We start from the raw sequence: 71,246 nt of genomic DNA, 5'->3' as shown, positions 1-71,246 counted from the left end.
ACTCTGTAGTAGAGACTTCTGATTCCCTACTAACATATATTCTGTCCTTTGCAATTTGATACAATGTCTAGAATAAATTTTATCCAATGAAATGTAAGATGGGTTGGGGTATTCAAATAGGTGGGCCTTAGGAAGCATTACTATGAACAAAGCTAGTGGAAGGGATGGAATTTCAGCTGAGCTATTTCAAATCCTAAAAGATGATGCTGTTAAAGTGCTACACTCAATATGTCAGCAAATTTGGAAAACTCAGCAGTGGCCACAGGACTGGAGAAGGTAAGTTTTCATTCCAATCCCAAAAAAGGGCAATGCCAAAGGATGTTCACTACTGTACAATTGCACTCATTTCACATGCTAGCAAGGTTATGCTTAAAATCCTTCAAGCTAGGCCTCAGCAGTATGCAAAATGAGAAATTCCAGATGTACAAGCTGGATTTAGAAAAGGTAGAGGAATCAGAGATCAAATTGCCAATATTTGTTGAATCCTAGAGAAAGCAAGGAAATGGCCAGGGGGGGGGCGGGAAACAAACATCTATTTCTGCTTCATTGACTATGCGAACGCCTTTGTGTGAATCTCAGCAAACTGTGGAACGTGCTTAAAGAGATAGGAATACCATATCACTTTACCTGTCTCCTGAGAAACCTGTATGTAGGTCAAGAGGCAACAGTTAAAACCAGACATGGAACAATTGGGAAAGTGTATGACAAAGCTGTATATTGTCACCCTACTTATTTAACTTCCATGCAGAGTACATCATGCGAAATGCTGGACTGGATGAATCACAGCCTGGCATCAAGACTGCCAGGAGAAATACCAACAACCTCAGATATGCAGATGAAACCACTATAATGGCAGAAAGTGAAGAGGAACTAAAGAGCCTCTTGATGAGGGTGAAAGAGGAGACTGAAAAAGCTGACTTAAAACTCAACATTCAAAAAACTAAGATCAAGGCATCTGGTCCCATCACTTCATGGCAAATAGAAGGGGGAAAAATGGAAGCAGTGACAGATTTTGTTTTCCTGGGCTCCAAAATCACCACAGACGGTGACTGCAGCCAAGAAATTAGATCTTTCTTCCTTGGAATGAAAGCTATGCAAACCTAGCTGTGCTGTTCTTAGTCGCTCATCCGTGTCCAGCTCTTTGCGACCCCATGGAAATCTAGACAGCATATTAAAAAGCAGAGGCGTCACTTTTTCAACAAAGGTCCATATGGTCAAAGTTATGGTTTTTCAAGTAGTCATGTATGGATGTGAGAGCATAAAGAAGGACCATAAAGAAGGCTGAGCACCAAAGAATTAATGCTTTAAAATTGTGGTGCTGGAGAAGACTCTTGAGAGTCCTTTGGACTGCAAGGAGATCCAACCAGTCTATCCTAAAGGAAATCAGTCTTGAATTCATTGGAAGAACTGATGCTGAAGCTCCAATACTTTGGCCATCTGATGCAAGGAGCTGACTCATTGGAAAAGACCCTGATGCTGGGAAAGATTAAAGGCAAAAGGAGGAGCGGGCAGCAGAGGGTGAGATGGTCAGACAGCATCACAGACTCAAAGGAAATGAATCTGAGTCAGAGGACCCTGGTGCGCTGCAGTCCATGGAGTCACAGAGTCAGACACTTAGCGATTGAATAACAACAACTATAACAAGTGAGGTGCCACTTCCAGCACTGGTCTAGTAAATACCTCCCACAATATCCACACACAGGGGAACTCTCTTTCCTCTTCTGCCAGCTGGATGCAGCTGGATCCATGAATGAAAAGGAAGATAAGAGCTGCCCCACAAAGCTGAACACCTGTTCAAGACTACTAGGTGAGCAGGAAATAAACTTCTATTACGTTAAGTCACTATCATTTAGATTTGCAGTATTAAAGGAATCACAATTCTTTAAAACTAGAAAGGAGAAAAAAAAAAAACCAAGTGGAAATTATTTCTTGACAGGCAAGGGAGAACTGCAAGGAGACAGATAATGTCTATGAACAAAGTAAAAGATGGGGTTTATATAGATTTTGGGGAAAATGAGGGGTTTAGATTAAATATAAATGATTGGCAATGACTGGCTCAAACTGAAGCGGGGTTAGTCATTGATCAGGTGGATTTCAAGAGCAGACCTACTGTAACAGGTTTGGTGTCCATGAGTGATTCAGCCCAAGGTTGATAATGAAAAGTCTTACCTTTTCCTGTTTCAATTCCTAAGGGCATGAGTAAGTTTCTTCAGGCAAGAGTGGAATTTTTTTTCTTTTTAAAAAAATCTTTTTTGGAGTATAGTTGATTTACAGTGTTGTGTTGGTTTCAGGTGTACAAAAGTGAATCAGTTATACACAAAGTCACTCTTTTTAAGTCTTTTCCCAAATAAGCCATTGCAGAGTATTGAGTACTGTTCCTTGTGCTATACATAGCTCCTTAATAGCTGTCTAGTTTATACATAATAGTGTATATATGTCAGTCCCAATCTCCCAGTTTATCCCTCCTCCCACGCTTTCCCCCTGGTAACCATGTTTGTTTTCTATATCTATAACTCTATTTCTGTTTTGTCGATAAGTTCATTTGTACCCATTTTTTAGATTCCACATGTAAGTGATATCAACATATTCGTCTTTCTCTGACTTACTTTACTCAGTATGATGATCTTGAGGTCCATCCATGTTGCTGCAAATTGCATTATTTCATTCTTTTTTATGGCTGAGTTATATTCCATTGTATATTTGTACCACACTTCTTTATCCATTCCTCTGTTGGTGGACATTTAAGTTGCTTCCATGTCCTGGCTATTGACAATAGTGCCACAATGAACACTGGGGTGCATATATCTTTTTGAATTATGATTTTCTTCAGATATAGGAGCGGGATTACTGGATCATATGGTAGCTCTGTTTTTAGTTTTTAAATAAACCCTCATACTGTTCTCCATAGTGGATGTACCAATTTACATTCCCACCAAGTGTAGGGGGATTTCCTATTCTTCACACCATCTCCTGCATTTATTGTTTGTAGATTGTTTGATGATGATGGCCATTCTGATCTGTGCGAGGTGATACCTCACTGTAGTTTTGATTTGCATTTCTCTAATAATTAGTGATGTTGAGTATCTTTTCATGTGTTTTTAGCCATGTATGTCTTCTTTGGAGAAATATCTGTTTAGATCTTGCACCCATTTTTTGATTGGGTTGTTTGGGGATTTTGATATTGAGCTGCATGAACTGTTTGTATATTTTGAAGATTAATCCCTTGTTGGTTGTTTCATTTGCAAATATTTTCTCCCATTGTGAAGGTTGTCTTTTATTTTGTGGTTTCCTTTGCTGTGCAAAAGCTTTTAAGTTTAATTAGTTTCCATTTATTTATTTTTCACCTGTGACCCCATTTATTTATTTTTGTTTTTATTTTCATCACACTAGGAGGTGGGTTGAAAAAGTTCTTGCTGTGATTTATGTCATAGAGTGTTCTGCCTATGTTTCCCTCTAAGAGTTTTATAGTGTCCAGCCTTATAATTAGGTCTTTAATGCATTTTGAGTTTATTTCTGTGTATGGTGTTAGAGAGTATTCTAATTTCATTCGTTTACATGTAGCTGTCCAGTTTTCCCAACACTGCTTATTGAAGAGACTCTTCTCCATCGAACATTCTTACCTCCTTTGTCATAGGTTACGTGGCCACAGGTGTGTGGGTTTATGTCTGGACCTCCTATCCTATTTCGTTGATCTATATTTCTGTTTTTGTGCTGGTACCATACTGGCTTTGTAGTATAAAGAGTAGAATTTTCCATTCTCATCTCCCTTTTGATAGGGAGATTTGTAGTATAAAGAGTGGAATTTTTCTGTAGTTTTGTAATATAAAGAGTGGAATTTTCCATTCTCCTCTCCCTTTTGGTCCTCACTGACAGATCATGGAAGAGGCTACTATTGTCTAGAACAAGAAGGGGCAATTCTAAAAAAAAAGAAAGATACAAACGAACTTATTTACAAAAAGAAAGAGACTCACATACATAGAAAACAAAAGTATAGTTACCAAAGGGAAAAGGGTGGAGGGAGGGATAAATTGGGAGGTTGGGATTAACATATACACACCACTATGTATAAAATAGGTAACTGGGACCTGCCTGAGGGTCCAGTGGTTAAGAAACCACTTGCCAATGTAGGGGACATGGGTTTGATCTCTGGTCTGGGAAGATCCCATGTGCCTCGGGGCAACTAAGCCCGTGTGCCACAACTACTGAGTCTATGTACTGCAACTGCTGAAGCCTGTGCGCCCTAGAGCCCATTCTCTACAACAGGAGAGGCCACTGCAGGGAGAAGCCCACATACTGCAGCTAGAGAGTAGGCCCTGATCACCACAACTACAGAGAGCCTGTTCGCAGCAACAAAGCCCCAACACAGCCAAAAATAAATAAATGAAATTGAAAATAAAATAAATAAATATGATAATATATAATATAAATAAATATAAAATAAATAAAATAAAACCAACAAGGACCTACTGTATAGCACAGGGAACTTAATATTTTGAAATAATCTATAAGAGAAAAGAATCTGAAAAAGAAAAAATATCTATATAACTGAATTGCTGTGCTGTACACCCAAAACTAACCCAATTGTATATAATTATACAATGGAGATACAATTGTATATCAATTATACTTCAATTTTTAAAAAAGATATGAAAGAGAATGCTAAAAGATATATGCACAGATATATCAGGATGCATCTTATTAAAAATTAGAAAAAAAAGAATGGGTAATTTTTTATTTTCTTGCAAAGGGCCAGAAGGTAAATATTGCAGGCTTTGTGACCCGTACTATCTCTGTTGCAGATACTCAACTATGCTGTTGTAGTGCAGAAGCATCATGAATATATAAACAAGTAAGTGTTCAATAAAACTTTTATTTAAAGAAACAGATGGTTGGCCATGTTTGCTCCACAGGCTACAGTTTGCTGAGCCCTGGTCTAGAATTCTAGATCTAATTCATCTAGATTACATGGATTCTTAGATTCATTCTTAGATATGGTTATGGTTTTCCCTGCCAGGTGAAATGGGGGTTGCAGTGATCATCATGTGTTTTTGATTCAGGCTCATCTATTGCACCATCTCATGAGGCAGCCACTACATCAGTTCAGTTCAGTTCAGTTCAGTCACTCAGTCGTGTCCGACTCTTTTGACCCCATGAATCGCAGCACGCCAGGCCTCCCTGTCCATCACCAACTCCCGGAGTCTACCCAAACCCATGCCCATCGAGTTGGTGATGCCATCCAGCCATCTCATCCTCTGTCGTCCCCTTCTCCTCCTGCCCCCAATCCCTCCCAGCATCAGGGTCTTTTTCCAACACCAACTAGAGAGTATACGACTGCAACATCAATAAACATACAACTAGCAGAATAAAGAGGGACTGGAAAGTTCACCAAAGTCATGACCCAGATTTTCACAGATTAAACCCTCAGGAAAGATCCTCTTCTTGACCTAAATTATGGGAATAACATAAGGAGTATTGACTAGGTTGTTACTTTTTGAAATTTTTTGAAGTTTCTCTTACTTTTTTGCTAATGTTGAAAACCTCTCTGAGAGATCTTTGGGAATACAATCTGCTTAGAAGCAAAGAAAGCTGAAATTTCTGGGGGAACTATATTGCCCCAAACCCCCACAAGCCTGGCCTGAATAAATAAGTAAAACCATAAAACAGCGCTTGGGTCTCCAACCATCTGGAAGCAGGTTGTCAAAGCTATACAGTCCTCAAGGAAGGCATGCTCCCACTTCACACAGAGCCAGGGAGAAAAGTGGCTGAGCAAGGACTTGCCAGAGGGCAGAAGCAGGTCAAACGGAGAACAATGACAAGAGAGTAACAATGACAAGAGCAGAACTGGGTCTAATCTGAGAACTTCCTTCACTGCCCGGATAGAGCATCTTTTTAAGAACTCCCTTTAACTTTTCGTTTTAATTGATGTATAACTGACCAACATTTTGTTATTAATAGCCCCAGGTGCACAGCATGGTGATTCGATATTTCTGTTACGAGATGATCACCCCAGGTCTAGTCACCATCTGTCACCATAAAAAGATACTAAATAATTATTGACTATAATCCCTATGTGGTTCACTTTATCCCTGTGGCTCAGTTATTTTGTCACGGAAAGACTGCACCTCTTAAAAAAACAACAACCGTACCTCTTAATCTCCCCATCCGTTTCACTTACCCACCCTCCCTCACCCCTCCCCTCCACAACCACCTGTTTGCTCTCTGGGAGTCTGTTTGTGTTTTGTTATTTGTTCATTTGTTATGTTTTTTAGGTTCCACATGTGAGATAATAACCATATTTGTTTTTCTCTGACTTATTTCATTTAGCACTATACCCTCTAAGCCCATTTATGCTATTACAAATGGCAAGATTTCATTATTTTTAGGCTGATATTACATTGCATGTGTATATGTCAGGATATATATATGTGTTATATATATGTTATGTATGTTATATATATGTTTTATATAGAGAGAGCTTCTTCATCCACTCATCTATTAATGGACACTTAGGTTGCTTTTGTAAATTGACTATTGTAAATAAGGTTGCAAAGCCATAGGAATGCATATATTTTTTTTAAGGTTCTCAAGATAACATTTTTTAAAGTTAACATGTGCATAATAGGAAACCAAAAAACACAAGAAGCAGAAAACAAAGTCACTCATAGTCACAGTTTACCATTTGATGTGTCCTTCTGGTCCACTAAAGGGTAGACCTTTTCCAACAAGACGTTTCACTTATTTACTACTGAGCCAGATGGACCACTAGTGAGGAAACATCAAGAGCCAAACATTCTATTTCTCCCTTAAAATACTCATGAGGTGTTCAGACAGTAGGTCATTAGAGGGTGTAGAAAAGACCCAGAAGGAGATAAAGATCACCTATAATAGGACCATACAGGGATAACTATTGTTAAGACTTTGGTATATAGTCTTCCAGTTTTTTAAAAAATTTTACTTATTTATTCATTTATTTATTTCTGGCTGTGCTGGGTCTTCACTGCCGTGCCGGGCTTTCTCTTCTTTCAGTGAGAGGGGGCTACTCTTCTAGTTGCGGTGCATGGGCTTCTCATGGTGGCAGCTTCTCGTTGCGGAGCACAGGCTTTCGGGCACACTTCAGCAGTCGCAGCACGTGGCTCAGTAGTTGCGGCTCCCAGGTCCTAGAGCACGGGCTCACTATTTGTGGCACAGGGACTTTCTTGCTCCACCACATGTGTGATCTTCCCGGACCAGTGCTCGAACCCATGTCCCCTGTGCTGGAAGGCAGACTCCTAACTACTGGACTTCACTACCAGTGAAGTCCTAGTCTTCCAGTTTCTTTAATGTACACACACATATATAGGGGTGTGTGTGTGTGTATATGCATATCTGTGTATACACACATATTTTTAAAACCTTATGAAAATGGACTCATAATACATATATTGTTTTATAAAAATTTTAACTTAAAATGTATCCTACATAGACTTTCAGCAGGTAAGTAGCACTTCATATGCAAGGCTTCTTACAGACTCAGTCTGATTCTTCTCCAATGTCTTCTCTTGGAGTTGTACCAATTTTATTGCCAGTTTTCATTTGAATCCATTGGGAAATGGGACAATGCCGCTTTTGTTCCTTGGCCAGGAATCACTTGATCCTGAAAGTCTTGTGAGAAGACATTGCAAGCAGCAAATTCCTGTAATTTCTACTCTTTTTTTTTTTTTTTTTAATTTTTTTTTTTTATTATTATTATTTTTTTTTTCCAGTGGGTTTTGTCATACATTGATATGAATCAGCCATGGATTTACATGTATTCCCAATCCCGATCCCCCCTCCCACCTCCCTCTCCACCCGATTCCTCTGGGTCTTCCCAGTGCACCAGGCCGGAGCACTTGTCTCGTGCATCCCTCCTGGGCTGGTGATCTGTTTCACCATAGATAGTATACATGCTGTTCTTTTGAAATATCCCACCCTCACATTCTCCCACAAAGTTCAAAAGTCTGTTCTGTATTTCTGTGTCTCTTTTTCTGTTTTGCATATAGGGTTATCGTTATCACCTTTCTAAATTCCATATACATGTGTCAGTATGCTGTAATGTTCTTTATCTTTCTGGCTTACTTCACTCTGTATAATGGGCTCCAGCTTCATCCATCTCATTAGGACTGGTTCAAATGAATTCTTTTTAATGGCTGAGTAATATTCCATGGTGTATATGTACCACAGCTTCCAGCCCTCAGATTGGGAGAAAATAATAGCAAATGAAGAAACAGACAAAGGATTAATCTCAAAAATATACAAGCAACTCCTGCAGCTCAATTCCAGAAAAATAAATGACCCAATCAAAAAATGGGCCAAAGAACTAAACAGACACTTCTCCAAAGAAGACATACAGATGGCTAACAAACACATGAAAAGATGCTCAACATCACTCATTATTAGAGAAATGCAAATCAAAACCACAATGAGGTACCATTACACGCCAGCCAGGATGGCTGCTATCCAAAAGTCTACAAGCAATTTCTACTCTTAAATGATGTAGGAAGTGTTATTGTTGATTCCACTGCCTCAGGCTTTCAAACAAAAGAGTAAATTTCAAACAGATAAAACTCAACCAAATGATGTGAAAAATAGACCCTGTACTACTTGTGAAAAGGTGCAGCAGGTACTGCTCTGGAGCCATTTCTCTGGCCGGGAGAAGGTCAGGATCCCTCCAGAAGTGAACTGGGAGTTTCTTGTCGTGTAGCCCAGTCTCCGGGAATGGAAGGTCACTGTGGATATTCCCTCCAGAGAGAAGAGAGTCCCTGGCAGTGCAACCCCAGACCTTATCTTTTTTAATTAATGTTTCTTTTTTCTTCAGAAATATATCCAGAAGTAGAACTTATGGTAGGTTCTATGGTATCATAGATCATATGGTAGGTCTATTTTTAGTTTTTTGAGGACCCTCCATACTGTTTTCCACAGTGGTTGCACCAATTTACATTCTCACTGACAGTTCAGAAGGGTTCTCTTTTCTCCACATCCCTGTTAACATTTGTTGTTTGTTGTCTTTTTGATAATACCTATTCTGACAGGTATGAGGTGATACCTCATTGTGAGTTCCTTTTTTTTTAACTTTTAAACTCACTGTGGTTTTGATTTGCATTTCCCTAATGATTAGCAATGTTGAGCATCTTTTCATGTGCCCTTGGCCATCTGTATGTCTCTTTCAGAAAAATGTCTATTCCGATCCTCTGCCCAAGAATATCTTCATAATATATATGTCAGAATTCCATGATAGCTTTGGATATGACTGCTTTGTTTCCCATTTTCCCTTTTCCAAATAGGGACTTTTATTGCTGTTTTTCTGTCTTATCGTTGGGTACTGGGTGGAGTAGTAATGAAGTATTGATAGCAACAACTTGACTTTTAGCTCATAGATTGCTAGACCATGAGGCAATTCATCCAAGCTAATTAGAAAAGACTGCAATCATGATTTTGATATGAAATTCAATAATTGAATGAGACTTTTGTCTTCACCCTTGGGGAGAAGGTGAATATATTTGGTGACCAGAGAGGCTGACTGTGACAGAGGCCTTGTCTGTCTAGCAAAATCCATTAATCTCTGGAACTATTAGACTAGTTTCCCATATTCCCATTCAATTTGAGTATGGCCACATGACAATGTTTTCTCCAGTGTGAATGGAAGCAGTGTATATCACTTTCTGACCCAGGGGATGGCAAACCAGAAGATGAACAGAGCCAAGGCCCGTGAATGACAGCAATGTAGGAGTGCTTCCTCCCTGACCTAAATATCTGTCCAGAACTATTAGGTAAGCAAGAAATAAATTACTTTGCTGAGTTGTGTTTTGGATCTATTTGTTGCAGTTGTTTAGCTTGCATTAACTGATATACACCCCATGAGTCATGCTTGTTCAACATAATGATTATATATGCACATCCTGTTTAAACATAATTATTAATGGTAACATACAAACATCCTGTAATGAGCCTTGCTTTTTTAATGTCTCGGAAAGTGATCCACATTAGTACATTGCAAACTTCATTTTTATCTTCTTTCCATTTTGCTTTTTGATAGCTTAAGTACCATGTTAGTTAACCAGTTCCCTACACATGAACCACTGAGGCTGTTTCTAACCTTTAGTTAGTATCCTATGTTGCAGTTCTTTCGGTTTGTACTCTGCTAATGTAAGGCACAGGTCAGCTTCAGGTCCACCAGTATCTGGCTTTACTCTCTGAATTAGGACTTTACTTAGCTCCTTTTAGCCAAATTACAAAGCTAATATTTGACCATATTGATTCTCTGTGGCCTACTATTGTAAAACTCAAATGGTTACAAATTCAAACATTTACATTGATGGGAGGAATATAGCATGGAGGTCAGCAGCATGAATCATAGTCAGAGACCCTGCGTTCAAAGCCCAGTTCTGCTACACGTAACATGTATTTGACCTCGGGCAAGTTGTTTAACTCCTATATGCATTAGTTTTCTCATACAGTAAAATGCAGGTTCGGGCCTCCCTGGTGGCTTAGAGGTAAAGAATCTGTCTGCCAATGCAGCAGGAGACACAGGAGCCACGGGTTGGATCTCTGGATGTGGAAGATCCCCTGGAGAAGGAAATGGCAATCCACTCCAGTATTCTTGCCTGGAAAATCCCATGGACAGAGAGCCTGGGCAGTCTACAGCCCATGAGGTCGCGAAAAGTCAGACACAACTGAGTGACTGGGCACAAAATGAAGGTTCCTGTGAGGATTAAATGATAATGTAAGTAAAGTGCTTAGCACATGATAACCATCAGTTAATAAGCAGTGTAGAGTTTTCCGTAATATATAATTTTGTCTAACTACAAAAGAAAACAAAAATTAAACTTGAGTCTAAGGTTAGCACATGTATCATAACTATCTTTAAGATAGGAAATTATTTTTCATTAAATCACTTTTTCTTTTCCAAGATGATTTTTTCTTACATACTTTTCTGTGACTTCCTAGTTTCTAATTTCTACCACAGATGACTTCCTATGTCAGTAGAAATGTACTGACTTCATTCTTTTTAAAGACTGTAATTTCATGGGGTAATGATTCAGTTTTATTAAGGAGAGAGCCCTCAAATCTTGTGACTATTCATTTTAATTTTGTATCAAACTATGTTAGATTGTATTGGGTTCAGGCTGGTCCTATATTTTAGGTTCCAGAAATTTAGCCATTGTAGATGCCAAAATTAATGTTAAAGCAACAACACAGAGGGTTCACTGAGTTGGGGAGTGAGAGGGAAGGAGTTGCAGAAAATGTACACAAATGTAAATGCCATTCTCCAAGTACTTGAATTCCAGAAGTGAAACTGGAGGGTTCAACTGTCCATATTAGGAAATGACTCGTTGGTTGATGACCACAGTGTTAAGCTAAGTATTTTGCCCTATTTTGTGTGAGGGTGGCAGGGAGCATGAAAGGGGATTGGTCGGGAGAACACTACTAGTAAATCAGTTAGCTTTACAACCACTCTTTTCTCTTCTAACATAATCTTAGTACAGTTATAAGCAATATAAAATCAAACTTTCACTTTAATTGGAGAGACTGAAAACCAAGCTGTTTTTCAAGATGAAGTTTCTGAAACAGATTCCCAAATGAGTTATCTCACTCCCTGAAATTGCATCCGAGTTAAGAACCTGTGTTAAGATTGGCTTGAATCCATCAAAGCATTCAACACGTGCTCTTGCCATAAAGTAGCAAATGAAAGCTTGGAGAACAGACAACCTTTTCAACTTCTCTAGTACTGAATATATTCCACATTAATACAACATCAGGAACTCCTAATGCCTATTAAACCATACTTGGTTTCCTTTAGCTCAGATTCTGGATTAACTAGCATTAAGTTCACAACAGGAAGGAACATAGCTGTGCTGTGTGGGAGCAATAAAGACATGATGAACCCAATGCCTAAACATTACAAAAGCAAGTGCTCCCCACCCTATATTTGGGAAACTTCTTCCCCACAGAAGTTTCTCCAATATACTTTGCATCTTCTGAGCTCATGTTTCTACAATCTTTGCCTGGTCTCTTCCATAACATCTCTATAGTTGTCTCTCTCTCTATATATATATTTTTTTAAACACAGAAAGGGCAAGAGTCCTGGCCAATCTTGATAATGAAAAGCGAAAGTGAAAGTTGCTCAGTCATGTCCAACTCTTTGCAACCCCATGTTCTATACATGGAATTCTCCAGGCCAGAATACTGGAGTGGATAGCCTTTCCCTTCTTCAGGGGATCTTTCCAACCCAGGGATCAAACTCAGGTCTCCCACATTGCAGGCAGATTCTTTACCAGTTGTGCCACAAGGGAATCTTCCTGACCCAGGAATCAAACTGGGGTCTCCTGCACTGCAGGCAGATTCTTTACCAACTGAGCTATCAGGGAAGCCCAATCTTGACAACAGAAAATGTGTATTACTATTCTTAAGAACTCAACATTCAGTGTTGGTGCTTAGGAATAAAGATTTTTGATGGGTTAAAGCCCCTAACCATATGTAGGTGTCTGTGGACACATTTATAGGAACTGGTTGGCGCCACTATTCTCCCAGCCAACCAAGCTCATTGCCAGGCTGACTTCAGCTTAGGCACCCTCTCCTCTTAGTCTTGTCAGCACTAGACAGTATCTGGTTTATAACAGCTCTGTTGGATGGGAGGCCAGATAGCTCCCAAAAAGCCCTGACCAGAGACACAGACCTGAGACCAGAAGTCTTGTTCTAGGACAGATGGCTTGAACTGTCTCCTATTCCCGTTTGCTCTGGAAGCCTATGGGACTACTGAGTGCTGGAAATCTGGGTGAAGTTTTGCAAAAATAGCTTTCAATTCTGTGTCAAGAAGAGTGAAATGAACCAATGTTTGCAAAGATGAATCACTTGCCTTAGGGGTCTGACTTCTTCCAGGTCAGGGAAAGAACAATATAGCCCAGTTCATCAAAATGTTGGAAAATCCCAGAGTCAAAGGATTGGAAAGGACCTCTCTGGTGAGAGCAGGTTAAAAGGCAATGGGCTTCCTGCAGGGGAAGACTGGCTGCCCACCACGGGCCGGCCTTGATATTTTGGGCCTCAATAACTAGGTGCTGGCAGTTTCCCAGGGTTGATTGGCTTGTGGAGGCTAACAAACATAACTCAGACAATCAGGCACCAAATACTAACTACCTGATTTGAAAGATGAACAACAGGGACTTCCCTGGCAATCCAATAGTTAAAGACTCCATGCTTCCATTTGCAGGGGATATGGCTTCAATCCCTGGTCAGGGAACTGAGACTGCACGTGCTGTAAGGTCAAAAAATAAATTGAAAAAAACTTTTTTAAGAAAATAAACAAAACATGAACAATAACAAAAAAAATTCAAACAGTTTTGTGAAAGGACCTAGGAGTCAGCCTGATGGGCATATGTTCCCCTGTAGGAAAACACACTGGAAGTCAAATCAGGATACAGATAACATTACTGGTACAACCACCACCACAAAAGCAAGGTCGCCTCAGGGATGTGTGAACAGGATACACCTCCTTTTAGGCTTGTCACATTCTTTCTTTACACACAGTTAGACACGTGTGATAATAGAGGCTCCTGAGGCTATACCTTGATCTCAGAGCAAGAAGAGCCTTAATCATCTGTCACATTTTAATTTTCTATTACAGTAAAAGGACGGTCCCCGCCTGCCTTACCTGAAAAGCCTCTTGTGGGGCCAATGCAAGCGGAAAATGTAATCACTGTTAATTTCAATGCGAAAACATTTTTTATGTTCCCAAGTCCCCAGATTGAAACCTATTCATGTGAAAACACCAAATCTCTAAGATGGATACAATTACATCAATAATTCACATTGGTTATCATAAGCACATAAAAGCATTTTCCCTTCATTAATTGTAACTAATTACATTATTTTTCTATAATGTGGCCATTTACCATATTTCTCAGCTTGTTTCTTAGCTTTTATGCCCTGTACTATTTAAGAATAAATTAATAACAAAACATACATACGAATGGTACCTAATATTTATACAATTCAACCTTTATTTTTAAAATGAATGGTACCTAATATTTATACAATTCAACCTTTATTTTTAAAAAATAATAAAATCAATGAAAACCATGCAAATGATATCACCTATATTGAACAGCTGAAATAAGAGACATGATGTAAGAGTACATCCATGCTGTATTTAAGCAAAATGTGATGGGAGAATTTTAGGTAACATAGGCCAGCTATGTGAAGATGATGTACGGAGACTTTCTTCTTCAGCTCTAAGAATTCCACCAACCAATTCCAGCTGGACAATGCAAAGAAATGCCCTGGGTTTCAATTACCTTTTATTGTGAAACAAACTGCCCCAAAACTTACTGGTTTAACTTTAAAACAATAAACCTAATTTTTCACTGGTCTATGGGTTTGTCGATGGACTTCTGGGCTTGGCCAGCAGAGCTTGGCCTAGATGGTCTACAATGGCCTGGTTCACACATCTGATGGTTGGTAGGCTAGTTTGTCTAAGGGGCCGCACTCACATGTCTGGCAATTGCTTAGATGTCAGTTGGGGTGAAGACTACATGTCTTTCATCATTTATCAGGTTAGCTAGAGTTTTTCACAAGGTGGTGAAAGAGTTCTCAGCAGCAAGAGAGAGCAAGCCATAATTGTAAGCACCTTTTAAGATTTTTATGGACTTCCCTGGTGGTCCAGTGATTAAGAATCTGCCTGCCGATGCAGAGACACAGGTGGGGTTCGATCCCTGGTCTGGAAGGATCTCGTATGTCAAGGAGTGACTAAGCCTGGGTGCCACAACTACCGAGCCCATGTTCTAGAGCCTGTGCTCCAAAACAAGGGAAGCCACTGCAATGGGAAGCCCATGCACCACTATGAAGAGTAGCCTCCACTTGCTGCAACTGGAGAAAGTCCGCACAAAGCAACAAAGACCCAGTGCAACCAAAAGTAAATAAAGCTAAAAATAATTTTTTTAAATACTTCTAGTATCAGATTTGTTAATATCCCATAGAACCAAAGCAAGTCAAATGACCAAGCTGAGATTCAGAAAATGGAGAAACAGACTCCACCTCTCAATGGGAGCAGCTGAAAAATACTATGGTTATTCTGTTCAATCTACCACATCTTGGATGCCAAAGTAGAGAGATTAAATGATATTTCTGGTAACCAGAATGGATGAATATCTCCAGAGCTTAAACACATGACTATGGGGGGTGGGGCAGAGAGTTTGTGTGTTGTTTCAACTACTCCACCTGAGGCAAAGAGTTAAACCCAAAGAGGTAGGCAGAGACTAGGGTTCTGCCGGCCACATGAAGGAATTTAGGTCTCAATCCCAAGAGTAATGGGAAGCCGAAGAGCATTTTAAAGAGAGAGAGATAAGATCACTTTGGCTGCAATGAGGACAGTAATTCTAGAAGCTTTGCCAGGAAGGGGAATCTTGAGATAAGGCGTTAGTCACAGAATATAGGGTCAAGGGAAAGGGTGTTTTTTTTGTTTTTGTTTTTTCAAAGCAAAAGATGGTTGAAACTAGAGCTTGTTTGAATGCAGATGGAAGGATCCAACATTGCAAAACGTTAAAGGGAGAACCCTGAGAATTAGGAAGGGAAACTTAAGCTCCCATGGCTAGTTTGGTTTAAAAAATTATCATACAATTTGGGGCTTCCCAGGTGGCGCAATGGTAAGGAATCTGCCTGCCTATGTAGGAGACACAGGAGATAAAGGTTCAATTCCTGGGTCAGAATGATCCCCTGGCATAGGAAATGGCAACCCGCTCCAGTATTCTCGCCTGGAAAATTCTCTTCTGTCCTCCACAGACAGAAGAGGCTGGTGGGCCACAGGGCTGCAAAGAGTTGGACACGGCTGAGCATGCACAGCATGCATATTCTGAGCACAGAAAAAAAAAAATTATCATACAATAAAAATGATTGTATTTTTGTTATACAGTTCTATGGATTTGAACACATGTATAGACTCACGTAATTACCACCACAATCAGAATACAGAAGAGTTCCATCACTCCCAAATCCTTCTTTTTGCTATCCCTTTATAGTCACTCTTCCATTCCTAAATCTGGGAGCCACTGACTTATTCTCTGTCAGTATATTTTTAATATTTTCAAGATTTTCACTCTGAGACTAGCTTCTTTCACTCAGCATAATGCCGTTATTGTTATGTTGTTGTAGCACCAAGTTGTTGGGTATATCAATACTTAATTCCCTTTTTTAAAAAAATTCTTCATTCCTTTTTATTGCTGAGTAGCATTCAATCGGGGTCAGCTTAGGACAAAATTTCTTGGTTAGTAATGATATCACTATTCTAGCAGTTACTTGGGACAAAAACCTTGACATCATCCTTTATTCTCTTCCCTAAACTATATATAATCCATTAATGAGTCCTGTGGCTTTATTTTCAAAATGCACCTGAAATTTGACCTATTCTTACCATCTCCACTGCTTCCATCATCTTCTGCCAGAACTAGCACTTCCACTCTTACTTCTCTACCCTCATTGTCTGTTCTCCACATAATAGCTAGAATGAAAGTTTAAGAGGCTTAAATGTGATCAAACAACTCTTCAGTGGTTTTAGTGGTAACAATCCAAAGTTGTCACCATGGCCTACAAAGTCCCACATGATTGGACCCCAGGCTACCTCTCTGATCTCATCTCCTACCACTCTCCCCACACTGACTCTGTATCAGCTAGAGCGATCTCCTTGCTATTTCTATAGCATGCCAAGCACCCTCCTGCCTCAGAGCATTTAAATTTGCTTCTCCTGTCTAGAACTTGCTTTCCCTAGATATCCACATGGCACAGTCCCATCAGATCAATTCCATTTTCTTCTTAAGTGTCCCTTATCAATGAATCTTTCTCTAACATCTAAAATAGCCACCTGAGACCACTGTTTTACCATTACCTTGCTTTGTTCTTCTTGGAATATATACAAACACACATATATTTGTTTTTCTGTCTCCCCACACTAGAAACCATCTTACTTGGGTTTCTTCTTGAAAGGAAAGTTATGACCAACCTACACAGCATATTAAAAAGCAGATACATTACTTTGCCAACGAAGGTCCATCTAGTCAAGGCTATGGTTTTTCCAGTGGTCATGTATGGATGTGAGAGTTGGACTATAAAGAAAGCTGAGCACCTAAGAATTGATGCTTTTGAACTGTGGTGTTGGAGAAGACTTTTGAGAATCCCCTGGACTACAAGGAGACCCAACCAGTCCATCCTAAAGGAGATCAGTCCTGGGTGTTCATTGGAAGGACTGAAGTTGAAGCTGAAGCTCCAATACTTTGGCCACGTGATGCGAAGAGCTGACTCATTTGAAAAGACCCTGATGCTGGGAGGGATTGGGGGCAGGAGGAGAAGGGGACAACAGTGGATGAGATGGCTGGATGGCATCACCGACTCAATGAACATGGGTTTGGGTGAACTCCAGGAGTTGGTGATGGACAGGGAGGCCTGGCGTGCTGCGGTTCATGGGGTCGCAGAGTCAGACACAACTGAGCGACTGAACTGAACTGAACACTAGAAACATCCTTAAAAATTTTTGTTCATTGCTCAACAAGCACTTACATGATGTCTCATCTGGCATATAGTTGTTCAATGAATATTTTTGATTGACTAACTTATAGGAGGCAGGGATAGGATGGGAACACATGCAGATTTATAGATTTGAGGGCATTCGACATTTTATATTACTTAGACAGTAGGATAATCAGGGAAGCAGTACAGGAAGCATAGGATTAGAGATTTGCAGACAGTGGAGAGCAATTTAACTAGAAAAATATAATGAAATTTCCAGACACTGTTCAGAGCTCATTTAAGGTTGAAATTATTGTATTTAGTGATGCCAATCTGCTCAGCAGGACAATTTACTGTGACAAGATACAGGCATACAGAAGCATGTTAATCCATCAATGATGGAGGACTTGTTTGGGGAAAAGAGGAGTGTTGGGGCAGGCTTAAGAGTACGAGGGGGGCTGTAATGATGTAACATTGAATTTAAGATGGATAAGGAGGGAACTGAAAAGTGGGAATTAAGTAGAAGCTTTCATCAGATTGGAGGTTCTTTTAATGTGAAAAAGACAGTTATGGTGATGTTCTTGAGCAGTCAAGCTCAAGGTTACCAGGCTGTTGTTGGATAGAGGGATGTTCGAATTACTGATTCCTAAAGGTCCGTCTAGTCAAGGCTATGGTTTTTCCAGTGGTCATGTATAGATGTGAGAGTTGGACTGTGAAGAAAGCTGAGCACCTAAGAATTGATGCTTTTGAACTGTGATGTTGAAGAAGACTCTTGAGAGTCCCTTGGACTTCAAGGAGATCCAACCAGCCCATCCTAAAGGAGATCAGTCCTGGCTGTTCATTGGAAGGACTGATGCTGAAGCTGAAACTCCAATACTTTGGCCACCTCAAGTTAAGAGTTGACTCATTGGAAAAGACCCTGATGCTGGGAGGGATTGGGGGCAGGAGGGGAAGGGGATGACAGAGGATGAGATGGTTGGATGGCATCACTGACTCGATGGACATGAGTTTGAGTAAACTCCGGGAGTTGGTGATGGACAGGGAGGCCTGACATGCTGTGATTCATGGGGTCGCAAAGAGTCGGACACGACTGAGCGACTGAACTGAACAGAACTGAACTGAACAGGACAGAGTTTATGGTGACAAGATCCAGGTTTTTTGACTGGGATTGGGAGGCTGAGATAAGGGATGAAGTCTGCAAGTTAAATGAGTTGTCAGTGATTCTGAATTTATCAAGATGGTAGATGGTTATAGAAAGTAAGAAAAGGAGCTGGATGCACGTATTAACAGATCATCTTCACATAAGTGGTTAAATGGGTGGCAAAGTCTTAAGAGTAAGCGTAACAGAAGCAAGGGTTTTTACAAGAGGTGACAGTATTTGACACATTGCCCCCACTTCTGGAACCTGGGAAGTGAGAATACTAACCCATGTGAGAGAGTTCCAGGGGATGCTGAATCCTCAGAGGACACAGAAAAGCTAATCTGGAAGCGGGAATCTCAGAGGAAGAGCGGTTTGTAGGCAGGAGGCTGAGGAGGGGACCGCAGCAGCAGAAAACCCTGACACTTGTCCTTTACTTACCTTCCTCCCAACCTACCGCTAGCTCGCGTTACACCAACCCTCACAGCTAGAAAACTCACAGAAAAGGGAGCAAGAGGACCGGCTTTTTTCAACTCCCCGCGGAAGTGCTCTCACCGGAACTCCTCCGTGTTTGCGCTTTCCCATTGGCGGAAGCTTCTGCCAGCTTCCAGTAGCTTCCGCCCACGACTCAGTTGGGCGGAGCTTTCTCTGGAAGTCACTTCCGCTAAACTCCGCCCCTCGTTCCCTTTTTGGCCACTTCCGGTATCAGGCCCCGCCCATTCCTTGTGGCCCCGCCCCCTTCCCGCCCCGGGCCGGCAACCCGGCCCCGCGGCGCCGCTTCCGGTGCGGGCCCCGCCCCGGCTGTGGCCCCCGGCTGCGGAGAACTCCGAAACGCAGCTGCCGCGCCGGGGCCTGAGTGACCGCCTCCTGCGCCGCCGGCGGACCCGGAGCGCCCCGCACAGGTAAGCCGCGCGGGGTCCGTCTCCCTCAGCCTCGGCAGGAGCGGGTGCTGTGGCAGGTGGAGGAGACGGAGGAGTAGAAGGGAAGGCAGGTGTGTAGCGGCAGACGTGAAGGCGCGGGCCGGCGGAGCACTGGGGGCCGCGGAGGAAAAGTGAGAGCGCTGGGAGGAGCCCAGAAGCGCCTTCGCCCATTAGGGTGATTTGAGATAAAGGGATGGGAAGAGTGAGGGGCCCCTGGGAACGGAGAGAGCAAAGATAAGGTGGCGTTGGGACGATCTAAGAAGAGCCAGCGGATTGGCTTGGGGGTGGAGGGGGGCTTGGTAGAGGTAAAAGGGATAGAGTTGGGTTGGGGGGATGTAAAGAATGGCGGGGTAATGGATGTATGGGGTTAAAGGGAGCTGGCAGAGGGATCTGGCAGCTAAGGTAGAAGGAATGGTGGGCGAGGCGGGCTTCAAAGCTGCAAGGAGTCCGTTGCGCCCGTCTTGCAGGTCCGGGAACTTTAGGGGAAATGGGGGAGGGGGCCGTGTGAAGGGATGGAGTGGTTTAGATTTTTGAGACCTAAGTTTTCTAAAAGTAGGTAGGTGGTTTTGTTGTTTGGATCTAGTAGCTGCTTAGGGTCAGAGGGAAGATGGGCTCTTTGGGGGAGGGTGTGCGCATCGAGTTGTAGAACTGAGTCATCTCAGTCTTCCTAAAGAGGCTGTGAGATACCCCCCACCCCTCCCGGCTGGGGACAGCATACAGAGAAGATGGTGCCACAAGAGGAGAAACAGTTGTTCGATGACTGGCAGGACTTGTTTGAAAAATTACCCCGCTTGTGATCGATTGATGTTGTAATGTTATAAGGAGAATGAAAATGATCACCGAATTCTTTGCTTTGCCTTATTCTTTTGTTTACTTTTCTTTGATGCAGATTGTTTTTATTTTAAATGAACACTTTTGGCGACTGGATTTAATGTGGGTGTTAACCTTTTCATGCTTTGTTACGCTATAAAAAGGTCTATAGCAGAATGAAAGTATTGCTGCAGGCATAACTCACACTTTCTAAAGTGCAAAGAGAGGAAGTAGAGGCAGTAAGAGGCAAATTGAAATTTGAATTTTTCACAGAATGCAAAAGACAAACGAAGTGCTTCTAAGATTAAACAGAAAATGAAAATTTTAAAATGTATTTTTTTGCCTAGCTTTAAAAGTTGTACCTTTTTCAATATGTTAAAAAATAACAACAAAAAAACATAAATCCAAGCAGTTGATTTTGCTAGGGGTGTGATTACTTCCCTGTGAAATTTTGAAGATGCTAAGACATTTAGGTTTCGTTCTTTCTTTTTTTTAAAGTCTTTCTACTCAATCCTTAAACAGTGGAACAGTGCATTTATCAAATTTATCAAGTCCCAACCTGTGCACTGCTGCTGCTTCTTTCATGTGATGATAGCACTGTACACCATGTTGCAAGTCCTGTTCACCTAAAATTTGCCCATGCATAGTAATCCATTCAGTTGCGGAGACTTGCTGAGGAAACATAACTCAAGTGAGGTTTGCTGGGGGTGGGAGCCTGAAAAGGAAGAAGGGAAGAGGGGGGCTGGTTAGAGGAGGAGAGGGTGTGAAAGGGGTGTGTGTTTGGAGACTGATTGGTAAGAATGCTGATAAACCTGCCCCCAGAATACTTTTGGCCTGAAAGCCTTTCCTTTTTGTATTTGTCATAGAATGTCATAGAAGTGAATCAGAAAGAAAGGGGATGTGAAGAGATTTACTAGACTGTTTTTAAAAAAGAAGCTTTAAAAAAAAATTAAAAGTTTTAAAAAAAGAGCTTTGACTTGTTTAGACGATATTGATACCTGTTTCCAATTAATTAAAGCTTAAAAATCTCCAGAGGAATCCCCCCTCCCCTGTTTGTTTTTGAGTTGACGATTGCAATTTGAAACTCGTGCCTCCTTTCGTGTTTCATTCTTTCATGTTGTTGAAATTGGATTCTTTTTGATGCTATAATGTCCAGTTAGCATTGGCTAAGCCCACTCAAAAAGCAGGCTGGCCATTTATTCTGGAAAAATTTAAAAGTTTAAACCCAAGGGGAGTTTGCTAGGTTCTGCTTTTCTATGAGAAAAATCTTTGTGTCTGCCTAATAATTCTGTCTTGCTTTGATGGTAATATCTTTCTCTGATGGGCCTGGGAACATAAGCAATAGTCTCTTTCTTGTAGGCAGGCCCTTCTTTTCCTTTTTTATTGTGGTTTTCCTACTCACAACCTCTGTACCGTGCAAACCCAGTTGCTTTTTCAGTAATAAACAGATTAGTGTTTGATAATGTTGAGGAAGAGAATTAGAACACAGATGTTTGCAGACTTCATGTCATCTAGGTTTACTTTGTTTTAAACCCACCAGTTGTCCAGCACTACTGGGATTCATCCCATATTTCTCCTCTTAAATCCTGTTCCTCTTCCTCACACTTTTTCTTACCCACCCACCCCAAACTCCTGGTGCTCAGGTTTACGGGCACATGTTTAATGTTGAGAACTCATGCCCTTTACTGGAGCAAAGAAAATGTCTTTTTTTCCCCTAAATTATTTAGTTATTTATTTTTGGCTGTGCTGGGTCATCGTCGCTACACTTTCTCTAGTTGCGGTGTGCGGGCTTCTCATTATGGTGCCTTCTCTTGTTGCAGAGCACAGGCTCTCCAGCACACGAACTTCAGTAGTTGTGGCACGTGGGCTCAGCAGTTGTGGCTCCCGGGTTCTGGAGCCACAGGCTCAGTAGTTGTGGCGCACAGGCTTAGTTTCTCTGAGGCATGTGGGATCTTCCCAGACCAGGGATCAAACCCTGGTCTCCTGCCTTGGCATGCAGATTCTTTACCACTGAGCCACCAGGGAAGCCCAGAAAACCTTTTTATACCTGTTTTACATCTTTTTTTTTTTTTCCCCTTTCTTTCTCCATCTATGTGGTTTCTATTAATCACATAAAGGTTTAGACCCAGTGTGCCTGTCGGGCTGTGCCCAGGTTCGGAGCCATGCCAGTCTGTGGGTGAAACTCAAGGCAGTGATGGAGCCACTGCGCCCTCAGCAGAAGCAACCGCCGCCGCCGCCACAGCCACCCCACCTGGCTCCTCTGCAGATGGATGCCAGAGAGAAGCAGGGGCAGCAGACGAGAGAAACCCCGTTCTTGTACGCCCAGAAGCTGGTCACACAGCAGACTCACCTTTCTGCCACACCTGGGAGGCCTTCAGGCAGCCCTGCCCTGGGTCCCTCAGCCAGAGTTCCACCAGCCACCGCGGTGGCCCGAGTTTTTGAACGGAGCAAGGTGAACTCAGAGCCTGAGGAAGAGGAAGGAGGTTTGGAAGGTGAGGATGGGGATGATGAAGTTGCAGAGGTGGCTGAGAAAGAGACCCAGGCTGCTTCAAAATATTTTCATGTGCAGAAGGTGGCTCGCCAAGACCCCAGAGCAGCCCCCTTACCTGGTCTGCTCCCAGCGCCAGGGCTCGCATCCCATGGACAGCAAGCTAAAGAAGACCATACCAAAGATGCTTCTAAGACCTCCGCTTCAGTCTCCACGGCAGGGCAGCCGGGCTGGAATCTGGATGAGCAGCTCAAGCAGGTCAGTCTTTTCTGCTTGGGGGCTTATTTGTTCCCCCAAAAGGCTAGTCAGGAAGGGGTACTGGACTGCCAGGGTCTGTGTCAGCCTGTGCCAGGCTGTGTCTTCTCAGCCTCCTTCAGTGACCAGCAGCCTAGACAGGGATAAACCTTGCGTTTTCCCCTCATAGTTGTTTTCTTGATTAGAGCAATGAAATGTGTAAGTTACTCCTAATATAGAGAGTTCCAAGTTTAATGGGAAAGATTGTCAATACAGTCTTTTTTTGAGGGGAGGGGGTTGAGGAAGAATGAGGTTGCAACAGTGTTATGAGGGATATCTAAAAATGAGATGTATGACTCCAATTTCAGTTTTTCTAGTAGTAGTATGATAAGAGAACTGTCTTGCCTAAGATAGTGTCTTAGCCCCAGGCTAACCCAGAATCGAGCTTTTTAAGGGCAATTTTGTTGTTTTGCTGCTAAATGTGGCTGATGGGAAGCTGTTGCATTGTGTATATTTTCCAGCAAAGAGCCTTGTAGACATGATTTCATCTCACCCTTAATTTACCTCCTTTGAAACATGGAAGGGTAGACCTCACAATTTTCTTTTTATTTACTTATTTTGCTATGCTGCTCGGCTTGCAGGGTCTTAGTTCCCCAGCCAGGGATTGAACTCAGGCCAGGCACTGAAAGCCCTGAGTCCTAACCACTGGACCACCAGGGAGGCTCTCACAGTTCTCTTTTTAGCCAAGGCAAGCTTCAGTGATTCCTACACAAGGCAGAGCTTGAGGGTCATCTAAGGAGAGCTCCAGAATAGTTTTAAAAAATGTAGACTCCAGGGTCCTAATAAATTAATTCAGGAGGTGGAGCCTAAGGAATCTGTGCTTTCTTCGCCTTCTGCTGCTTGTCTTCCTGACTTGCCACGCTCCTTTTCTTCACCCAAAGAATGGGAGTGATGATCAGTTCTTCCAGGCCAAGTGACTTGGTGTGAAGGCAGGGAGTTCATAATAAACCGGGTAATATTTGGGTACTCTCTGTAAGCACATATACTTCTTTTTTTTCCCTGAAAAATATTTACTTATTTATTTATTTGGCCTTGCCGGCTCTTAGTTGAGGCATATGGGGTTTTTAGTTGCAGCATGTGAACTCTTAGTTGCCATATGCGGGATCTAATTCCCTGACCAGGGATGGAACCTGGGCCCTCTGTGTTGGGAGCTCAGAGTCTTGGCCCCTGGACCTCCAGGGAAGAGCGCAGCATATATACTTCTTGTGGTCCAGTGATGCTGTTTAGAAATCAGTTGTGAAGAGCTGTGGATTTACACAGAGCAACCAAGAAGCCATATGAGAAAGTCCTTTGTAGGCTGAAAAATGAGCATCTTTGTATCCAGGAGCCTTACCTATGCAGTTGATCTGAGCTTTACAGTAGCAGTGTTTGCAGTAGGTTCCAGAGCCAGCAAGTGGGTTCAAATACCATCTCTTCCATCTGTTACCCTTGTGATCTTTCAGTAGGGCTCCTAATTCCTTTGAGCCCTCTGTGAAATAAAAATACCAAAGCATACCTCCAAGGATGTTGTGAGGATTAACAGAACTAGCTCACGGTGGTAGTAATGCCCCAGGTGCTCTTTCATGCACACAGTGCCATCCTCCACTGCAGCTCCACAGACACGCTCAGAAGCAGGGGAGACCCCGAGAAGCGCAGAGGTGTCCCCTCTGATCACCAGGAAGGTGGTGGCAGAGCTCGGACTAGGATCAGAGAGTCCTAGCTTCCCCGACAGCAGCGGCCTGGCCGCCAGCCCAGACCCGCCTCCCGGCTGATTGATTGCTTTGGTTTAGCAAAACATCTGTGACTTGCCGGCAGCCCCCGAACTGCTGTGTGGTTGGCAGAGTTCCACGCCGGCCGCTGAGTCAGCTCCTAGCAGGAGCCCGCCCTGACAGCACTGGGAAAGTTCAGGCCCGAGGCGGCTGGGCTGCCCCTGCCTTGGCAGCTGGCCAGCCTCTGCGTGTGTGCGGTCGTTCCTAGAAAGTGCAGCCTTGTGCGAGGAACAAGTGCAGCTCCAGTGCCTGTCTGTCTTCAGGAAGTGCAGCAGGTGTTGAGGTCAAGCCATGAGAGCCTTGAAAAAAGACACTCTGCAGAAGTGGCATGTGGGTACACACACGTGTGCGCCGTGGCCAGCACCCAGCGCCGGTTCTCAATAGCATCAGTCCCGTGCCTGTGCAGCTCAGGGCTCAGGAGGCTGGCTGTTGGCTTCCGAAACCCTCTGAGTTCATTTTCAATTTCCAAGGCACACTCACTAATTGTAGACTGCCTGACAGACCACTTGCCAGAATGTTTTTAAATGCCAGTGTGTGTGTGCGTTTAGTCGCTCAGTTGTGTCTGACTCTTTGCGACCCCATGGACTGTAGCCCACCGGGCTCCTCTGTCAGTGGGGATTCTCCAGGCAGGAATACTGGAGTGGGTTGCCATGCCGTCCTGCAGGGGATCTTCCCAACCCAGGGATCGAACCTGGGTCTCCTTGGGTTCTCATTGCAGGCAGATTTTTTACCGTCTGAGCCACATAGCTGAGGCCTAATCTTTCACCCTAAATTTACCCTCCCCCTGAGTTTGGAGATTACGGGGTCACGAGGTAAGAATGACTTTAAACTTCAGATGTGCATCTTCTTTTCTCCTTTTGAATTTAAATGTTCAAGATTGATTTGCTCTTTGCCCTCCCTTTGTCTAATCCTGCTTCTGAAAGTGGTAGTTAATGTGCTTGGGGATTTTAAAAACTTTTTAGTTGTGCTTTGGAAAGGGGACTAAAAAAATGATATGCCTAGGGAGAGCCTGTAGAAACTATTACAAACTAAGACTAGCTTTTTAAAAATTTATTATTATTATTCAAAGTCTTGTTTCTTATGCATTTAACTTCTAGAGAGCAGAAAAAGATCTTATTAATGTGTGACAGTGTCCATTCTGTTCTTTGACACAACAGACTTTTACAGAAGCTTCTTGGGTCAGGCCCATACTCCGGGGGCTAAGGCCTCTGCTTCTCCCTTGAAGATCCTTCCAACTAGGTTTAGCAGAGGCAGTGTGGAAACCTCAAGGGGGATTGAGTCTTGGGTTGTGACAATTTTACTCTGTCCTGAGTCAGTTAAAGCCCAACTGCCCAGTCTGAGCTCTGCTGCAGATATTTTAAAAGTTTTGTTTCAGGTATTCATATACCAAGATAAAGTTGATTCTGTCTGCAGCATAGCTTGGTAAATCAACAGGAAAACTCAAAAGTATTTTAGAAGATTTAGGGGTGCTGTGGGGGGCTGCAGCAGGCATCTGCCAACTGCAAAGCAAAATTTGAAAAGTTTAAGAGCTCCACAGATTATCTTTTGTTTCTGAAATCATTTTATAGCCTGTAAAGTCAAAATTATTTGATGTTTTCTCCTTGAAGAAACGAAAATAATTCATTCTTAAGGAAGGCCTGGACTGTTAGAGAGTGGTATTCTCTGACACCAGAGTGATGGGAAGATGGATAATGCCATTGAACCAAGCTTCTAAAACCCATCAGATTTCACTGGGCAGAGTAAGTAATTGTAAAACAAGGCAACAAAGAGCTGAGTGTCCCTTCTCTCAAGAGAGATCAATAGAACCCCATCAACATAGAACCAGCTAGGAGTGTTGCTGGCGCATTAGGGATGGTCCTCTGTCCTTCTGGAAAGAGCAGTTCGGGCAGTACAAGCTTTGTCTGTCTTGAGCCCCTATTAGTAAAGCCAAGTTTTTCAGAAGGGCATAGGATTTCTTCCTGTGGAATAGGAAGATAAGTGATGGCTTGATGGGCATAGGGGAACCAGAGAGCATGTCTGATTTTCTGTGTACTGTGGCAGTTTCTTTGTTACTGAGCATGAGAAGGAGGAAAGTTGACTGACTGCTTGGTCTCCAGAATCCACTACCAAGAGTTCCTCTGAGCAGTGAGGTGTGTTCTCTTGGGCTTAGCCTACTCCTCTGGGTTCATACTGCTTGTCTTTGGAACATTCAGTACTTTTAATTTAAAGTTGTGCAAACTATTGCCTGAAAATAAATAAGATCGTTAGCTTTCTCCACTTTCTTTGTAGGTCTACTTTGCATGCCCTTAGCTTCTGTATTCATGGTGGAATCCATTTAGATCAGTGTTACTCAAATGGAGACTATCTCCTCACCCCTTCCCGCTCCTAGTGGGTGTTTGGCAGTGTTGGGAGATACGTTCAGTTGTCATGACTGGGGCAGGTGGAGTTACACTGCTGGCACAGAGTGTGTAGCGGCCAGGGATACTGCCAAACCTCCTGCAGTGCCCAGGACGATCCCCCACAACAGAGAATTACCTGGCCCCCAATGTCAGCAGTGCCAAGGTTGAGAAACCCTGCTCTAGATTGTGTAATTAGAAGGCGAACAGAGACACTCTGCTTTCATCAGACACTGTCCGAGATGCTTCCTTTGTATCTTGATCTTGGTAACTGAAGTGTTTGGCAACCTGGAGTTTTCTTCACTTCTGTTTTCAATATCCGTGTTGAGTTTGTATCTTCTGCCATCATCATGTGGGTGAACAGACTGTCCATTACTTGGAAAAGGATTGGGACCTACAACTTTGTGCTCTGTCAGTGTGTTCTTCCAGCCCAATGCTTCATAGTATCTGAGATGTCACTGTTGATTTGTCCAATGCTTCATGGTATCTGAGATGTCACTGTTGATTTGTGAGAGAACTTGGTTGCCCTTCTAGATATGAACCCCAAAAGGTCAAGGCATAAATACTCAGCAACCTTGTTATGTATTAAGAGATGTGATTATTAACTCAGCATTGGTTTTAGAACCTAAAGATGTGGGTTTAGATCCTGTCTCCACCGCTTGCTATATAGCGCTCGGGATGGAGGTCCTGTCATACTATTCTGAACCCATGCTTCCATCTTTCCCAGAGGATGATAATCCTCTCTTGCCATCCCCAGGGAACAATTTTAAAGATATTACAAAGGCAGAAGAAGAGAATATGAGTGTGAAAAATCTTCCTAAAATGTGTGCCATGATGCAAAGGTTAGGTTGAATTGTCACTAGCGCCTAAATGCTTTTTGAAGCTGTCACTTTTCAGTTTTTACTAGCTTTGTAGAGGTAAGATGTTGCATAAACCTTAGTGCTCTAAAACTGTGACCAAACTCTAGTATTCTGGGGTTCTCTGAAGCATTTCAGGATTATGTGAGCTAAAGCCATTGCATTTTTGAAGCTGCTTCTTTCCGTGTTAAAATAGGGATATTTCTCCTTTAGGTAAAAGTAAGCTTTATGTTGAATTCTTACAAATACTTGGTTAGGGACTTAACGACTCATCCCTTCATGTGTGTGTCTCTACTCCCATCCCTTCCTAATTTTCAGGACTTGTTCCATCAGTGAGCCCATTTCCCTGACTCTTTAAGTCTCCCTTAATCAGTAAATCTGCCCAATTCAGTTGCTACCAGGGGAAGAAGTCACTTTTTATCTTTTTAATTTTTGTTTACTTATCTTTTGGCTGCGCGGGGTGGCTTGTAGAATCTTAGTTCCCCAACCGGGGATCACACACAGGCCTCAGCAGTGAAAGCACAGAATCCTAACCGCTGGACTGCCGGGGAATTCCAGAGAAGTCACTTTTTAAAAGCTTTCCCTTGATTGCACATCTCCTTCCAGCACGTTGTGTAGTCCAGACGGGCTTGCCATAACGAAGCTTCTCAGAGGAATGGTTTGCACGCCTTACGTCACCTTCTACTCACTCCTCAACACACTTCAGTCTGGACTGTGTCTCTTGTGTATATCCCTGAAGCTCCTCTTGGTAAGGCCGCCCAGGGATCACCATCTTACTAAGCCCTGCCTGCCCTCACCTCCTGTGATTTCTCTGCAGTATTCAATAGAATTCAGTGGGCTCCTCTCCTTGAAACATTTTCTTTTTTACTTTCTGTAGCCCCATCCATTGGTTTATTTTCTGTGATCTCTTTCTCTTCTGTCTAAACCTCTAGAACTCCAAGTTCCCCAAGGGCTTAGTTTTAAACCCTCTTCTCTATATGCTTCCCCTGGGCAATTTCTTTCACTTTCATGACTTTAAATACTATCCACAAGCCATTGAGTCCAATGTATATTGTTTGAGCCCGTGTTTCCATTCTGAGTTCAGTGGATGTTTTGTTAGATGTTTTATTGGTACCTCAAGTTTAATGCATATAACTCTTACTTTCTAACCTACTCCCCCACGATTATTTCCTCCTTTATTTTCCTTCACTATAAAGGGCATTTCTACCCACTTGGTCATTCAGAAACCTTAGCACTGACTGTCTCTGTATACCTCCTACTCTGTCACTGCATCTGGTGATGTCCATCACCAGGTCTTGTCAGTTCTTTCATCTAAATATCTAGAATCCTGCCGCTTCTTTCCTCCACCATCACCTGCTTAATCCCAGCTACTTACTGCTAGAGCTATCAACAAGTTTGTGTGTCTTCCCTCCCCCAGTCTAATTCTCCACACAGCAGCTAGAGTGATCTAAAAACCAAATCAGATTATGTCACTCTTTTAATGCCCTTCAAGTTTTTTGGCAGTTGCTGTAATTGTAAAAGCCAGGACCTGCATAATCTGATCCTGCCTGCTTCTCCAGCCTTATTTTTGCCAATATCCTGACCTATCACTGTGCTCCAGCCACCCTGGCCTTTGCATATGCTGGTTTTTCTACCTAAAATGCTCCTACCCAGCCTTCCGTTTTCACTTTAAATGCCACTTTCTTGGAGGCACTATTAGTGTGGGTCATGTTATACCTCGGAGATATGGCAGATTTGGTTGTGAATATCACTGTGCAATAAAGTCACATGAATATTTTGGTTTCCCGGTGCCTGTAAAAGTTGTGTTTACATTTTGCTGTAGTCTGCTGCACTGCTAAGTGTGTGGTAGCATTATGTCTAGAAAAACAGTGTACATACCTTAATTTAAAAATGCTTTATTGATTAAAAAAAATACCATTATCTGAGCCTTTAGCAAACTGTAACCTTTTTGCAATAGTAACATCAAAGATCACTGATCACAGATCACCATAACAAATATAACAGTGATGAAAAAATTTTTAATATTTTGAGAACTACCAAAATGTGACCCAGAAGACATGAAGTGAGCAAAGGCTGTTGGGAAATGGCACCAATGGATGTGTTCAACTTGGGGTTCTCACAGACCTTCAGTTTGTAAAAAAAAAAAAAAAAAAAAATGCAGTATCAGCAAAGCACAGTAAAGCTGAGCACAATAAAATTATGTTTGCCTGTATTGGCTATAATTGAACATTGCGCTTTTATATTTGTGTGGTTTATTTGTTTGATATCTGATTCCTGTACTCAGTGGTAAGCTCCAAGAGGATGGGGATGTGTTCTGCTTATCTCTGTGTCCTAGCACCAGCAGAATAATAGTAGATATTATTATGTGCTGCATAAATATTTGTTTCTTCTACTTTCTTTTAATTTGCTCTTTTTTTATGTGAATAGCACCATTTCATTTCTTTGAAAAAAAATACTATTTTTTAGAGCAGTTTTAGTCTCACAGCAAAATTGAGCAGAAAGTACAGTGATTTTTCATATACTCCCTGCCCCCACACATGCCCACCGTGCACCAGAGTGCTGCATTTGTTACAGTTGATGAACCAACAGTGCCACATCATTATCACCCAGAGTCCATCGTTTTACACTAGGGTTAACTCTTGTTGCACATTCTGTGGGCTTTGACAAACATGTGCGTGAATCCACCGTTACAGTAACAAACAGAATAGTTCTGCTGCCCCCCGAATCCTCTATGCTCCACCTATTCATACCAGCCTTTTCAGAGTGACGGCTTTCACTTAGTATTAATAGTATGCATTTAAGTTTTCTCCATGTCTTTTCATGGCTTGGTAGCTCCTTTCTTTTTAGCACCAAATAATATTCCATTTTCTGGATGGCCGCAGTTGATCCATTCATCTACTGAAGGACATCATGGTTGCTTCTAAGTTTTGTCATGTATGAATAAAGCTACCATAAACATCTGTGTGTAGGTTTTTGGTAGACAGAAGTTTTGAACCCGTTTATATTAACAACAAGGAGCATGATTGCTGGATTGTGTTGAAAGAATGTGTTTAATTTTGTAAGAAACTGCCAAACTGTCTTCCAAGAGTGGCTGTACCCTTTTGCATTCCTACCAGTAATAAATGAAAATTCCTGTTGCTCCGCATCCACATCCACATCAGTTTTTAGTATCAGTGTAGGGGATTTTTTTCTAATTGACGTTTTCATTGAGATGATTGTATATTCACATGCAGTTCTAAGAAATAATTTAGAGAGATTCTATACACTTTGTCCAGTTTCCCCCAATGGTAACATTTCATAAAACTGTAGTATATGTTGACAATCTGGATCTTGACATTGATGGGATCCACTGATCTTATTTAGATTTCCTAAATTTTACTTGTACTCTGTGTGTCTGTCCTGCTTTTTAACCCTCTTTCATTATGTGTTTAACACATCTTCTGAAATTCTTGTTACTTAACAAAAATGCATTTGAAGCTGCTGATTTCTCTCAAGGTTGCACCTTTGCTGTATCCCACAAGTTTTGATGTTCAGTGCTTCCATTGGTTAGTACAAAATCTCGGTTGTGATTGCTTCTTTAACCTGTGGGTTTTTTCAAAAAATTTTTTTTTGTTTATGAATATGTGAGTTTTATCTTTTAAAAATATATTATTTTATAAATGTTTAATTAAGCTCTAACCATTGGTGTTAGAGAACTGGTGTACTGTCAATTTTCTGGAACTCGTTATGATGTCCTTTGTGTTGACCTTATATATGATCAGTTTTTATAAATTCTTCATGTGTGCTTGGAAAGAATGTGTACTGTTTATTTGATAGACATGGGGTTGTGGGTTTTTTTTTTTTAATTAATTTTTTTTTTATTAGTTGGAGGCTAATTACTTCACAACATTTCAGTGGGTTTTGTCATACATTGATATGAATCAGCCATAGATTCACACGTATTCCCCATCCCGATCCCCCTTCCCACCTCCCTCTCCACCCGATTCCTCTGGGTCTTCCCAGTGCACCAGGCCCGAGCACTTGTCTCATGCATCCCACCTGGGCTGGTGATCTGTTTCACCATAGATAGTATAGATGCTGTTCTTTTGAAACATTCCACCCTCACCTTCTCCCACAGAGTTCAAAAGTCTGTTCTGTATTTCTGTGTTTCTTTTTCTGTTTTGCATATAGGGTTATCGTTACCATCTTTCTAAATTCCATATATATGTGTTAGTATGCTGTAATGTTCTTTATCTTTCTGGCTTACTTCACTCTGTATAATAGGCTCCAGTTTCATCCATCTCATTAGGACTGATTCAAATGAATTCTTTTTAACGGCTGAGTAATATTCCATAGTGTATATGTACCACAGCTTCCTTATCCATTCATCTGCTGATGGGCATCTAGGTTGCTTCCATGTCCTGGCTATTATAAACACTGCTGCGATGAACATTGGGGTGCATGTGTCTCTTTCAGATCTGGTTTCCTCAGTGTATATGCCCAGAAGTGGGATTGCTGGGTCATATGGCAGTTCTGTTTCCACCTTTTTAAGAAATCTCCACACTGTTTCCACAGTGGCTTTACTAGTTTGCATTCCCACCAACAGTGTAAGAGGGTTCCCTTTTCTCCACACCCTCTCCAGCATTTATTGCTTGTAGACTTTTGGATAGCAGCCATCCTGACTGGCGTGTAATGGTACCTCATTGTGGTTTTGATTTGCATTTCTCTAATAATGAGTGATGTTGAGCATCTTTTCATGTGTTTGTTAGCCATCTGTATGTCTTCTTTGGAGAAATGTCTAGACATGGGGTTGTATATCTGTCTGTTGGATCAAGCTTTTGAATTGTGTTACTCATGCCTTTCTTATCCTTACTAAGTTGTGTTTGTGTGATCACTTTCAGAAAGAGGTGAATTAAAATAATCCAGTGTAAGACTGGCTTTCTTTTGGTTAGTATCTTGAGACCACATGTAAAAGACTTAAAAGTCTCTGTCTTTTTTATTAGGTTAATTTAATCCATGTAGTTAGTGAAAGTGAAAGCCACTTATGTCCCACTTTTTGCGACCCAGGCTAGAATACTGGAGTGGGTAGCCTTTCCCTTCTCTTGGGGATCTTCCCAACCCAGGGATCAAACCCAGGTCTCTTGCATTGCAGGCGGATTCTTTACCAACTGAGCTATTGGGGAAGCCATGTAGTTATTAGGACGGTGATGCATGTTTACCTATTTCTGCCTTCTAACTTTGAATCTCCAGTTTAACTCTACTTTTACTTTGATTCTTGTTTTTTCCTTTTCTACCTTTTGTTCATTTGATTGAATTTTCTTTAATCAATCTTTTTCTCTTTTACTGGCTTAGAAATTATGTTTTTTGTTTTTTTTTTTTAAACCTCACCATTACTTTTTGCATGACATTCTTTCCCTTTGACTGTCTTCTTCCCTTATGGTTCAGCTGGTAAAGAATCTGCCTGCAATGCCAGAGACATGGGTTCAATCCCTGGGTTGAGATGATCCCCTGGAAAGGGAAAGGCTACCCACTCCAGTATTCTGTCCTGGAGAATCCCATGGGCTGTATAGTCCATGGGGTGGCAGAGAGTTGGAAACGACTGAGCGACTTTCACTTTCATCCTTTCCTTGTTTAGTAACTCTATATACAGTAAGCTCAGTCTTGGTACTGAAAAAATTTCTTCTAGATATATGTCTTTCTTTATCTTGCCTCTATTCCTGTACCATTGTTCATAGCTTTAGATTCTAGAGTGACCATTATTTGCCTTAACACTTTGAGGGTATGGTCCCATTTATCTCCTAGTAACTATTTTTGCTATTGAGAAGTCTATTGTCAGTTTAATTGTCACTTTTGTGAATCTTTTTTCCCTCTTTTTTAGCTTCAACATTTTTTCTGACTCTGCTGTTTTGCATTTGTATTATACTAGTGTTCTGGATTTGAACATATTTTTATTTACCCGACCTGGGCCTTAATCTGCTCCTTCAACTTGATGTTTCCTTCCCACCTTGGCTCCTCTTTTTCCTTGACCACTATTCTACTAGAAGTATTTGAACCTTCTTTTTAGCCTTCCTAGTAGCTTTTCTTTTATAACCTCATCTCTTTATGTCTTTCTCCTGCATTCTGAAATATTTTCACATTCTGTTTTCCAGTGTCTGATTCTCTCTTCAGCTCTGTCTATACTACTTAACCAAAAAAAATGGTTATCTTAATACCATGTTTTAATTTCTGTTCTCTTTTTTTGGTTTAAAAAAACTGCCTCTTCTTACCATATGGTTTCTATTTCTTCCTTTAGCTCTTTGAACTTCTTTAACTTTTAAAAAACTTTTTATTATGGACTTGCTAAAAACTTTTTATTATGAGAATTTCCTATATACAAAAGAAGAAAATGATAATGAACCACTTGTGTCCTTTGCCCAGCTTTCAACAGTTACCAGCATTCTGCCATTCTTTCAGCATGCTTGTTTTAAAGATGCTTTTAGATTATTATTATCTCTAATTCTTGGAGTGCAAGTTCTCCTTTTGTCATGTCACTCTCCCCTCTGATGGTTTATTTCCTCTTGCAGTGGTTTGTTTTTGTTTTTCAACGTAAGCCTATTTTGAGTTGGGATTAGGTTCCATGGGATTCCCATGTGTTTTGGATTATGGAAGTATTCTGAAGGGGAGTTTTGTTTTCTCCTCTGCTGGGGCCCTACAAATTTAGCTGGTTGCCATTGGTTTGGGGTATGTGTATTTGGAGTCTACATCTGTACCTCTACATCCATACTCAGTTGGACACAACTGGGCAACTTACATTCACTCTACCTGAGTGTAGCCTGAGTTTCCATTTTCTTGTAAACCCTCTTTTTCTATGAGGCCCCTCGCAGATGGCAAGGTTCCTTGCTTCTTTTCCAGGTTGGTGGGCAGTTTTTTAGGCTCCAGTTCATGGCGGGGGTGGGGGAATGGTGTGGAAGTGTAGTCCTTCCTGGCCTCTAGCTTTATGAATTTATCTCAGCTCTGGTTCCTGGCATGCAGGGGGCCTGTAGCCTGGACTCTTCTCCCTTAGGGGTGATTAAATCCCCAGTCCTCAGCCCTCTGCTTTTAAAAACTATATCTGGGTGCTTTCTCCCTTGAGTCCTTCAACTTCGGTGCCTGCTCACTAGTCTCTCTGATTCCTCCCTTTATTTTTTTTTTTTTGATTCCTCCCTTTTTGTTTATGACACAGTGGACTCCACTTTCCCTCTTGGTTTCAAGCTTAGCTGTATGTGTAAGGGGTGTGGAGTGTTAAATTTTATCTAACATTTCTAGTGAGGTTTTCCTTGGAGACGAGAAGGTGGTAGAGTTGCTCTACATCAGATTATTCTCACTCACGATTTTGTTTGCTACTTTGGTTTTTCACTGGTTTTTAATCACTTCAATTTTTTTACCTCTCCTGTGCTGGGGTGTTTGCCTCATTTCAGTGAGTTGTGTGAAGTAGGCCCTGATAGTCGCCCCCCTTTACATGTTTGTTTTATTTTACAGGTGAGGAAAGAAGGGGTGAAATGGGCTAGTTGTGGTCTCAGAGTTGGGAGGCTGGGCTGTGAACACAGGTGGTCCAACTTCTGCCTCCATGCCTCTCCTCTTTATTCCAGAGAGAGCAGGGCAAACATAATCTTTTCTCAGTTGTTTCATTTTCCTGATTTTTCAAGTAATTCAGATACATTTTAGAAAATATGAAAATTTGTAAGGAAGGGACTTCCCTGGTAGTCCAGTGGCTAAGACTCCACACTCCCAATGCAGGGGGTTCTGGTTCAATCCCAGGTTGGAAAACTAGATCCCACATGACGCAGTTAAGACCCAGCACAGGCAAATAAATAGATATTTTTAAAAAAATTTTGTATGGCAGAGGCCATCACAATATTGTAGAGTAATTAATCCTCCAATTAAATAAGTAAATTTTTAAAAATTCATAAAGAAGAAAATATAATCAACCACATAACTTCAGTATAAATGTAACTTTTTTGTATTTGTGTGCTTTTTTTAAAATGCCTGTTAAAGGCATTTTTTTGTTGTTTTATTTTTGTGTTCAGCTTTTATTACCTAATAGCCCATGAGCAATTTTTTTTCCATTTATTTTTATTAATTGGAGGCTAATTACTTTATAATATTGTAGTGGTTTTTGTCATACATTGACATGAATCAGCCATGGATTTACATGTATTCCCCATCCCGATCCCCCCTCCCACCTCCCTCTCCACCCGATCCCTCTGGGTCTTCCCCGTGCACCAGGCCCGAGCATTTGTCTCATGCATCCAGCTTGGGCTGATAATCTGTTTCACCCTAGATAATATACATGTTTTGATGCTGTTCTCTCGAAATATCCCACCCTCGCCTTCTTCCACAGAGTCCAAAAGTCTGTTCTGTCCATCTGTGTCTCTTTTTCTGTTTTGCATATAGGGTTATCGTTACCATCTTTCTAAATTCCATATATATGTGTTAGTATACTGTATTGGTCTTTATCTTTCTGGCTTACTTCACTCTGTGTAATGGGCTCCAGTTTCATCCATCTCATTAGAACTGTTTCAAATGAATTCTTTTTAATGGCTGAGTAATATTCCATGGTGTATATGTACCACAGCTTCCTTATCCATTCATCTGCTGATGGGCATCTAGGTTGCTTCCATGTCCTGGCTATTATAAACAGTGCTGCGATGAACATTGGGGTGCATGTGTCTCTTTCAGATCTGGTTTCCTCGGTGTGTATGCCCAGAAGTGGGATTGCTGGGTCATATGGCAGTTCTGTTTCCAGCTTTTTAAGAAATCTCCACACTGTTCTCCATAGCAGCTGTACTAGTTTGCATTCCCACCAACAGTGTAAGAGGGTTCCCTTTTCTCCACCCTCTCCAGCATTTATTGCTTGTAGACCATGAGCAATTTTTATAATTAAAATTTATTTTTAAAGTGTTGTTTTAAAAGTTTTATTTTTATAAAAGATATCACAGAAGTTATATTGACTCAAATAATTTTTAAGATACAGAAACACATAAAGTAAAAGTCAGCCTGACCTTCCACAGGTCATTGTTTGTTCTATACCTTTTCAGAGTATTTTCTCTTCACAAATACATTTACTTGTTTTTAATAGATATAGGAGTTTTACAACTTAGTTTTTTACTCAGTATTATGACTATCTTTTCACGCATGTTTATAAAGATCTATTTATTAGTGTTTTTATAATCATATCTCAGCATTATTGAAGTAATGTTGAATAGATGCTCATGAAAAATAGAAACAATGTAGAAAAATACAGTAAAAATGCAGAGTAAAAATGTATAGTTTTTAAAAATATAGTGTCTGGTTGCCTACCTTACTGTCTCCCAACCAATCCTCCTATCCCAAAGGAGGCCACAGTTAGGAATGAATCCGCTTCTATAACTGTTCCTGTGTATTTACCTATTTAGTGTGTGACCACAGAATGTGTGAGAGTATATGTGTTTAGTATAAATGCAGACTGTGTTTGTAGATGCTGTTTGACCCTTTGCCCTTCTGTCTGTATTGCTGTGGTAGGCTAGATTAAATATTCTAGAAGTTAGAATCTGCTCAGTCTGCAGATATATGTATATGACTGTCTTTTCATATGTTTACTTGCCTTTTGTATTTGTGCTGTGACTTACCGTGCCTTTGCTCATTTTTCTTAACTGTGAAAAACACAGGATTTACTCTGACACACGTTTAAGTCTATAGTTCATATTATTAGCTCTAAGCTGAGTGTTGTACAGCAGAGCTTTGGAACTTTTCCATTTTGTACGACAGACTTATACCCATTAAGCTTCCCATTTCTTAACCTCCCACCCCCACCCCAGGCCCTGGTAACCACCATTCTGCTTTTTTCCTTTCTTTTCTTGAGATTTATTCATTTTACTTATTTGGCTGTGCCACGTCATTGTTGCAGCATGAGGGATCTTTAATTGCAGCATGTGAACTTTTAGTTGTGGTATCTAGTTCCCTGACCAGGAATCAAACCTGGGCTCTCTGCATTGGGAGCACAGAGTCTTAACCACTGGACCACCAAGGAAGTCCCCACCATTCTACTTTCTTCTTCACTGAGTTTACCTTAGATACTGCATACAAATGGAATCACACAGTATTTGTCCTTCTTTGAGTGGTTTATTTCACTTTATTTATGCTTATTTACATTTTGGTTGAAATGATTTTTTTTGTGCATGGTGTAAAATAAGAATCCATTTCTTGAATGTGGATATCCAGTTTTCCCAGCACCATTTGTTGAAGGGACTGTCCTTTCCCCATTGTGTATTCTTGGCATCCTGTCAAAAATCAGTTGATCGTATGTGCATGGATTTATTTCTGGGCTCTGCATTCTGTTCTCTTGGTCTATATGTCTGTCTTTATGCTAGTACCATACTATTTTATTACTGTAGCTTTGTAATATGTTTTGTAATCAGGATGTCTGAGTCCTCAGCTTTGTTTGTCTTTCTCAGGATTGTTTTAGCTATTGGGGTCCTTTGTGGTTCCAAAGAATTTTAGAATTGTTTTTTCTTTTTGTATTAATATATGCCCTTGGGATTTTGGTCAGGGTTGCATTAAATATGTAGATCACTTTTGGGTAGCATGGACATTCTACAATATTAAGTTCTTCCAATCCATGAACACAGGATGTATTTCCATTTATCCGTATCTCCTTTGTTTTCATTCAGTAATGTTTTGTAGTTTCCAGTGTACAAATCTTTAATCTCTTTAGTAAGATTCGTTTTAGGTATTTTGTTGTGTGATCATTTGCAAAAGTAAATGAGATTGCTTTTCTTAATTTCTTTCTCAGGTTGTTTGTTGTTAATGTACAGAAACAAAACTGATTTTTGTATGTTGATTGTGTATCCTATAACTTTCTAGAATTCATTTATTAGCTCTAACAGTTTATTAGTGTGTTGTATGTGTGGAATCTTTAAAGGTTTCTATTGATTCATATAAGTGCATGTCATCTGCCAACAGAGGTAATGTTATTTTTTTCCTTTCCAGTTTGGATGCATGTTTACTTCTTTTTCTTGCCTAATTGTTCTGGTTAGGGCTTCCAGTACTGTGTTGAATAGAAGTGGTAAGAGTATGCATCATTGCCTTGTTCCTGATCTTAGAGAAAGAGCTGTTAGTTTTTTATCATTGAGCAGGATGTTAGCTAGAGACTTGTCATATATGGCCTTTAAAATGTTGAAACCATTCCTTCTTTTCCTAGTTGAGTATTTTTATCATGGAAGGGTGTTAAATTGTGTCAGTTTCTTTTTCTGCATCTCTTGAGATAATCATGTGATTTTTATCCTTTGTTCAGTTAAAGTGGAATGGCACATTGATTAATTTTTGGTATGTTGAATCATCCTTGCATTCCAGGGATCAATCCTACTTGATCATGCTGTGTGATCCTTTTAATGTGCTCTCGAATGTGGTTTGCTAGTAGTTTATTAAGGATTTTACATCTATATTCATCGGATAGTTAGTTCTGTTGCAGTGGCTTTTTCTGGCTTTGGTATCAGGGTAGTACTGGCCTCATAAAATGAGTTTAGAAGTATTCCCTCCTCTTCAATTTTTGGGAAGAGTTTGGGAAGGATTGATGTTTTAATTCTCTAAATGTTTGGTAGATTTTACTTGTAAGGCTGTCCCTTCCAGGGCTTTTCTTTGTTGTGAGATTTTTGATTACTGATTCAGTCTCCTTACTAATTATAGGTCTCTTCAGATTTTCTGTTTCTTCATGATTTAGTCTTGGTACGTTGTAAGTTTCTGGGAAGGTATCCATTTCTTCTAGATTATCCAGTTTGCTTGCATATTATCATTCACGGTAGGCTCTTATAATCCTTTTTATTTCGGTGGCATTGTTGTGATGTCTGCTGTTTCATTTCTGAATATGTCTTCTCTTTTTTTCTTAATTTAACTGAAAAGGTTTGTCAATTTTGTTTATCTTAAAAAAAAAAAAAAACCCGTTAGTTTCGTTGATGTCTTTCTGTTCTCCGTTTTGTTTATTTCTGCCCTAATCTTTATTATTTCCTTCCTTCTGCTAACTTTGGGCTGAGTTTGTTCTTCTTTTTCTGGCTCCTTGAAGTATAGTTAGGTTGTTTGTTTGACATCTTTCTTACTTTTTAATGTAGATGTTTGTTACAACTATAAACTTCTCTCCTAGTACTGCTCTTGCTGCATTCCATGAGTTTTGGTATGTTGTATTTATGTTGCCTTTACTTGTTTTTTTTTTCTATTCTGTTATCTTTTCTTACTGATCTGTAGTAGCTCTTTTGCATAGATCCTTGTCTTTGTGTTTCAAGTGTTTTTCTCAGTTTTTGGCTTTTCAGCTTAATTATAGTTCTTTCATCAAGTAGTTTAAATTTTTGATGTTGCTAAACCTAATTGACTTTTCCCTTTATGATTTCTATTATACTTAAAAAGGCCCTCCCATCTCCCAAGATTATAAAATATATATTTTTTCTTATTTTATGGTTGCATTTTTATATGTGTATCTTAACTCCATCTAGAATTAATGGAAAGGATGTGAAGTAGGGATTGAACTCTTTTAAAAAGCTGTGTTAAATGGCTGCACAATGTTCTGTCATATGGAGAGAACTTTCACATGTTCCCTGTTCCCTCACTGTCACACTGTTAGGCTTCTGTACTTTTTTATTATAAATAAAGATGTACCGTATTTTTAGTTGCTGCTTTTAGGTAGATTCATAGAACAGAACTACACAGTCAGGAGGAAACTAAGAAAGCAAGGCAGTTACCAGCAGGGACTTGAAGGTGCACGGCCTGCATTAGTTCCTTAACTCCACACTCTTGGATCACTTGGCAGCCTTCTTCAAGTCACTTGCTTCCTCATGTCTTCCTTGTGCCTTGGTTTTCTCATTTGAAAAATAAGGATATAATAGTACCTACCTCAGAGCATTGTGCTGAGGTTTAAATGTTTAATGCAGATAAAACACTGGAATAGGGCCTGGGTAAGCAGTTATTATTAGTTGTTATTGCTGCTGCTGTTTTTATTGACATAGGCATTTTGAGGCAAGTGACTTTCAGAAAAGGTGCTGGTGTTTTAATATTTTCCTATGGGAATCTAGGAGATCCCATTGCCCCAGTCCCTTCTTATCACTGAATGTTATTATTTTTTAAAGCTTGTCTAATTGAATGTATGAACAACTTCTTTTTTGCTGGCCCGGGATGGAGGGGGGACTACAGTCTCTTCTGTTATCTTCCTGAACTTTAAATTGTTTTCTCTAAAAATGGCTTATATTGCCTTTTAGTTCCCTTTTATGGAGTTGTCCTTTAAAACTGGAAGTTCACCTGCTTTTCAGTATGTGATTCCCGCCCCGCCGCCCCCCCCTCCCCCACGCCAAATTCATCACTTAGCCCATAGTAACTCTCCGAAGTTCATTCCTTTGGCTTCATTTTCAGGTACTGACGTTCATTTGAGCCCCTTCTATCTGCCAGGCCCTGTGCCAGGGGCACAGGCCTCTCAGAGGAGTAAGTTACCATCTGTATGAGAGAGACTCAGCCTGGGAGAGGTGGCAGGCAGCACGGGGGCAGCTGGCATCAGAGTTGGAATGTGTGCGCCACAGTGCCATCCACGTGTGGAGCGGGGTGGGAGTGGGGTGGGAGAAGCCCAGGAGAAGCTCTCAGATTGTCCGTGGGGTTGACTTGTAAACATAATGCAACTATTCTGCCTGAGGAGACTTGCTCTGTAGAATCCCAAACTTGAAGGAAGTCGTTTTTTTTTTTTTTAACTTTATGAAATAATTCATCATGGCATTTTAAAAAAAATTTGTTCTTTCTATACATTTAAAATATGTAGTTTGAAAAAAAAACTGCAAAACCTTTCTGAAGCACTGACTCCGGGCCGCTTTCTTGACCTCTTCATGCCTCAGGTGAGGTGTTGTCCCACTCGGCTCTCCTGCTCTGGCTTCCTGAGCGCTGCTGTGGGAAGGGATGTCAGCAACTGTTACGGACGGTCAGGTGGTTGGTAGCTAACGGGGTGAATAAGCTGTGCTGCCGACTCAAATACTGCAGACAAAAGGAGCTGGAACTTTCCTGTGGGGCGCTCAGACTTAGCCTTGTCTGGGCCACTTCACTCTTCGGCATAGAGGTGTCTTCATCCCCAAGAGTACATTGGAGTTTTTCTTCCTCCTTTTTGTGGGAACACCCCTTTTCTGGGCAGTCTTTTTGATTATGGCATGAAAGTGTGTTTATATGCCTAGATGGAACAGAAGGACTTCAACCCTCTCTCCCTTCCTCCACTCTTCCCCCTTTCTGCTGCTTAATCAGAAAAAGGGTCCCTTGGCTCTTTTTCCAAGCCACCGAGTTTGAATTGAACTTTGTTGCTAGTAAGAACATGGGGGAGCACTTTCTGGTTCCTGCTAAAGTTAACCTGATCTCGGAAGGTGTGCATCTGATAATTATAACGCTAGTGCTTCCAAGGCCTGAGCCATTGAGCTAAGAGCAGTAATCCTGATCTTATCAGTAGGGTTTTGTAGTCCAACAGTGTTGCTTCTAACAGTATCTGTTTTACTTCCTGGGGCTCCCCTCTCCTTTCAGGATTCTCCTATAATCCTGCCCATTACCCCTTTGTGCATGTCTCATTACCTCTTGGGATCAGTTAAAACTGGTGGGAGGGCAGAGGTGTTTTTTCTTTTCTTCCTCTGGAGATCTGGGAATTGGACATTTAACATTACAACATTATCCGCTTGTCCAGTAGTAGATAGTCACAAGTGTTACGCGTAGTACCTACAGAGACACAGGCATAGCAAAGAAAAGGTAGTCCATGTGTTGCTTATTTTAAAAAAAGAACAGTACTAACAGCAGTATTCAGCTGGAATACTTTTGTTACACTTTATATTTCAAAGTTACTAACTGATATCCTTGAGCTTGGGATCAGCCTTTTGAAGACTACCCATGGAGCTGACTGTGAGGTTCAGGTCCCAGGAATTTGCCCAGATCTGAACGTGGGAGGGATTCAGAATCTATTAGGTATAGAGTAGACAGAAAGGAAACACATTACTGTTGTGTTGCTTTCAGAGAACACTCAAGAATCTCTGTAAAGCTGTAGTGTGTGTGATGGCGTTCTAAGGACAGCATCTTATAGGTTTCAGAATATGGGGAGCTTAAATGAAGAGCTAGTAACTTAGCCTCTGTGCTTTAAACCTGAAGGAAAGGGTTAACTCTTGCCTTGGGGAAGAGTGAGGAATGGGAACTAAAATTGCTTTGGACATCTGAGCTGTGCTTTAATAAGATATTCCAGGTGGTCAAGGAGTAATCCTAAAATAGCCTAGATACTTAATTGCTTTTAAAGTCAGGCGCTCCTGTCTCTGGGGAGGCACAGCTCTAAGGAATGCAGTGCTGGCTCCTAAGGTCTTAGAGGCGTGGTCTGGTTGGGCTTTTTTTTTTTTTTTTCTTTTTACCCCTTCTTCTTCTTCCAAATCCCCAGTGAAAAAGCCCAAGGTACCTTTCTTGGGTCAGGAGACGCTGGTTAAATGTCTCTCTTCTCACTGGAAGTTTGGCAATAAGCCTTTGGCTCCTGCTGCTGCCAGCTGCTATATCCTGGCTTCCTCCAGGGCTGTTGGGTTGTTCTTGTCACCTGTAACACACCCCCAGAGACAGTGGGCTGTTTTCATTAGTGCTCCAAGGCGTCCTCCTTGATCCCCCTGCCCAGCGTCTCTCCGTTTTCACTGAAACTGACTTTTCTCACGTTAAGATTCAGATTCATCCTTCTCGTCCTTTTTCATCCCCTCTGTCCAGCCCTAGTTGGTTCTCTGACTTGGCTGCTCTCAGGACAGTCATTTCTCCCTGGTTCTGCTGCTCTCCCCACCCCCAACCCAGACTCCCAGTGTGGCCAGCCCCAGCGCCGGCTTTCCCTCTCAGATTTTCACTGCTGTTTATGAAAGTAATGTGTTGGCCTTGTGAGTCATTACCGAGAAACACTAAAAATGCGTTTTATTAAGTGAAGAGTCATATTGCTGTCTTACCTGAAACACTAAATATTATGATTTTATCAGTTCATTAAATTACTCAATAATTTTAGTGCAATCTGAATTTTCTTTGTTGCGGGGATGGGTGGGGAGGAGAAGCAAGTGTTGGGTCATGGCAGATGATTCAGATGTTAATCTAGAGAAAATACACAGTTTTTAAAATCATCTTGCTCTCTTTCTCTCCATTAGACTCTAACCTCCAAGAAGTCAGAGGTTCTTTTTTTTTTTTTTTTTAAGTCAGAGGTTCTTATCTGTCTTGTTCTCTTCCCCACAGAACCTTTCACAGTATCTCATATATCCTGGTGATCCAGTGTTCATATGTGAATGAATATAATGAAAAAATTGGAAAGTGAAAATCTCCCATAATTTCAGTCCGATTAGATGCCTACAGACATTTGTATGTGTATATCATGCATTTTCCAACAAAAATGGATCATTAAAATCAGCTAAAGCACTGATTTAATCATCTGTTTTTCTGTTCAGAAAACATCCACGGCCTCCCAGCTCTTCACATTTCCGAGCTTAAATTTCCTTCTGGTATTCAAGGCATCTCACAGCCTCTTTCCACCTTAACTATTCAGACTTGCATCCTCCCTGCCAAAACATGCCTTGTTTATCCCCCACTCCATGCTCATTGAGACTGTAAACCTCTCAGCCCTTTCTTCCAGGCCAGCTTCATCTCCACCTCTGAGCCGCCTCCTTCCTTCCAGCTCCCTGGCACTTTGTGTTTGGGTACTTCGGCTTGCTCTGTCTATTAAATGCTGCGTGAGAGAGAGAGAGAGAGAGGAAAGTGGGTGGCTCCTCTTAGCGAGGATGTTCTGTTTGGAAGGTAGTGGTAAAAGGTGAGCTGTTCTTAGTCTGGTACCATCAGTAGTCCCAGATAAGTCTCTTGGGCAAGTGCTGTGGGAGGGCTGGTTTTGTTTGGCTGCACCTGCCAGATGAAACCAATGAGAAGAATTAGGGAGTAAAAGAATCTCCCGTTGATAGAGCCGCCCAGGGCCAAGCAAGACCTGGCATTTGTAGGCATTCTGCGTACAGAGAACATTATTCTTCATTTCCTCCCTCCATCCCTCCCTGAAGTCCCACCTTGACTGTTCTTTGCACCCATGAGGCAGTGTGGTGGTGTACCAGAGAGATAGGCAGATCTGGGCTTCAATGCTGATGCTGCCACTGAGAAGCTCTGAGACTGCAGGCCAGGTAACTAACTTGGTCTATGAGCCATTGTTTTCCCATCTCCAAATAACCCCCTCTCCATTGTGGAATTAAGGGAGAAATCGCTTGGTTAGCTCCAGGTCCGTCCCCGGTTACACAGAAGATGTGCGGATACTAGCTTCCTGCTCTGCTTTCTTCTTTCTCCAGCTTTCTTTCACAACCAATTTTGAGAGATTTATAGGCAAAACACTCTGTGGCCTCCCTGGGGGAAATGAGCTGAATGTGGGTCTGGTAGGGAAAGCTAGCCTTAGGTGGGTATTTCGGAACAAACTGTCAGTTTCCTGTGAGCTCCTGGTGAGATCAAAGCCGGTAAAGTGAGCCCTCAAGTACGGGAGGCTGAGAAGGTCGTAAATGGCAGCGAGCGGCCACTCTGGCTACTGTTGCTTCCGCACGTTTCTGGGCTGTTGAATCCTGACTGCCTGCTGCCCACAGGGAACAAAGCCTCTTCCCCAGCTGCTCAACTGCATGTGGCGACCCTTCAACTGAAATGGTTTACTTGGGGACCCCTCTTGATCTTTATTGAGCTGACTCTTCGGGGGTATATTTTCTCCACATTTGCTTCTACCATTCCCTGTGTTCCTCCACCACTAGCTGCTGTCAGCCACATTCTGCATTCGAGAAATTCAATCATTTCCGAGCTGAAAATTTCCCAGCAGCCACACCCATACCCTGTTGATAGGTAGAAACCTCCTGTACATAAACTTGAAGTGCACAAGCGAGCTGTGTTTTGCAGCCACTGAGCAGAGTTAAGAACCAAGAAAATAACTTCTGAAGCCTGTAATCCTTCTAATGAAAGGAGGAGGGGAAGACAGGAGCTGTGGGGTTGGAGGTTCCGTGGAGGAGCCCCTTCCTCTCTCTCAGCAGACGAGTCAGGGCTTTTTATGTGCTGGGGGCCAGGGATACCCTGACAGGATGCTTACAGACTGGGCACAGGCAGGGGCGTAATAACCAGAACACGAGGCGACACTGCCCAGAGGAGAATGACTGTGGGCAGAGGCTTCCCAGAGCCAGACCAGACCGTGAAGGACAGGCAGGGCTTAGGAAGTACCCTCACCTCAGCCAAAAAATCCTGTGAATCAAGGTGGAAGTTTAACTGTCTCAAGACAGAGCAATGCAGAGAGAGTGGGTGTGTCCCCATCAGCCCCAACTGAATATTTTCAATTATATAAAGGTCCAGTTTTGCCTTGGACAAAATAAAACACCTCCACTCCCGGGCAGCTCTTTTCCTGTGTTTCCTTTAAACACTAATGGACATTCCTGTCTGAGGAATGGGTCAAACAGGGGGATTGCTCATAAGAATGTCGTATCCTGTTTCTGCCCGGTTCTGACAAGCCTCCCTGTCCTCTCTGGTCACCATCCTAGTGCATTTCAGGGTAAAATCACAGCTCAAAGCAGATTTTGAACCTGAGTGGTTCTTGGTGGGCCATGACTAATCCACAGTCTGACTGTCCAGGTGCTTGGACTGTCCTGTGACTCGGGCAGAGCTGGTGAAAACCAGCAGTCACGACGTCTGCATCCTGCAAGGCCTTCTCCTCTGTTCCCAGAGCCAAACCCTCACACTCAGGTGTTTATTTTCACACATAGTCACACCGCTGGTGGCACTGGCACTGGCATGCTTGTTTTTACACTCCCTTCCTGCTGCGGAAAGCCCTGTCTGAGATTCTAGGCTGTGGATTCCTTCCTCTCCACCCAGCTGAGTGTTAAATAGCTTCTGAGTGAGCATTCAGAGTGCCTCGAGGTTACTGTGATTAGCAAAAAAAGAAACTGTTTTTCCCTCTCTCTTGGTGACTGATAGAGAAAGAATCCTCCTGTGAGCAGAATCAGCTTCAGATCTCTAGCTAGAGAGTTGGGAATTGAGCTGCCACGGTAAACAGCTGACATAACAGAAGCTGCAATGATCCCCCATTAAATGTCTTTCAGCTGATAGGGGCTCCCGGGATAATTGACTTTCCAGCAGGAATTACTGGCTCAAACGAAATCACTGGGCATTAGGGTGACCTGCTGCAGCCTTTGAAAGGGGACTGTAACTCTGTCTGGTTTTGCTGACCTGACAGGCATAATTCATCTTGATTATTCATTGTGCTAGTTGCCACCAGATGACACCAGGTTTCTGTTGACTATAATTACAGCATGGGTTTTAGCTTTTTTTTTTTTTTTGAAACAGTGTTCCACTCGGTTGTTGGCCTCCCTGAGCTGAAGGTGCTATAGGAAGGTCTCTACAGTGTCTGCCTGGGGAGATGATGTGAGCACAGCCAGATAGCATTTCCTGAGCACTTCCTTACGCACGTCTTGCAGTAGATAAGCAGGGAAACAATTTGATGGAGCCTGTTTCATGTCAACTGACAGGGTGTCACTTCTTCTTGGTTATCCTTAACCTGGTGTGTGGTAAATTACTGTTCTCACAAAGTGGGCCTACAGCTCAGCCCACTCCCCAGCCCCAGATGCCCTCCCCAGCCAGCTGGGTGGTACACTGCGCTTGTGCATGTGGGCACCTTGGCCCTGGAGGAGAGAAGAGAGAGGATGGTCTCTGTGCCCAGTGCCATCCCTGGCTTCTTCGTTGATAGGTGGGATGAGGTGAACGGGCGACTTCTGCTCTGACATTTCATCCTCTCCACTGGCAGAGGGCCTTTCGGATGCTCCTATGTGGTATACATGTCTATATATATATATATTTTTTTTTTAAGAGGTGCTTAATTGGTTCAAATAATTAGCTAATGCCTTTTAACAATGATTATAGTTGATGACATATTCACTGGAGCCTTAAAATTGTCAGGCAATGTGCTGTGTGCTACAGGTACTGAGATGAAGAAGACACTTTGCTTTCAAGGAGCTTACAGTATGTGGGGATGACAAATAATTCCAAAATAATATGTCAGATTCTAAGCTCAAGATGAACAGAGAGTGCTTCCAGGGAACTTGTGCATCCGGGTATGAAGGGAAGCTCCCTCTAGAAGATGATGACTGATTTGAGAAAAAAGAGTTACTCAACTGAATAAAAGCAGGAAGCAGATTTCAAGAACATAAACAAAAGCATATTTGCCATTTCCTCCCAATCAGTTGAATGGTGTTGGTTTGACCTAATCAATTAAATTAGGATTAGGTTTTCATTACTTCTCTAATGAAAATGAACTTCACCCTAATGGAACAGTCTCTCTGTATCTTGGGAGTAATCTCAGGCCCTGGGGGCCCTCATATCACTGGGTAGTTCTGATCACTAGAGTTAGGGCTTCTGGTGGTGAGGCTCGGCTGAGCGACCACAAGATCTTCGAGATCTTCATCTTGCTCCCTTTGACCCCTTATCTTCCACTGAAGTGTTGTGCGCGAGGCCAGGCTAGGTATCTTCACAACATACCGTATAATTTACAGGCACACCATAAAACATACAAACATATGTCACACTGAACCTACAGAAAAATGGTTCACCTCAGAGCTATGGCTTCCAGAACATCAACTAGGGATGAACCAGTTCTCAAAGCTAGGCCTTTGTGTCCCCTCTTCCAGGGTTATCAGGTATAAGTAACACCCACTCCCCTCCAGCAGATGAAGATGATTCTTCCACCTGACTCCCTCTGGTTTTGGAACCATAATTGAAAGCAAAAAACCAAGATGTCCCTTTTAGGGGGGCAGAGGCGGTTACTCAAGCAGTCAGTCTCTCAGTGTGAGCCAGGAGAGCACAGTTGCTCAGGGTCCCCCTCTACACCCTAAGAGACTGCCTTGCCCCCTTGCTCCCTGCCTACTGCCTTCTGACCTCTTGCATTGCTCCCCTTTAGAATGGTGGTTTGACCTGGAGTGATGATGCAGATGGAGGCCGGGGAAGAGAGATCTCTCGTGATTTTGCCAAGGTCTGTAATGTTTCCTTTGTGATAACAGAAGGGGCCGTTCTGTAGTGGGTTATTGTATCTGCTTCCCAAGGAATGAAGATAGAAGTGGCCTGTGAGTCATATCTGTAGTCATTCAGATGGTTATGTATTGCTATTGTAAGACTTCCTACATAAGATGGAATTTATTTTCACTGTGGTGTGTTTTTGTTTTTTTCTTTTTTTTTGTGGGTTTGGGATTGCAGCTGTATGAACTGGACAGTGACCCGGAGAGGAAAGAGTTCCTGGATGACCTCTTCATCTTTATGCAGAAGAGGGGTGAGTGTGCACCCTACTCATCATTTCAATTCACTGAATATTTATTGAGTGCCTACTGTGTGCACGTCACTCTTAGCCATCCTCCCTGTGGAGTGCCAGCATCTTAGCCCAGGAGGACAAGAGCCATTTATTGCCAGTTGGTCCCATACTTAGCTGAATAATTGGCAGTCAAGTTGAAGAGGGCAGAGAGGGCCTGGGTAGAAAATGAATGGAATGATCATCCAAATTCAGTCCTGCTTTATTCTTGTCACTGTTCTGATTAACTGGTCTCTGGAGTCATTTCAAATTCAAATACACTTTTTTTCTTAGCCTTATAGTAGGTAGTCCTGGACATCACTTAAAACTCATATATGGGGCTTCTTGCTGGTGCATCTGGCTTAATAGAGACTTAGAATGGCCAGTGAAAAAATGGAGGCCCTCCAGGATGTGTTGGGAGGATTCTGAAATGATCCAAAAGAAGGAAAAGCTAACTCTTTTTTCCTTATCCATTGGCTCTTTGATTTTTGTATCCACTGGCTTGGTTGGGGTGCTCCTGCAGTTTAACTATAGGGCACATGGACATCCACTTTACGGTGCCTTACCGCTTCTGGTCTTTCTCCCCTTCTCATTCTCCTGCACCCACCCACCCCCAACCATCTCCACTTGGGACCATGGCATGTCTCAGTCTTGAGCCCACAGTGACTCAACTTCCTGGCTTTGTATTCTGTCACAGCAATGGGTTCACCAGCTGGCAGCCCTCAGGAAGCATGGTCAGAACCCCAGCCTCTCTAGGAGATAATTCTCAGCAACCTGGGTAGCGGCATCTTCTTCATCCTCAGGACAAAGCCTTAGGGGAGCTGCTCCTGCCAGCATGTTCCCTGGGACCCTGCCTGATCACGTAGCCCTTGGTTTCTGTGTCAGCTCCTTTACTGAGACCTGGGAATGAAGTCCTCTTTATTGTAGGTGGGGCTGTAATGACAGCCTCCAGCAATGAAAGATCCTGATTTAACTCCTCTTCTTCCCTCTCTCCCGCTCCCTCTCCCCACCAACCTCATCCCTCTTTCTCTCCCCCTCCTTCCAAAGCCTCATTGCCTTCTTAGCAGTGTGCCTATTACCGCTGGTTTGCTTACAAAGGCAATCGAAAGTTTTGAGTCTGGGTTTTCCCTCATCCAAGCCTATCAAAGCAGTCTAAGCAGCTCTAATTAGTTTACTCCTCCAACTGTTATCTGGAGCTGCATGTGTCAGTAAAAAACAAGAATATAATCCTGAAAGATAATGTGACTCGCAGCAATGAAACTCCCTGGTTGCCCTGAGAGAGAGAAATCCACTTAATACTTTGGTCTCCCCTTCCAATTACCTTTTAATTATTTACAAGCTCCGCAAGCCCAGCTGGTGCAAACCCAGGAGCTGATCTCGTCTCAGAGGGGCTGCTATAGCAATATAGATTTTAATCAGCAGTGTGCTTCCACTGCTTTAGATTCTGCTTTATTGTTTTTCTCCCTTCCCAGAAGGATTTTTAAAGGAAAATGGAAGTTATATCAGCCTAGCCAAGAGTGAAGAGCCATAATTGTTTGTTTACTACTCTGTGTCCCCAGTAGACGAGGATCTCCTTGAGGACAGCCACTTTGTCATTTCTGTGTGTCCCCAGTGCCAGCACAGGGCCAGACCTGGGGGCAGGGATCGGGAGGAGCCCTGCTCAGGACACATTTTCTGTCGGAACAGTCCTGTTGGTTTTCCTAACTCAGCTGCCCCAGTGGTGGTGGTGGTGGGGAGCCTCCCCTCCCCCACCCCACCCCCAATTAGCTGCCTGTGATTGGAGGTCAGCAGTACAGAGGGATGTATGCTGAGTGTCCTGCTATTGCACAGTGCTGGGGCTGCCAGACTGCCGTCTAGTCTATTCCAGAGTGAACCCAAAGCAGAAGTGACTCTCTTTGATCCTGTCTATTTATGGTTATTCAGGCCCTGAGTAAATCTTTTTTCTTTCTTCAGCACTTATGTTCGGTATTTCACTATTTGCTGGTATCAACAATAGAAGGGAAACAGTTGAGTCAGTTTTGCTACTTGTTAATTACTCTAGTATAAGGTTTCTCAGCCTCAGCATATTGATTTTGGGGACTAGATAGTCCTTTGTCGGGGGGGGGGGGGCTCCTCCCCTGTCTTGATAACCAAAAATCTCTGCAGATATTATAAATGTCCCCTGGGGGGACAAAAGTGTCCCTCTGTTTAGAACCACTGCCATAGAAGGGTAGGAAAGAAGTTGAAGATCAAAACTTTTCTCTGCAGAGAAACTCTTCAGGGAAATCATCTTAGCTCCATTCAGAGAGCAATACCTGAGGGTGGCAGGGCCTGTGTCTGGCAATGGGAGGACCTTCCCGCCTGTAGCTGAGGGCCAGACGAGTGGGTGCTGGTCCCCCTCCAAGGCTGGGGTGTAGAGAGCTGAGAGTTGCTGTAGCCCCAGCAGGGGAAGAGTGGAGGCAGAAATGCAGAGGTATATGTGTGGTCCAGACATGGCTGGAAGAACCCTTGTCTGGCCTAGATGAATCAGGTGGCATCAGATTGTGAAGAGCTGCGTTTAGCCCAGAAGGTAACCCTCCAGTCTGTGACATAGCTGAGTTATTGAAGGGCCACCCGGGGAGTGTCACCAGAGCTGTGCTTTCAGGAAGCTCGCTGTGGCAGTCAGTGTGTAGCTGGGCTGAGAGGGAAGACTGAGGCAAGGAGCCTGTGGAGCTTAGGTTGTTCCCTTTAAAATCAGTGATCTCCTCCCTGGAAGACTCATGTCTGATGACCTAAATTTAGAATGAGTGGTTCAAGGGGACTGGGAGCAGTTTGCGCTTCTAGCCATATGAAGCTTGCTGTCTTTCCTCTTTGCAGAATGGTGAGACCTAGGGCCCCTAGACATTTGTGAGTTATTTGTCATTCCCAAATTGGAGTCTGGGGCACTCAGGAGCCCACTTGTGTTAGCTGGCTGGATGCAAGGAAGAGCCTTGGCAGTGGGTCAGCAGCTCATCCTCCAGAGCTAAGATAAAGGATAAGCAGTTGATTTTAAAGGAGCCCCGGAAAGCAGCCAGAGTCTGAAAGGCCCAGTGATGCCCACCTGGGCCGTGAGTGGGCTGGACAGCTTTGACACAGAAGCTATACCACAGAGGAAGTGGCCCGGGCTCCAGGGGAGGTGGCACCCAGCCCGTGGCCTCGAATGACTGCAGCTGCAGGTGATAAAACGGCTGTGCAGTGGGAGAGGGGCCTGGCCATAACCGCTGCTTTGTGCTGGGTCTCTCCAGCTTGTTAACATGTTTGGGTGAATTGACTGCAGCAGATGGGCCTTTCAACTTAAGGCACCTTGGTTTCTAGGCCAGACTGGGTGACTTGCACCCTCGTGATCCCTCCTCCCCGTCCCCAGCAGAAAAACCTACCCCAGAAGGCACTTGAGAAGAGGCTGAGACAGTGCCCAGTCAGGCACCTGTGTCCTGCCTGCCTCGGAACGGCTGCTGCAGCGGCTGCTGCAGCCTGTGGGGAGGCGTGGGGACTGAGGCAGGTGAAGCTGGGGCTAGCATCCATCCTGAGCAAATCCTTCCTCTTCTTATCTCTAAAAAGAGAAGGTTTTGATTAGAGTCAATCTGGAAGTTTTTTCCAAGTTCTCTGTTGGGTATTATGTGTCCGTGGTTGTGTCTGTTGAGCTGTGAGCAAACAGTGAGCCACCCTCAATAACCAAAACAGAAGAAAAGCCCCTTGAGCAGTTTTCTATTAAAACAGTTGTGTAAAAACTACACCAGGGAGCCCCACCCCCACTCCCCCTCCAGCCAAACCAGATGCTTCATTCCCTTCCTTGCAGAATCATGTGTTTCTTCTTTTGCTGAGGGAAGCCAAACTGAACTAAACAAGTTTCTTTTGCTTGTGCTTCCCACACAGACGTTTCTATAGAAAGATGGGTTAGATTTCAAAACTCTGATGTCCCCTTTTCCTCACCTTTTGCCATATGTACATGCAGGTGTGGGTGTGTGTGTAAAACACATACATATACCTTTTTTTTGTCAAAAAAAAAAAAAAAAGGCAAACATTTGTAAACAAAATTCTTTGACTAATTTAATTCACTGTGGGTGATTTCTGAGGTGTTGTTTATTCCCTGGTAGATTTTCCAGGGGGTCCTGTGGGCAAGGCGGGCAGGTGCTGATTTGGAAGTCTTATAAGCAAAGGCTTATGAACATTCTTCCCTCATCAGTGAGGAAGAAGAGCTTCTTGTCTTGTTCCCCAGGCAGCGAAGCAGAAGTATGATTTCATCAAAGAGGAGGAAGATGATTTTGCTGTTAATTTTATTATTGTTACCCTGTGTACTTTACAGAACCCTTTCAACCCATTATCTGATCTGCTGTTCCGCATAGCTCCACCTCTGTGGGTTAGAGAGAGCAAAGGTTATCACAGGAGCCAGCCCCCAGATTAGATGACCCCCCTGAGGCCACAGAGCTGCTTTAGCACATGGTTTCCTCATCCCCAGGCCGGGATTCTTTCTCTCACCCACACTGCCCTGGAGAAACTTGGCCCCTAGCACCAGCAGCTCCATCACTTTCCATTGGCCCCTAGCACCAGCAGCTCCATCACTTTCCACTGGGGCAGTGGACAAGCCTCTGCTGGCCTTCAGCCTTCTAAATCCCACAGGGACTGTGGCCCACCTGCACAGGTCAGGGCCCGGGAGGGTCTGACAGCATCTAGCTGATAAACATGGGGCACAGGTCTTCATGCAAGAAGAGTGTTCATCTCAAGGTAAGACAGCCTGTCTCTCAGGGAAGGGCAGATGTGACGGGTCACAGTGGCACAGAGGCTGCCGTCTGTCAAGGCAGGATTGGGGGGCCGGGAAAAGCCCTAACAGTAACATCATGGGCCCCCTAACTAAGCGCCCACAAGCGAGGATCTCTCCTCCAGCCCCTGTCCCAGCTCGCCACAGCAGACAGAAGACCTGCTTGGTCACATGGAAGACAAGTTTTGTCAGGACTTCACGGGAGAACTGCTGTCCCTCCCCCACCAGTTCTGTTCAAGGCTGCACACTGACCTTGGTTTTCCCAAATGGATTGTTGGATCTGTTTTTGATGTGTATATACAAAGAATTTACTGTGGGAAAAGGGCTTGGTCTGCCTCAAAGTGCAATTTGAGTGTTTTTCCTTCTGTTGTGTGCTTATCTATCCATCTCAGGCAAGGAAATGTTCGTGACATATATTGCTTTGCCTCTTGGTGGAGGGAGTTCCTCGTATATTCTTTGTACCTTAAATGGTCTGTGCCATGGACACTCTTCCTGATAGAATAAAATATGTTTGTCTCTGTCAGATAAAATAGGTTTTGGGGTTTCATTTTCCAACTTTATCCCCAAATCAAAGTCCAAAATACAAATCTTTGTCTCAGGATTAATCCTTTGTTTCAGGCCAGGTCTTTTGCTCTCCCCAGGTGGTAGCTGATGTTCTAGTGCTAGGGTTCCCCTCCCACTGTTTCTTTTTTTTTTTTTGGCTCTCCCAGATCTTCATTGCTGCGCATGGGCTTTCTCTAGTTGTGGCAAGCAGGGGCTGCTCTGTAATTGCAGTGCGCTGGCTGCTTATTACAATGGTTTCTCTTGTTGCGGAGCACACACTTTGGGGCATACAGGCTTCAGTAGTTGAGGCTCTCAGGTTCTAGAGCACCAGCATTAGTCGTGGCACACGGCGTAGCTGCCCCAAGGCATGTGGGATCTTCCTGGACCAGGGATTGAACCTGTGTCCCATGCGTTGCAAAGTGGATTCTTAACCACTGGACCACCAGGGAAGTCCCATGTCCCCACTTCTAAATACCTTATTACTAACCAGTTATCCATGATAATGGAAAGAGATCCCTGGTTTTTGAAAGGCATGATTAATTTGAATAGCTCATTATTGTCTTTAAATTCAGCCTCTTCCCCTTCAAAATCATTTATTGGTACTTTTAGCACTTGGTAAAATTGGGTTGAGGGCTTCCCTGATAACTCAGTTGGTAGAGAATCTGCCTGCAATGCTGGAGACCGCGGTTTGATTCCTGGGTCAGGAAGATCCACTGGAGAAGGGATAGGCTACCCACTTCAGTATTCTTGGGCTTCCCTTGTGGCTCAGCTGATAAAGAATCTGCCTGCAATGTGGGAAACCTGGGTTCAATCCCTGGGTTGGGAAGATCCCCTGGAGAAGGAAAAGGCTACCCACTAGCCTGGAGAATTCCATGGACTGATAGTTTGGCCTCCTTTGTTCCAAAGTGAGCCAGTATTCAGCAGACCGTCCAAGGATTGGTATAGGGAAAGTCTGAAGCGAGAGGTTGACCCGCCTACACTGTGGGAACATCTACTAGGTCTTGAGAGGCTAGAGGCACAGATGGGCAATGGAAGCTCAGACAGCCATGCGTGCTCAGGGAGAATGGCCTTGAGTTGTTGGGCCTCTCCCCAGTCACCCCTCCACCCTTCTCTCAGGCCGGTCTGTTAATCAGCAGCAGGCAAAGCAAAGAAGACCTGACGGTCCACCTCCTTCTAACTCCTTCGTTTTCTTCTCTGAGCGTAGTTTTTATGGGAGGAAACAGCACCACCATAGCCCTAATTTTATTATCAGCCATAGTAGAGTACAAGACTGCATGTGCTATTAAACTTCACCTAAAGCAGTTGGTCTGAGCAAGAGTATCAAGAAGGGTAATGGGTCTGAAATTAGCCTCTCAGGTTGTGGCGCCTGCAGAACTCCATTCATTGCTGGTGGGACTATAAATGGGCATCACTACTGGAAATCTGTTCAGTGGTGTTTACTAAAGCTAAATGAATGCCAACCCTATTACCCAGCAGTTAAACCTCCAGGTGTATCCCCAGTGGAAATGAAAGCTCTGGTTCACTAAAAGACACACGCAAGAGTATTCATAGCAACACCATTCATTATAGGCAAAAACGGGAAAGAACTGAAACGTCTATCAGTAGTAAAATGGACAACTAAATGGTGGCATAGTCCTCTAGTGGAATAAATACCACACAGCAATAACAAAGAATGAATTACTGTTGTACACAGCTGGATGGCTCTCACAGACCTAATGTGTAACACAGGAAGCCATTCCCAGAAAACTACGTATGCTGCATTCTTTGGTTTGTGTAAAGTTCAAGAAAATCACCTATAGTGATACAGGATAATGATTACCTCTGAGTGGGGTGGGGAGTGGGTATTGATTGGGAAGGATAATGGAAGAGTTTTCTGGAGTGCTGGAAATGTTCTGTATTTTGCTGTGAGCAACGGATAGTGGGGGGTACACAGCAAAAAAGATCTGGTGGGCTGTATCCTTAAGATACTCATCTAGGTTCTAGGCACTAGGCCTTGTGTCAGGCAGGCCTCCTCAGTGAGAGATCGTGGTAGAGGGCTGAAGGGTACGTGTAGGACCAGTATCCGGATATCTGCGCATCCTTGCTCGGCCCTGACTGGTAGAACAGTCAACTCCACACTACATGGCACACCACCACACCCTGCTGCCTAGTTTCCCAGTGGGAAATAGTTTCTACATTAGCAAGTCAGGGGGAGAACACCACCAGTGATTTCCCTACTTGTTCTTGGGGAGCAAGAGCTGGGCAGGAGTTAATATGCAGCAGGAGGCTTGCCTGCCCCTCTGCGTTCCCACTTAACTGGGGACTTAACTCTTCCAGGCTCCCAGCTCTCTTGACATGCTGTGGAAATGATTAATGATCTTGTTCAAAGTCAGGAAAAGCAGCGAGGGTCCTGGGCAGGGCCACGCCCTGGGTCCTGGGCTCTCACCCCTGACCAGTAGGCAGCCATGCGCCTTCTGTCCTGGGGCAGCTCTGTCCTGGGTCCCTGCCCCCGATTACTTCTGGTCATCCCTGGAATGTGCCCACCCTCTGTGGTGGGGAGGAAGTGGTCCTCCCCTAACATGCCCACCATGCTCAAGGAGACCATCTCCCCGCTCTGCTCTCACCCCTACTCTGCTGTGTCTCCACAGGCTCAGCAGGGAGGCGAGCCAAGGATCGGAGCAGGTTTTGTTTGGCTCCGTCTGCGCTGAGGGCTCCGGATAGCAGCACCAGTGCCAGTGCCCAGCGGCATTCCCACCTCCAAGGGTTAAAGCCCCCGGAGCCCCCAACAGCTTCCCTGGGTCCCAGCCTCATAAAAGCCTTTTCCGAATCTCCCTTGGGCTGCGTCAGGCTCCCTGGCTGAAATCTGATAAGGGGCCTCTTTGTTGGAACTGTCAGTCTCCTTTATTGAGGAGGGAACTGGAGACCAGCGGCATTTCTTGGGGTACAGATAAGGCCCTGGATTGCTGTCAGAGGGACCATGATTAATTACCCTCAATCCAAGCTCCTGCTTTGATAGCAGTGACTGACAGCCCACAGGGTTTCCCGCAACATGCTCCCGCCCTCTCTGGGAGGTGTAATGGGGTGGGGGGGTGTGGGGATTCGGCCCCCTGCAGGGCCAATGCTGGTGACCACTGCAGAGAGCTCTGCAGTGGCTGCTGGCCTCCTTCCTGGCTCTCTGCAGGTTGCTTTGGCTTTTATTGCGGACTGAGGCCTGCTGTCTCTCAGGTGAAGAGGCTCTTTAGACTATGATGTAATCCAGCCCACAGGGTGGGCCAAAACGTCCCCCATCCCCCCCCAAGGCTGGGGGAAGAGGCATTGCTTATGGACTTGAACTTTGAGTTTTTATTCCTAGACTCATAGGACTTTAGAGCTGGAAGTCATCTAGTCCAAATTCCCTGCTTCAGCCAGACAGGGAAACTGAGGCCTGAATATGTCAATCCCCCATCCCCACCCCCCAGTATGATGTTTTTGGGTTTTTTTCTTGTTTAGGGAGGGAAACTCAGCTAAAAGGTCTTCTCCCCCTCTTTTCGTAGTTGAGTCTCTTTGGGACACAGGAGATGGCTACTAGGCCCACCAAGTACAGGGCAGACCCCAGAGCCAGACTGGCCTTAGGACCCTGCTTGTCTCTCAGTTGTCGAAAGAATCAAAGCCAGGGCAGGTTTTATGTCCGGATTGGCTGCTTAATGTGAGAAAGCCATGATGTCATCTAAAGTTGGCTTGCAGGATACGGTCAGCTTTGTTTCTGGTGGGACTGAGGGGCCCACCTGCTCTGGACGCTACTTTTAGGGGTTTTGTGGGGGCCATCCATGAGGAGGAAACGCCTGTTCCTCTTACCCGCCGATTCCTGGAAATGGGGTGCCTGGCCAGGCAGTAGGGGCCCCTCTGAGAGAAATCGCGACCCCCGCGTGCCCAGAGTGGGGCTGGGTGGCCGAGCAGCCCTGGTGTAGGGGAGAGGTCACTCTGGGAACTCAGAATGCCACTTTGCTCCTAATTCATCTTCTCAGGTCCTGTATCTGCCTGTCTCCACCCGTTTCCCATGCCCCTGAGCAACTCCCAGCCTAATGCAGTCACTTGCTGTGTGACTATAAAGAGGCGAATTTTTAATGACATTTCCACATCTATGATGTTGTTGTCTTTGAAAGAAGTCATCTCGAATGACTAGACATTTAGTCCAGTGACTGCTCTGAGGGAATCTATAATTCCTCCCTGGGGAGTTGCCTTCAGAGGCAGTTTGAGCCACACAAGGAAATCTGTCATGCTTTATGGCCACACCTCATCTTCACACAAAATCAGTATAAACCGCCTGCTTACTTTGTCCTATTTTCCTGGCTTGTTTCCTTGAACGACTATTTCTAAAAGTAAAACACACCCTTATATTTGAAGGTCTACCACCTTGGAGAGAATCAAATGAAAATAATATAAACTCTGAAAGCTATTTGCAAGTGGAGTTCCAAAGCCATGTGGTAGCAGGCTCTCTAAGGAGACGTTTCTGAAGGACGGCACACCCTCATCTGGGCAAGCCCAGCTTGGTGGTCACTCACTCAGCCATGCCTGTTCTCTGTACATCTCAGACCCAGCCACCTTCACCGCTTTAACACTTGTCTCCCCTTCTCTGTGGCCCCACTGAAGGACTTCGTGGTTTCTTTACCTCCTCAAAATCTCCAGCTGTCCAGCCGTTCCCATGCTGCGCTCCTCTTAATGTAGGACTCAGACGCCAAGGGCTGAACCACTAGAGTCCTCACTTCCCTAGTCTGTTTAATAAAGGTCGTGACACTCATGAACCTGCCAGTATCCGAGAAGAGAGGCTGACTTCTCTTCAGGGCTGTCAGCATTAGACACTTACAGCTAGTGACAGACCCGGGTGGGCACACTGCTGACAGGAAGAAAATGCATTTAATATTCCCCATTGGGTTAGCACAGAGCTAGTTGCTTTGACTCTGAGAAGCCCGTTGTTTGTTTAATCTACATGGTAGTTTCACTTATTAAACTTTATAATATTCAAGACATGATGAAGGAAAAAACAGTCCCTGCTTTCATGGAGCTTACAATCCTCCTGGGATACCAGACGAGCATAAGTGAAATATGTGTAATTATTTGTGGAACTTGTAGTGGTTATAATAGAAATTCAAAGAGGAAAGAAATACATTCGAACCAAGGTAGTTAGAAAATTATTCCTGGAGAGAGCGAACATTGAAGGCCCGTATAAGAAGGATTTGGGCACATCATTTTAGAGTTGATGAAGAGGAAGAGTAAAACCCAAAAAATAGAGGAGAAAGAAGTTGGGTTGTGGGGTGAGGGTGAGAAGACCCAGCTGATTGAGTGAGAGTAAGTTATTGGGATGTGCTTGAAACACATCATACATAATCTTCTAAGTGGGGGCGTCCCTGGTGGCTTAGATGGTAAAGAAGCTGCCTGCAATGCAGGAGACCAAGGTTCAATCCCTGGGTTGGGGAGATCCCCTGGGGGAGGGAATGCAACCCACTCTAGTATTCTTGCCTGGAGAATTCCATGGACAGAGGAGCCTGGTGAGCTATAGTCCATGGGGTCGCAAAGAGTCAGACACAAGTCAGCAAATAACACATGCACAATCTTCTAAGGAGTGTTCGGGAACCTGAGTCATGATATTGAACATGTGAGGTGGGCTGGGTTGGCAATAAGAGTCATTGTGGGTTTTTTAAACTAGGAAGTGAGTAATGGTGAAAGTGGTGTTTTCATCAGATTGTCTGGCAGTAGCATGCAGGTTGAGCGTGTGGATTCAAGGTTGCTGGGGCATCTAATGGGGAGCCAGTGAGGGCCTGGCCCAGGGTGATGGCTATAGAGAGCAAGTGAGCTTTGAAAGGTGCCTCAGAGGAGGAATCGGTGAGCCTCCAGACAAACTAAAGGTGGAGGAGAGAGAAGAGGAGCAGTCTCCTTCTGAGGTTCCTGCCTAAGGCCTCTCAGAGCAATGGTGTTGCTGGATGAAGAGGCAGGGATGGGAAAAGGGAGCTTGCCTAGTGGATGAAGGGGAGCTGAGTGTGAACATCTGACCTGGAAGTGAATGGGTCAAGTGTAAAGATGTTCCAGAAGCTTCTGGAACTGAGAGCTTCGGGGTCCTGTGGGAGGGAACCTCGGAAGTGGTCCTCCCAGACTCTCAAGGCAAGGCCATTGGCTACAGAGGAGGGAGACCTTAGCCCTGTTCTTCTGGGAGACCAGTTTTGTTGCGTGAGACTTCTGTGCTTATGACAGGAATGAAGTCTGCTGTCCAGAACAGCTCAGGGAGAAGTTAACCAGCGTGTGCGCTGTTGTGTCTTAGGAGCATGCCAGCAGTTCTCTGACATTTTACCAGTGATCCTTTGAATTTAACTCCATGGCCTTTGTCAGGACAAAGGTCTTCAAGACCTCTAGCTCCCTCCTACACTGAGGAAAGCGGCCTGGGACCACCACAGCAATGCCATGTGTTTGCGCTCACACTGCTGCTTCCGCATAACCGTGGGACCCTTCAGTCCACTCTGGCTTGAATTACCCTATAAAAAGAGTGAGGGCAGTGTTCTGGGACTGAGATGAAAATGCCATTCCTTGAGGGGAAAGAAGCAGGAGGAGCTGAAACAAACAGCCCTTCTCTAATCAAGCTGGCCTGACGTCCACCAGACAGTCAGTGAGACTGCAGCAGGCTGGAGTGGGGGTGGGAGGGGGTCTGGGGGTTGGTGGCAAGGCAGAGGAGGAGCAGCCGGTGTACAGTAAAAGGACTTGCCATCAAAAGGCAACAAGTCTCATACTGTGCCCCGGACGGTGACCCTTCCCACTGGAATTCTCCCCTCTGACCTCCAGATCATTAATCCCGGGGCTGCCAAATGACAGTCATCCATCACGCCTCCTGACGAGCATCCCGGCTGCCCAAGAAAGGAGCCTGGCCCCGCCCTCCCTGCCGTCCCTGGGTGCTCATTAGTGGGCCTTCCTGCTCCGGGCCAGGTTTCCTAATCAAGTCCCTGACTCCTGTCACTTCCCTTCGGGGCCAGGGGGCGGAAGCAGCTCTGACCCTCCCTCTTTCAGAGGCCGGGGAGAGGGTGGAGTGATTAGTGGGGAGAGAATTGTTGAGTGGCTTTTCATCCCCTTGGAGACTTGTGTGCCCAGCAGCTCCTTTGACATGGTGGGGACACAGGAGAGAAAAAAAACCCATTTCTCTATCCTGCAGCAGGAGAAGAGATGAGGAGAAAACAAGGCAGTATGCAGAGAAATTAAAGCACAGTTATAAACGGCACTGAGAGCTGCAGAAGAGAAGCACGGGAGCTGTCCAGGTGGACGGTGGGACCCGCCCTCCCCTGTGCAGGGGTCAGGAAAGAGTTTGTTCACTGGGGAGGCAGCCGAATGACTTCTGAAGGCTCTAGAGGACTGAGTTGCCAAATTATTAGGAGTCATATTGCTAGCAAAAAAATAAAATCTTTGAAGTCATGTAGTCTGGCTCTCTTATTTACAGCGGGGAACAGACCCAGAGAGGCCATGTGATTTACCCAAGGCCATGAAGCCTGTGAGTTGAACCTGTCTTTCTGTTCTTCCCGAGGAGACCTGGCAGCTAGCCTGATAGCTTCCAGGCTTTGGGAGTTTGACTCAAATTACACTTCTGAGCAGATTTGTGAACATATTTCCAACTCAGTCAAAGGTGGGCATGCACAGATGTCTTCTTTCTCTGCCTGAAAATGACCTAGCCCTGTGTTTCTCTCCTTGCACCATTGCAGGGACCCCCATCAACCGAATTCCCATCATGGCCAAGCAGATCCTGGACCTGTACATGCTGTATAAGCTGGTGACGGAGAAGGGGGGCCTGGTGGAGATCATCAACAAGAAGATCTGGAGAGAGATCACTAAAGGCTTGAACCTGCCCACGTCCATCACCAGCGCCGCCTTCACCCTGAGGACCCAGTGAGTGGCCCGCGCCCTACGGAAAGGAGGCTGAGGCTTGTGAGAGGGAATTAACCTTGAGGCAGGGAAGGAAGGAAATTCCACCGTGCAGTGAGCAAGACAGGCGGAATGCCTGAAAGAGCCAGGAGCTTTCTGAGATGAATCCCTCGGTCACCTGAGTAAACCTGAGCACCTTTTCTCAGGCGTGTCCTGTGTGCTGTTGCTTCACCTTTCCGTTTTGTTTCATTTCATTCATTCCATTTCACCGGCAGTCCCACCAAGTAGGTTTTGTCCCTGTTTTCCCGATAACAAGAACTAAGTCTCAGAGCCTAGATCGTCTGGTCAGGGCTGTATCAGCTAGTAAGCAGGCTGAGGTTCATAGCTGGACTTCTGTCTCTGAAGTCCACAACCTTTCCAAGACATTGTCTCCTACACAGTACCCCTACGCTAAGCCTGACTCTTTCTACTTGACATTCAGCTTACTCAGAGGAAAGCAGGCAGGCCTCTGCTGGGATTGGTGACCTGTTTTTGTACCCATTTGAGTTAATTATAAGGGTGGCAGGAGCAGGGAGAGCATTGAAGAATGGGGGCCAGAGGGGAATCTGTTCTTTGGGAACTCAGGATATTGCTCTGTGAAGAAGACAGAAGGATCAGCTGTGTGTGGCTTGGGTGGCATTTATAAGGCCTTGTTGAAAAGTTAGAAGGGTCTTATCCAATGAAACGGTTCCTGCAGAAGTTGGAAACAGAGCGACAGCCAGCAGAGCCATCTTTCTCCCAGGGTTCTTAGGTAGAGAACTGCTTTCTTGGGGCATCTGACATGAAGCGGGATGGCACTTCTAGGCCTACACACAACAGGAAGAGTTGCGCCTGTCTGAACAGCTGACTCAGAATGGTTAGGAGATCAAGGAGCCAGAAAGACATTGCAAAACGTGGCATTTCTCCTTTCTCCCAGGGCACTGGAAAGGTGCCACACAAACCCGAAACATTAGTGATGATAGCTGTTTCCCTGATGAGCCGTGACTCCAGTTCCAGCCGCATTTAGCCCTGGGTGCAGTTAGGGGGCCTGGGCTGGGGCGTCCTGCTATCCTGACGGTTCCTCTTCCACCAAGTTCACCAGGTTGTGCTGCTTCATCCTAGAGGACAGAGCCTGCCCCACAGAGGCCCCTTGCAGACGATCATCAGCTTACACTGGGCAGTCCTGACACTGCATTTTGGGTGATCCTTCCTTCCTTCCTTCCTTTCCTCCATCCAGGTATATGAAATATCTCTATGCCTACGAGTGCGAGAAGAAAGCCTTGAGCTCCCCGGCCGAGCTGCAGGCAGCCATTGACGGCAACAGGAGGGAGGGCCGGCGGCCCAGCTATAGTTCCTCCCTCTTTGGCTACTCACCCACCGCGGCTGCCGGGGCCCCTGCCCTCCTCTCCCCACCCAAGATCCGCTTCCCCATCCTTGGGCTGGGCTCCAGTGGTGGCACCAGTGCCGGCGGCTCGCGACTGTCCCCGGCAGCTCCTCTCAGGAAAGGTCTGCAGGGCTCCCGGGGGAGAAGGGGCACCAACTCCCCGGGCCCAAGACTCAGGTGGGAGGGCGGCTTGTGGGCTGGGTCCAGCTCTGGTGCCTTTGTCAGGTGATGGAGTCCCAGTGACCACCGTGCCCGTGCCAAATCGCCTGGCTGTGCCTGTGACCTTGGCCGGCCAGCAGGCCAGTACCCGGACGGCCACGCTGGAGCAGCTGCGGGAACGGCTGGAGTCGGGGGAGCCTCCTGAGAAGAAGGTGTCCAGGCTGTCAGAGGAGGAACAGCGCCTGGTGCAGCAGGCTTTCCAGCGCAACTTGTTCCACATGGCTCGGCAGCTGCCCATGAAGATCAGGATCAATGGCAGGGGTGAGCAGCGGCCGGCGCGCCAGGCCCCAGCTCCATTCTGGGCGGGCTCATGTCCGGGGACCGGGGGGGCGCCCTCCAGGTTCTGCCCCCATCCCTCTTACCCGGTCCACAGAAGGATCTAGAGGCTAGGGGGTCACCTGGGGGTTCAGTGGCCACGGAGACCTCAGTTCACCAAGCTGAGGTCATTTTCCAGGGCGCCTGCAGTTCCTCAGGCGTGCTCTGTTCTGTAGCAAAAAGGAAAAGCAGTTGTTCAAGGAGGAGGAGCCGGAGACCTTCAGGGCCAGTTGCAGGGTCTTCCCCGTCCACTCCTGCCTTTTGATCTGTTTCAGTTAAAGGGCTCGCCCTTCCCCCCACCGCCCCACCACCTGGAAGAAAGACTGCGCCCCACTCCCGAGGCCCAGCAAGGGGCCGGAGCTGCCTCAGGCCGGCAGCCAGTGGCCCTCAGGAGGGAAGGGAGGAGGAAATACAAGTTTGGCAGCATAATTGACATCTGTCCCTTGCCCTCCACATTTTTCAGATGCCCCACCTTCTCATCCCTGCAGCCACACACCCCACACCCCTCATTCCTGTTTCTCCCCTTTCCCCCTCACACATTTTTTTTGCCATTCATGACTCTGTCTCAGAACAAACATGAGCAGGCTTGTGTTGGGGGAAAATCAGGTGTGAAGGGAGCTGTGCATGTTCCCAGGCAGCCCCTTCCTGTCCCACTCTCCCGTGGCGAGGAGCCCAAGGAAACTGGAGATGGTGGCTCAGACAGCAGGGTTCTGCCCTGTTCCCCGCTCAGGCCAGCTGCCCCTGGTCATGCACAGGCCAGAGGCTAATAGATGAAGCAGCTCATCTGGAAGAATTCTTGGCTCTCGACTTCAGGAACGGAGAGTCTCTGGTGGGCCAGGCAGAGTCCTCGTGTGCCAGTGCCTGCCACCTTTCACAGGCCGTGGATGGCTCAGATTGAGAGGGAGTGCCAGGGCCTGGACAGGCAGACCCCCTCCTTGAGGACCTCCCAGTCTAGTAGAGGGGAGGGGGAAGCCAGGCGAGTCCTCAGTGGATGGGGCTGGTCTTAGTGATCTCTGACCCCGACCCCCCCTCAACCTGGGCCCTCCCCCCCCCCACCCCGGTGGATAATGGGTGCTCGGGGTTTGTTGAATCGCACCAGACGGGTCAGTACACAGCTGTGAGCTGAGGTCAGCCTCCTTCCCAATGTGACCCCTCTTCTCTGAGAGCAGAGCGAGCCGGGGGTCAGTGGGTCAGTGGAGAAAGCAAGCGATAGGATATTGACCAGCCTGGGTCTCCTGCCAGACCTTACACTGGGGGAAGGTTACACGGGTGCTTTCTAACCCTGGGAGGCCTCAGCCTGCTGCGGCCGGGCTGGGAGGGTGGCCAGGCCTCAGAGGGGATGACAGAAATGCCCAAGGGCTTGACCGGGCCTGCTGTCTCCCTTGTCCCTAGCAGAGGACAGAGCAGAGGCCTCAGCAGCAGCACTGAACCTAACCACAAGCAGCATTGGGAGCATCAGCATGTCTGTGGACATCGATGGTACCACTTACGCAGGTAAGGGAGGTACAGGCTGGCAGCCAGACTCAGTGCGGCTCCCTGCAGGGCCCCCTCGCCCCCCTCCTGTCTGGACACCTTCCCAGGGGGTGGGCCTTTCATGTTGTCTCAAAGTTCCAAAGGTAGAGTAGTTCTGGATGAGGAGGCCTGAGGACTGCTAACAGGATGGCAGGCCCCCCTCCACCTGTGACCGAGTCAGAGAGACCGCTTGTCTAACCCTTTTTTGACCAATGGTTGACTCGTTAATTAAAAGAAGTCATTGAATGTAAAGAATCATAATCAACTCCATCCATGCCTTTAGCATTGTATTGTAAACTAAATTGGGGCTTCCCAGGTGGCACTAGTGGTAAAGAACCTGCCTGCCAATGCAGGAGACCTAAGAAATGTACGTTCGATCCTGGGTCTGGAAGATCCCCTGGAGGAGGGCATGGCTACCCCCCCTCCGTAATCTTGCCTGAGGAATCCCATGGACAGAGGAGCCTGGTGGGCTACAGTCCATAGGGTCACCGAGGGTCTTCACTGGGTCGGACACCACTGAAGCAACTTAGCATACACGCATGCATGAGTTAGATGTGCCTGCCATTACAGTCTTCCTAAGCACAGGTCTCCTTTCTTTGACGGGTTCATCTCTGTTCTTCCCAAATGTGGTCTGGGAGCACTTCCCTTAGAGCCTTTGGGGCCTTTCAGCAAAATGACTGCCCCTCAGCAGCTTAGACGCACCTGCCGGCAGGGCAGTGTGGGCACCCAGTGCACCCTCCAGCCTGGAGCCTCACCCGGTTAGGTAGGAGTGATGTGGTGAGGGACTGAACCCCTGCACGCATCCCTGCTCTCCCCGTCTGCTCACACTGCCTTCTCCCCTCCCCGCTCACTCAGGTGTGCTGTTTGCCCAGAAACCCGCAGTCCACCTCATCACAGGATCCGCCCCCCAGAGCATCGGCAGCAGCTCCAGCAGCAGCAGCAGTTCTCACTGCTCACCGAGTCCTACCTCATCCCGGGGCACCCCCAGTGCAGAGCCCTCCACCAGCTGGTCCCTCTGAGGGGCAGGACCCAGCTCCCCACTCCCCACTCTCCCTTCGAGAGCGGCGGAAGTTGATGCACAGAATTTACCTCATCTCACGGAGCCCACATCAGACACCATTTGGCCAGATGTTGAGAGTTTGGACATGTCCGTCTGCCCAGGCTCCATCAGGTCCTGCTGTACTCTAGAGGCAGGGAGAGGCTGGAGGGGCCTGACAGGGCAGCGTTGTCCAATCAGGGATTGTCCTGGAGAACTGGGCAGGGTCTGGGCGTCCCGCTTGCTCCAGGGCTCCCAGGCCCCCTCCCATCCCGGGCACAGTGTATTGACAATCTGTAAGCTGACACAGGGCTGAAGGCCCTCCACACCCCTTCCCCTTTAATTTATTTCTCTCCCCCTCCCTTCTGCTGTGACTCCAGCATCACTGGTCTCTTACCCTGCTCAGCTCCCCCATCTTTAACTCCCATGTGGGGCTGCTTGGAGCCAAGAGCACACCTCTGTGGCCCTTCTCTGCTGAGCATGGGATGGGGTCCTCCCAGGCCACCTTGCCTACCATGTTTGGTTCGTGGAGTGTGGGTCCCTCAAATTCATGTCTTGAAGCAGTCCTCAGGGCCCCATATCCCCTTTTAATGGTTCCAAGCAAGGGCTGATAAGGGCAGTCCTCAGGACCCAGGACCTGCTGGGCATCTACCAAGGGAGAGGCAGAGCCCCGGGGGCAGCCCAAGCAGACCCTGGCACCCACTCCACTGGCCCTTTTCTGACCCGCCCAGATCTCACACCACCCCCACCCATTCATCCCTGTTGGCCAGCTCTCCCAGGAAACAGCCCGCTTGTCCCTCAGGCCCCTCCTCTTCTCGGCGGGGGGCCGTCTCAGCCCCTACATCCCCAAACCTGTCAGTGTCAGGTTCACTGAAATACCTCAGATTTGTAATTGTTGATGTTTGATTCTTCAGGAAGTATTTGCATCTCTGGAATCTTTTTTATATGTGTTTGCTGACTTTTGTGTTTTTTTTTTTACTTTAAAATTTTTATTGTTGTTACTGTAGCACCAAAGAAATGAAAGCAGATCTCCCCCAAAGCCGAGCAAATGGTTTGGTACCCCAGCCCCTCTGGCCCTTCCCTAAGATTCCCCCAGTGAGGAGGAGGGGGAGGCTGCGGGAGAGACGACTCAGGGATCACAGCAGTGGGAGGGTTGGGGCGGAGGGACCCCTCTCACACAGGTTGGGTCCTGAAACCACACTGGTTGTCAGGATGGCCCTTGACCCATTTCCCACCAGAGTAGGGCAGTCCCTCACTGGGCTAGGATCAGGGCGTCTCCCCTTCACTCAGCGTTCCCACCTCAGACCGTGGCGCAGGCCATGGACACTGCAGGGGTCGAGCTGCCCCAGAAGATGAGGAGATGCTGAGAGAGCTCTGTCTCCTCTTGGACGCTGGGGTGAAACAGGCTGCTCCTGTGTCATAAAGAGGAGGTGATTCTCACACACGGCTCACCTCTCCGTCAGGTTCACTCCGAAGTGTTCCCAGGAACCCCGCCCACTGTGACATCATCCGGCGGTAGCGGTGGGAGGCCGAGGTGGACCCAAGTCCGCACGCGCCCCACGCTCAGTCTGGCTAGGAAAGGAAAGGGAAATCAGACACCTGAGCGCAGAACACATATCTCAGCCCGGTGAGCTGCAGCGTCGCTGACTGCATCTCCTCTCTCTCCCCCAGCCGCCCACACAGTCTCTCTCACACACACACACACGCACACGCACACACACAGCCCCATGTGCTGGGGGCTGACCCTCTCCTGGCCTCACCAGGCCGGCACAGGGCTGGGCAGAGAGGGGCGTCTGCTGTCGGTGTCAGGGAGGAGCCCGGTTGGCTGGCGCTGGGCCCACTTGAAGGCATCACAGACATTTGGCCCGTGTGTCTTTCTCAGGACTTTGGTCACGAAGGATGGCCCCTTGCACCCAGAGGACACAGGGACCGTGTGCTGTGTCTTCCTGGTGGTTGGATCCTCTCGCTTTCCCCGGGCAGCTTGCCCAGCCTCACCCTGTCAGCAAGGCCTCGCTGCCCTGAGGGGCAACAGCAGGGTCTCAGCCTGAAAGCCAGAGGGTAGGCGTGCCAGCCAGTGTCCCCAGAATGGGGCCCTGGGCCAAGAAGAGCTGTCTGGACGGTGCAGCCCTGAGGTCACATGGCAGCCATTGACCGGGGCCGCTCTGTCCCCTCCCCTTCCCCGTCTTACTTGTATTTAACCAGGAAAAAAAAATGTGATAGCACATGGGTAGCCTAGGCAGTGGATGAATACCTCAGAAGTCCTTTTGCAGCAAGTGTCTGTATATGTTGTGGTTATTTTCTATCTTACATGTTCTCGAATGTTTATATTTCAATAAACCTCTACCTCTTCACACAAGCAGGACACAGGTGCTTTGGCTCTTTCATTTGACAGTAATAGGAAGAGGGCAAGGGACTTCCGAATAAAAGGGGCTAAATAAACTACTCTGATCCCTTGATTTTTCCTAAACTTTCTCTTCACTGCTCACTCACTGTTTCCCCAAAGCAGTTACTCTCAGCCTGTCTTCTGTATTAGCTGGGCACCTCTGATAACTCCATGACCACCCATGACTCCTGGCATCATGTCAGGGTCCCAGATGGCACAGGGCCATGAGCCCTCTTTCAACTGCTGCTGAGTAAGTACAGTCCCCACACTTACAGAGCTCACACTTGTCTGGAAGGCACATACGACTCTTGACAAAACATGATTGGAACCCATGGGCAGATAATCCCTGGAAGGCTTCCTGGAGGTGGACATTTCAGCAGGAAGAATGAAGTCGCCAACTGAAGACATGAGGAAAAGCAGACGAATGGGTCCATGTGGCATCAAAGGGCCTGGCGTTGGGAACTGTGGGTAGTACTGGTAGACAAAAGTGTGGCTGGGGCCAGGGTGGAGCCCAGGCTGAGGGGTTTGGGCACTATCCTCTGAGCATCAGGACACTACTGACATGTTTTGAGGAGGGCATAGGCTTAGAAAGAGGCTTTTCTAGCAGGATGACCTGGAACTGGGAGACGTTCTAGGTGTGGACACCCTGGGACACTGCCACTGAAACTTTGGCCTAGACCCAGGCTGCTCAGCACTTTTCTCTAGCGCAGTGCACATCCTACGGGTGCAACCTGGTACTGACAAAACGAAGAGAAATGGGCAGAGAGGCAAAGCACTGGGTGGATTTGTGATAGTCCTCCTCCATCCATAACATAAACCTCATCTGTCTGTGACCTTTCTCTGCCATATTGAAGTACTGAAAAGTGAGAGTGACATTGGGACAGTCTTGAACCTCTCACTGATATTTTAAAAATTTTTGAAAGAAATAACCGACCCTTTAGTACTTTACTTATTAACCCATAACTGGGGTAACACGTCACAACTTCCTGTGGCACATCATAGGGCTGCCACGTGGAGACTGAGTGGGCCTGTTATAGGAGGAAGCCCCAGATGAGAAGAAGCATGGTCCAAAGACACTGAAATAGAAACAGTGTGGAGTGAACGTGAGGCAACTGAGGGAGAAGTGGAAGCTGAATACGGCTCCAGTTAGAACTGGAGAATCTGGAAAGAACAAGGCACCAGGCCTGCAGTTCCATTCCACTCTTAAGTTAACAGGAGAAAAAAAAAAAAAAAAAAATATATATATATATATAGGAGAATATCTAAGACCTTGAGAAAAGGCGAGTTCTTCAAACTAGACCCTCCAAAAAGAAAGTTCATCCAAAGATACCGTAAAAAGACAAACTGGAAGCAGATACTTGGAATACAGAACTGACGAAGGAGTAGTGGTCAGAATTTTTTTAAAATGTTTATTAAGACAAAAGAAGTCTTAAGATCAAACCAGTCAATTCTAAAGGAAATCAGGCCCTTATACAGAGCAAAGTAAGTCAGAAAGAAAAACACCAATACAGTATATTAACGCATATATATGGAATTTAGAAAAATGGGAACGATGACCCTGTATGCAAGACCACAAAAGAGACACAGATGTAAAGAACAGACTTTTGGACTCCGGGAGAAGGCAAGGGTGGGATGATTTGAGAGAATGGCATTGAAACATGTATATTATCATATGTGAAATAGATCGCCAGTCCGGGTTCAATGCATGAAACAGGGTGCTCTGGGCTGGTGCACTGGGATGACCCTGAGGGTTGGGATGGGGAAGGGGATGGGAAGGAGGATCAGGATGGGGAACACAT

General features: G+C 44.9%; 1 protein-coding gene, 1 non-coding gene and 1 pseudogene across 3 annotated transcripts; 1 reads left to right on the top strand and 2 right to left on the bottom strand.

Moving 5' to 3' along the window:
- Window positions 1-7,501: 7,501 nt before the first annotated feature.
- LOC133068408 (large ribosomal subunit protein eL39-like) lies at window positions 7,502-7,656 on the bottom strand (annotated as a pseudogene).
- Window positions 7,657-19,434: 11,778 nt separating this feature from the next.
- On the top strand, window positions 19,435-69,458 carry ARID3B (AT-rich interaction domain 3B). 2 transcript variants are annotated; one of them, XM_061159003.1, is made up of 9 exons: window positions 19,435-19,545; window positions 22,491-23,119; window positions 49,053-49,124; window positions 49,346-49,418; window positions 62,421-62,604; window positions 63,836-64,104; window positions 64,208-64,462; window positions 65,909-66,010; window positions 66,884-69,458. In XM_061159003.1, the coding sequence occupies exons 2-9, from the start codon at window positions 22,568-22,570 to the stop codon at window positions 67,045-67,047; spliced, it is 1,671 nt and encodes a 556-aa protein (XP_061014986.1). In that variant the 5' UTR covers window positions 19,435-19,545; window positions 22,491-22,567; the 3' UTR covers window positions 67,048-69,458. The 2 variants fall into 2 exon arrangements, with proteins under 2 accessions (XP_061014986.1, XP_061014987.1); XM_061159004.1 differs by having other exon boundaries at window positions 65,912-66,010; window positions 66,884-69,457.
- On the bottom strand, window positions 38,069-38,141 carry TRNAG-CCC (transfer RNA glycine (anticodon CCC)). Its single transcript has one exon. It is a non-coding gene; the product is annotated as a tRNA-Gly (tRNA).
- Window positions 69,459-71,246: the final 1,788 nt, after the last annotated feature.

This window comes from Dama dama, chromosome 13 (assembly GCF_033118175.1).
Source record: "Dama dama isolate Ldn47 chromosome 13, ASM3311817v1, whole genome shotgun sequence".
NCBI lineage: Eukaryota > Metazoa > Chordata > Mammalia > Artiodactyla > Cervidae > Dama > Dama dama.
The sequence above is the reverse complement of the archived record's forward strand: the minus strand, read 5'-3'. Positions and strand labels throughout refer to the sequence as shown.

Coding starts and splice junctions, on each gene's coding strand:
- ARID3B (XM_061159003.1), top strand. CDS start 22,568: ATGGAGCCACTGCGCCCTCAGCAGAAGCAACCGCCGCCGCCGCCACAG. Junction 23,120..49,052: donor TGGATGAGCAGCTCAAGCAG/GTCAGTCTTTTC, acceptor GCTCCCCTTTAG/AATGGTGGTTTGACCTGGAG. Junction 64,105..64,207: donor GGCAGCTCCTCTCAGGAAAG/GTCTGCAGGGCT, acceptor TGCCTTTGTCAG/GTGATGGAGTCCCAGTGACC.